Genomic DNA, 70,973 nt, shown 5'->3' on the forward strand with positions numbered 1-70,973 from the left:
GGCCTCGGGCCCCGCACCTGCCGGGCCCGGCCGGGCCGAGCCGAACCGCGCCGCCCCGCTCACCCAGCAGCAGCAGCCGGTGCGTCTGCTTGTACTCGCGCTTCTCCGCCTTCAGCGTCTTGTCGATGCTCTTGCTCCGCTTCTTGTCCGCCCGCTCCTTGGCCACCAGGTCCTGCCGCAGCCGGTGCCGCACCTGCGGGTCCCCGTGCTCCGCGGGCGCGGGGGTGTCCGGCTCGCCGCGGCTGCCGTAGGGCGCGGAGGGGTGCGCGGCGGCCAGGCGGGAGCGCAGGCTGTAGCACAGCCCCATGGTGCCGGAGCCACCCGCGCTACGGCGCCGCGGGCATCGCTCTCCGCCGGGGCGGGCAGGGCGAGGCGGCGGCGCCCGGCGGCCTCTTAAAGCGGCCCCGCTCGGCCGGCGGAGCGCGGGTCCCGTCCCGTCCCGCCCTCCCGGCCGGTCCCGCGCCGCGGCCGGCGGGAGCGGCCGCACGTGATGCGGACATGTTTACCGTATTCTCTGGAAAGCGGCCCCCGCCGCAGCGCCGGCCCTGCGGGGGAGCGGCCCCCGCCTGACCCCCCCAGCAGCGGGGGGCGCGTCCCGGGCCCGGCGGGGACCGGCGGGATCCCCGCGGGGACAGCCGGGGGTCAGCGCTGCCCGCTCCCCGCGCCCCGAACCAGCGGAGCCGGCGCTGCTTTGACGTTTCACCCCGGGTTTTGCCAGGTCGGGACCTGAGCCGGCATCCCGTGGTGAGGATGCTGCGGTGCCAGGGAGAGCCCTGGTCCGCGGAGAGCTCGTGTCTAGTTTGGACACTGCGCCTGAGCTCCTCGACGCAACACCTGAGCCCAGTGGAGTGAAGGACACTAAGACCTGTGCCATTTTCATGTCCCCATTTTTAATTCACTTCCTGCCACACACATATTTGTCAGTGACTTCTTGTTATTTTCTACCAATGCCGTCATCCAGTGGAGAAGTAACTGATGAACTTCCTCTGGAGGTACCACGTCTGCCTTTTGACAGCAAACTTCACGTTCAGCTTCTCAGTTCTCTCAATTTACCTGCCCTGGGGTGGTGATGCTGATTGTGGCTGTAGCCCCTTCCCTGGCAGCACGGGCTGCGCACAGCACTGCCGGCTTTGTCATGCTGTAGTTTGTACTCATCTCCGGCCAGCTCTGAGCATTTACTTATGAGATGACTAATGCTCTCTGGGGCCTGGCCACACATCCTGCACTCTGGAATTGAAGCTTTCCAATCAGCTCTCTGTGCTGTAGCCTGTCCTCTGCAAATAGCCCGTGTGGTTCTCACTGAAATCTCCATTTCTCCTCTCGGTGCTTGCTCACAAGTTAGGCGTCTTCTTGATGCGAATTTCTCTTTCAAAATCCCCTGCAAGTGGTACAGTAATTAGTATGTGTAAGAATGAAATCACTACACAGCAGGGAAGTTCTCTTTGCACATCGCTGCTAGCCCAGGATTTGACAGCAGTTGCTGCCTGTTGCAGGAATAAATCCATCTCACATCGGCTCAAGATGCCCACATGACTCATTCTGCCTCCACTGTTGTAATGCCTTTTCCTCTGGGACCCAGAGTTCGTTCTTCTGATGAACACACCCCTGAGAATGTAATGTAACAAGAAAATGTAAAGGTCAGCCTAGAGGATTATTAATAGTTTTCTTTCTCTTCCTGTGCTTTTTGGAGAGACACTGAGACGAGACAAATCTTTTACTTACAGACAGGACAGTTCTTTGAAACAGGCTGGTTTGTGGGGATCTGTCCATGTGCCACCTGCCAAAAGGAAAGGGAACTCTCTTGAGGATTCTGAAGAAAACAAACCCAAAAACTGAAATGACAAATTAGTAGGAACATTCAGCCTAAATTTGTTCTCCTGGCTCTGGGGGTAGGCAAACAGAGTTTTCTTGCTGGTGCAATTCACAGCAAGACAAGTTTAAGGTCAGCCTGTCTTGGTTTTGTTGTTCTGAAAACTTTGCCAGTGCAGGTGACAAGTTCAGCAAAGCACACCAAGCCCACCTTGGCTGTAATGTCCATCCTCTGAAGTAGAAATCTGAAACTGAAGTAGGATTCCAAAGCGGAAAAGAGACTTTCCCTCATCCTATTATTCCAAACCCCTAGAATAACTTATGAAACTTACAAATTAGTTGTTTCAGGAAATCAGAAATTTCACATGCTGCTGTAGCCCTGGCTGTGACCCTCCCGGGGTTACAGCATAGGTGTAGTTATTGAATTTCAGCTGCTAACAATGCCAGGCACAGCTCATCACTTCCCTGCTTACACCAGTATTAATTAGTGGCAAAAAGTGACAGCAAGGGTGAAGTCACATGTTTCACCTGGGTGAAGGCTGCATGACACAGACTGACAGCTTTTTGAAATCACACACAGTTTCAAAGACAGAAGAGGAAATTACCTTCAATGTCTGTTCCCCCCAACTTTCAGGAGGGAGAAAGGGAATAGAAAGTAGTCTTTTCTGGGCTGCAGTTTATTCTGTTGTTTCCACCACCTGAAACAGTGGGAAAAAGATGGAGAGGTTAAAAAGCAGAATGGGCCATCAGATAATACAAAAAAAATATTAAGGAAGAAAAGAGGGAACAACTGTGAGACTGCAGTGTTAAAAGAAGAGACATGGACACACAAGCAATAAAACTTGGATCAACACTAGGAAACACGACAGCAAGAGAAATGTCAATGAGTAAAACTTGCATTTATTTGTACCTTGGGAGGGAAAATAGCTGATTGAACTGAGACTCCCACTGCTGTTAGAGTGAGTGGTCCATGTGTACAAGCCTCATTTCTTGGTGCACGTGTCAGCCCTGCTGCTGGCACTGCCCTGCCACAGGCAGCGGCTCTCCGGGGCCCAGGTTGCACTCAGCTTTTCCAGTGTAGGTGGCTGTAGCCTGGCACGGTGGTTAAAGACAGCTGAGTAAAGGCTTGGCTCTTGGAATGGCCCCTGAGACTGCTGTGCATATCTGGCTGAAGAACAAAGCGGGCTGAGCACCCCTGAAAATAAATCCTGCCACCCAGTTACATAACAAGGCTTTTAGGGCACAAGGAGAGGACTCTACATTTGTGGGATTTGCTCAGTGTTTTTATGACTGAACATCCACTGCAGACTGTGAGAGTTTTCCATTAACTTTAGCTGAAGAGGATTCTATCTGGTCTTTGCTTTTAGTTCTTTTCTTCACTTAACTCTTATTTTGCTGTCATTTCTCTGTTTCCTGTATTGTAGTTTAGGTTGAAAATGGTGGCCAAGTGCCTAATTTCAATAATGGATTCCTAAATTCTTGTTAAAGTATCAATCTAAGCTGTTAATTTTTTGTCTTCTTTCTGAAGAAGCCTGAAAATCAAGAGCTCCTGATACCTATAACCACAAAGCCACCATCACTGCCCTCATCACATCTCTTAACCTAAAAGGTGGCTCATCTGTAAAGTAAACATCATGATGCACAGATAAGGCACGATAGGTAGAATTAGCTCCATTTGAAATGTACTTCAGATGCAAAATGACAAGAGGTATTGGTGCTTCTAGCCATGGCAAAATGACTGAAGACATGGTCAGCAAACTGTGTTGCTGTTACTGCACAGCAGCTTTCACTTTTATGTTCATGGGCTGAGCAGAGCCACCTCCATCCAGGACACTGAAGACCATTCCAAGTAAAAAAAAGGCAAAGTCTTTATTTGGAGAGACTGGAGCATGTAGATACAGCTGGGGAGGAGACAATGTCCTGGTGTAAATGCCAGCTCTGGCTGACACCCTTCAGTCCATCTTGGTTCCCATTAGCCACAGGGAGATGTCCAAGGCTCCAGGAGCAAAGCTCTGCACTTCACTGTGTGTGCTGTGTAGCTGAGTAGATAAGCATCCAGCTTATTAATATCCTGATTTGCTTTGTGCAGATGTGAGATTTCCATGAGATCTTTCATCCCCTGATCCAGCATTTGTCTTCTCTCTGGTTCTGACACTGCAGTGAGGGATAGAAGACCAGGCACAGAACCAGCCAATGCCACCATGCAAACTCCAAAGTACAAACTTTTCACTCTCAAATACAATGAAACTTGCCACCTCTCCCCTTGGCTATCTTAATGGTTGGTTTTCCCCTGACTATCTCGGTTTGTGGCTTCATGCCCCAGTTTGCCTTCAGGAATATCAAAATACTTTCACTTTTTTTTTTTTTCCCCCCCCCAGTAAGAGACCATGAGTGAGTTTCCCTAGAGAGGCCTTCTCTGCCCTACAGCTGACACCTGAAAATGTATTTATGGCAAAAAGATGAAATCCCATTGTCAAATTTCCTCCATTCAGACATCGCTTAACCAGATGATGGAGCCAACCCCACTGATTTTACTGGTTTTACACACAAACCTGGCATTTGCTTTCCACAGAAGAGGTGCCCTGAGCTGGGCTACAAAGCCACTGGGATTGCACTTGTGAAAACAGCAAAGCAATATTTTGATAAAGCAGCTTATTTCCATTTCTTAACTGCTTTTCCTACAGCCTGCAGATACTTCCTGCTTCCCCTCTGTCCCTCTCCAGCAGATAAAGGGACGCATTTGTTGTTGAGATCATTGTGGCACCCTCAGCAAGCCGAGGTTGTCATGGGACTCCCTGCACAAACAGAGCAGGTTTTCAAGGATAATACACAGCACAAATGAGCAGTCTTGTTCTGTCAACAAAAGTCCGTGTGTTTATAAGGACCCTCGAACGTGTTTTTAAAAATACTTGGGCGGGTATTTTTAGCAGTGCGAGCCCGTGCATCCTCCCCTGCCGCACCGAGCCCGCCCTGGGCGCCGCTCTCCCCCTGCCCAGGTACCCCGGGGCAGAACTCCCACCCGGGGATGTTCCTGCAGGAGCAGAGCCCCGAGCGGAGCACGGCCCCGTGTTGTTCAGGCTGCACTGACATCTGTTGGCTCTTATCAAGCCGGGTAGGAAAAAACAAGCCCGTGTGGTTTCCCGCAGGGAGAGAGATAGCGCCCGCGGCAGCAGCGGGGACGGGCGGCAGCGGCGGCGCTCGCCCCGCCGCGATAAGGGACGGACGGACGGACAGACAGCAAGGGCGAGCGCTCGCAAAGCTCAGCTGGCAATGACCGTGTTCCCTGCGAAACAGGCGATTCCCAGTCCCGTCCTTCCAGCTCCTGAAGGAGCAGCCTGGCTGCAGGAGAAGGTTGAAGCCAGCCCGCGTTGCTCCGCTGCGGGCGCGTTGCTCGGTCCGTGTGACTAATTAAAGCAGTAGGACACGAACACTCATTTGTGAATCAGTGTCTGAAAACATCACACAGCCTTTTGGAAAAAGCAAGTAAGCCCCGAGCAAAGCGTTTCGGTTGAAGTAGCAAACTCTTACTCAGATGTACGATTTGGATAACATAGCTGCATGTTTGGTGTAATAGGCAGAGAACAACTGTATGTGCTGGAGTTCAGCCAGCATCCTGCTTTGGGTAGAGCTCCGTGCTGCAAACCCCGTGCCTGTGTCAGCGCTCTTATTCACGGAATTAACACAGGCTGAGCTGAAGTGGGTGACAGGGCTGCACGCTGCCCTGGCAGCCCTCGGCATGGAGAGCTGCACACCTCTGCCTGGAGTGACTAAAACCTGAAGTGTGGCAAGTCCCCGGCCCGACTCTGCAGCCCAAGGGGTTTTCTGAGAAACGCTCTGCAAACGTGGGGCCCAGCTGGTTTGGGCACTGCCGGTGCCCACAGCCCTTTGTGAGCAAGAGAAAGGGCAGACAAGCAGCAGGGAGGTGTGGGCATGGGAGGATGTCATGTGGAAGAGGACTTCTAGAACAGCATGGACTGGAGGCTTGAGGGAAAAGGAGACTACCATCAATTTTCTCTTGGAGTGGAAACAATCCCAGAAATCCTCGTCCCTGCTATTCCTCACAAATACTTGTTATATGATTGGGTCAACAGCATTTAATTTTGGCCACAATGTATAATCTCATTTTTTAATGTCAAATTTGCCCTTTGATTTTAAAGACAGCTTGTGCTGTTCAGGTTCTGAAATAATTTAAAACAGAATTAGCTGATTTTACAGCTTTATAAATCTCTCCTGGTTGGCTCCAGTGTAAGTAGGTTGTTAAATTCTACCAGTAGAGATTTCATCATTTCTCTGAGTGCTGCAGTTTAATATTTGCCATTGAAGCACTGGGTCAGGCTGACTTTGCCTGCTAGTCTTCACTGCTCTCATGCAGCTTTAAAGGAGAAAATGTCAGAGAAACAAGGGATCTACTTTCTTGGTAAAAAAAGCACAGAACATGAAAGCACCTCTGGCAGCCCAGGTCAGGGGATGTGGGCAAGGCTGGTGTCCCCTCTGCCAGCCAGCCCTGGCAGCCCTGCCACCGAGCCTCTGTGCCAACACACTCCTGAGCCAAGGGAGAGGGGGAGCTGCCAGCAGCACGGAGGCTGAGCAAACCCGGGCTCTCAGGAAGGCACTGCAGTGACATTCCCACAAGAGCTGGGAAGCAGCAGCCCTGCAGAGCACTTGGAGCTCCCACTGACACCTTCTCTGTGTGTTTTCTCGTGTTGCCTGACACCTGTCTGTCACTAGGACTGCAGGAAACAGAGGCATCGATGCACCGTAGCTGCAGTTGTAGTCGTAATTCTGATTATTTGTGCCCTGCTCCCAGGGCAAGATCCCATCAGTTCAGGGAGGGGAACAGGGAGAGCACAGCAGCTGCCTCTGCTCTGTGTCACACACTGTCACGGCCTGGGGACAGTGTACAGCTTCCCTGACAAGGCAGGCACAGCAGTGAAGTGTCAGGCTTTGCTCTATTCCCCGCTTGCAGCAGTGCAGTTTACACCCTCGCTTAGTGAAATCTGAATCTGCAGCCGAGAGTTTCCTCCACTCGTGCGCTTTTCAACGCTCCCCTCTGCCCCAGCACGGTGGGATGGGCTCAGCTGGCAGCAGGAGATGCCCCATGGATGGGCAGCCCATCCTTCCCCTGCTCGAGCTGTGGCTGGTGCCGAGAGCCGGAGTCCTCTAGATGTCACCAGTGCCACGGGCTGTGCCTGCTCCTGCATCCCACATCCCTCCGAGAGTCCGCCCAGAACAAAGGCAGAGCTGCTGCTGGGGATGGCCAGCTCCGCGTCCGCAGGCTGCTAATGAGGCCCCAGTGTGCTCACACCAGCCTCATTAAAAGTTAAAAAAAGAACCACGCAGCTTCATTTCTTTCTCAGCTTTTTTGGCTGTTATTTCGTTCCAGGCTTTCACACATCTGGTGGCTCATCAATTCAGACGTCTGCCTTTTGTTCCTCCTTGCTGATGCTGCAGTGCTCAGGTGCAGGCACAAAAGGGAATGATCAGGAATTTATCACCTTTCCTCTTCTGGTGTGACAACAGAAAAAAACCCTTGGCAAATACAGTGTTCCTTCTCATCCTCCTCACGTGCTGTATTTTGCTGTTACTTCATTGTCATATTTTTCAACTTCCCAATGGTTTCTGTAGAGTAAGGATTAACTCTTTGCCTGGACAGAGCCAAAACACATCAGGTTGGCGTGCCCAAGGAAAAGACTTGTGGTTTTTAGGACAGACTGACAGCTGCCCTTCATCCAGGAGGGTCCTTCTGTGCTGACCTGGAGACCTTCAGCCTCCACTGAACCAATGGAAAGGCTCAAGTGAAAGAACAGTGGTGTCAAGGAAAAAACACCTTGAAGTCTCTTATTTATAAAGCCCTCGTGGAAGTGGAAAGCATTCATGATTCCCCTTGCTGTTATTACTGCTGAAAAAATTACAAGAGAATTGAACAATGAAGGCAATGAAGTCTTTTCATAGTAAGAAACAGTTCCATGTGGCAAAAAAGACACCTTTGCTTACATGATACAAGATAGTTTGGTTTATCTTCCATTTTAAAATGTGCTTTTCTGTATCTCAAGGAGTGTTTTTTGCTGGGCAGCAAAGGAGGTTTTGATGAGCTTTATTAATTTTGCTGAGGACATCTGTGCTCCCGTTATGAAATAGTTCTTCCTTACAGCCAGCACCAGCCAGTCTGCAGCCTTTCCAACGAGATTTTAGGTGCAGAAAGCAAAATTGACCATCACTCAGCCTTCACATGGGCTGAATTAAATTCCACTGAGAGCAGCAGTACCCTGGAGCTGGAGCAGAGAAGCAGTGAGGGTGTGGAGCCTGCAGAGCGTGGCTCCTTCACTGCCTCGCTGGAGCAGGGCTCGTTCCTCTGCAGCACTGACACTCCACAGACACAAACTCCCTCTGCCAGACTCTAATTCATGCACAGTCCCTGCAATCATTCCCTTTCCTGTGTGGGAGCAGCCAGGGCTGGGGAAGCCCTGGGAATTGGTGTGATGCAGGGCACGGCCCGACCACCTGCACTGCTTCAACTGAACATTTCCATCCATGTGCTGAGGGGTGCAAACATATTCCAGCATTCTGACTGAACTCTGGATGGGAGCTCTGCTTCACCCTCTCATTAATTCCCTTTAAAGCTAACAATAACATAGAAGGAGACTGCACACAAGTACCAGCCTCCAAACAGCTTGTAATTGCTTTTTTGGCGAATAATCGTAAAGGGCTCTGTGTTTTCAGAGCTGCAGAGTTCATTCACAGATAAATTTGACAACAGAAATCACAGACCCACCATACACTCTCTGCTGGATTATCTACTACAAGATCCTTAGCCAAAGATTAAAAGGAAAAATGACAGATGCATTTCAGCTTTCACAGTTTAAGTAGCAAATGGCTTCAGCAAATAATTAATGTGACAGAAAGAGGATTTGCTGAGTAAGGCAACATTACCAATATTACTAGATCAACTTAATTGTGTTCTGCCTTGCTAGTTAATCCTGCCCTGAGTATTACTAAGGACATAAACCAGAAGTCTTGTGCTGTTGTACCTCTGCTGTCCCCGCCTCCAGCCGAGTTTGCTCTGAGCTGGGTTGGTACAGGATGAATAGGTGGAAATATTTAATGCTGTAGCCATTCCTCAAAAGCATTTGAGTTATTTTAGGTAGATCATGCAGGCCTCTGTGATGCTTGGGTTGCTACTTAGGATGTTCTTTCAAGTCTCTTCACTCGGCCTGTTGAGAATCTAAGGATACATTGCACAGAGACTGTGTGCATTATCTTAACTCAAGGACTAGACTTTTGAGCATTAATTTAAAAAATCAGGGTTTTGTTGTTTGTTTTCAATGTGGAGAGCACTTCTGCTCTGACTAGTTGTATCAGGAAAGAAACCAAGCAGAGAAACTCTAATTTAGAAAGGATGATCCCACATTTCAAAGTACTTGTTCAGCAATAAAGAGTCTGGATTAAAGTGAAACACAGGGGATCAATAGTTCCCATTTCAGAGAAAATGAGGATTATTGGACAGAAAGCAAATCCCAGCCTTTGGTTTGATGATTGGAAATGTGTACAGTAAATGTACCTGCAATGCAATCGATGGACACAGTTTGTGCTTTCCATCTGAGAAGGGAAGGGCAAGGAAACAGGAGCAGCTCCCTGTGAGCTTCTTGCCCCTTTCTGAAGCAATGAGAACAATTGCTGTAGGCACAGGGACACTCCTTGCACCTCATCCTCATCAGCAGTTGGATTTCTGTTTTCATAAATGGTTTCTCCTTACTCATAAAATATGCATGGTTTAAATTGTAGTCTATCACATATAACTTCATTTATCCTGCTGAAACTGTAGCATTCTTACAGTTCTCATACATGAGTGCAATTTAGCATGGAAAGCTCTCCTGGAAAAGAAGGATAATTTTTTCCCCTCTTCTATTAAAAAAAAAATTACTTTACTTACTTTAAATTATATTAGCTGTGTTTTAATAACTGATATGAACTTGCTTTCCTGTGTTTATTATTTTTGGAAACTTGTTTTGAAGAATAGTCTGTACAATATACCTTTGGTTATTCTTTACCCTTAAAGAAAATACTCAGTAAACTACATGAAACAATTGGACAACATGAATATATGACCTAATTTATGAGTGTTGCTTTTTTTGGCACAACTTACCCCTCATTGAAAGCAGCACCCTGTAACTGCATTATTAGCTTGGCAATACCCACTGCAGTGAAGAGGTAGCTGAAATCTGTGCTTCTCCATCCCATTAACAACCCAAATTTTATAGCCCCACACTTTGAGGGAATAAATTTGCAATAAAAAATTGTTGACTTATAAAACATGCCAGTTGTTCTTTTAATTTATTTTAAACTGGCTTTTCATCAGTTTTCTGTCTGAAGAAATAAAATCAGTATTTCAGGGTTTTTCCATATGCTATTGATTAATTTAAAATAGAGACTTTGTTCATCAAAGGTTATTAATTATACTTTCATTGGTTATGCAATAACTACTCTGATTTCAATAAAAGATGTTTTACATTTGGGGTAGAAAAGAAATGAGGAAAATGTGCTTCTCTGTACTTTAAAAAACAAACCATTCCCTTTCTCATTATCTAAAAGTCAAAGTTTATTTGACTTTTATTTGCATTCATATCAACCTCTTGCTACCTCCAAACCTTTTCACCTCTTATCAGAGCATTTCCCCTTCAAAATGCACCAACAATCCACATTCCCAGCTTGCCTTCAAACTGCAGGGAGAGGGTCTAGGACACTCTGATTACAACAATTTTCATAAAGAGATAAAGTGCTGCAGTCACAATCAAAACCAAGCAGCGGAGAAGTCAAGTTCGTGCTCAAGGCTGTCTCAGAGGCCAGCAGAGCTGAGTGATGGGGAGATGGCTTTGAACTGAAACACCTCCTTCCCAGTGCCAAACAAGTGTGGGGTTTGCTGTGATGCCATCGTGGCTCTGAGTGGGAGGCAGCTCCTCTCTGAGAGCTCCAGCACCCCAGACAATGCCTCGGTTTCCTCCCTCAGCTTCCATCTGCTCCCCGTGACCAGCGGCGCTCATGCCGTGCGTAGTTCCCCATTCCTTCCTGCTTACGGGAACATCCTGCTTGTCCCAGGTTTCTTTGTAGGGCTAAATACCTCCCCAGAGGAATTCTTCCCTCCAATCACACAATCAGCTCTCAGCAGCTTTGGCTTCAAACCACGGTGACTGCCCAGCACTGGCACAAAGAGAGGAATTCCACTTTTTCTCACTCCCTGCTCAGGTGAGCCAGACTCTCAGAGAAAAGTAAAACTGTGTTTTCATTCTGCTGCTGCACTGTACTCTCCCTCAACCTGAAACATGTGAGGGACAAACCAGAATTGCTTGGCAATGGCACTGGTGAGATCCCTGCAGTTTGGGCTGTTCTCAGGGCAGCCAAAGTCCAGCTCTCGTTATTAAATCCTGGGAGCTTGTTGCCAGTTTATCATAGCCCAAGAATTTGGCTTTTTAGGACAGCCTGGAGCAGGGAGTGGCCAGTGCTGGAGGCTGCACAGGAGAACACTGGTGTTGGGAACAAACACTTGTCGTTTGGTTTGTCCACGACACTTCAATGCAGGATGTGGAATGCAGAGGGGAGGGTTCTTCATGGCCAAGTGAAACTTTCTTCTTCCTATGCTGACTTAATTAACTGTTAGGGAAAAGAGCCATTTGCTGATACTGAAGAAAAATGCAGCAATTAGACTTCACCTCCAAATTCTGATAGTGCTCAGACCTCACAGTGTGCTGTGCAATGCCCCCAAAGCCTTTGCCACCTGGACTCCCTGATTTACACCTATAGAAGCTGTGGCCACTGGGACAGACATCCTCTCCAAACCATGCTGCCTTTCTGACTTGTGTAGTTTGTAATGCTCTGAGTCTCTCCCAATACCACACCAGGAAAGGTGTTGCTTGTGTACCTCTACAGTTTCTGTGGGAAAAATAAGGTGCAAGTGTGGTTTAATTGCAGCTCCTCTATGCATTCACAGTCTGACTGTTGCTAAGGCAACTTGTGATTGAGAGACATAAGATAAACAAGAATCTCTCCAAAAAGTGACAAGGAACGGGCACAGTAAAGGAACAACACAAATTCCCACTGGTGTGGTGCTCTGACCTTCTCTTCAGCAGCACAGTTAAACATTGTGCTAAGCAAAGGCTGTAACCTGTTCCCAAAATGTCCTTGGGACAGTTTTACTAAATGCCAGTTGTGCCAACATGAGCATTTGATGTGAGGGCACAGGTACCCAGCGTGGCTGGGAAGCTCCACGTGTCTCCTGCAAACCCCCCAGCTGTGCTTTGCTCTGGTGCTGGAGTGGGAACAGGCTTTGGGTACCACAAAACAGCACATGGGACAGAGATGGAGAGGGTTCCTGCTCACAGACCTTCCAGCCTAGCTGGGAGCAGCACAGAACACTGCCAGGCCCATGCCTGGCTCCTGAGGCAGAAATTTCTGCTGCCCAGAACATTCCTTTGTTTTTACCAGTTCAGCTTTCACTGGTTGCTCTTTCAAGTATTTGAGAAAGACAAATGATGCCATGGAAGGTAGAAGAGAACACATTACATGAGTTCAGGAGCAGCAACTGCTGCTCAGGACAGCAGTCTTTGCATTTTTGACCTCAGTTGCTAAGTGACAATGTTTGAGGAGAGAGAAGTCACCTGCTCCAGGGGCGTTTGCAGCCACACATGGGGATAATTATAGGAAAGGTGTCAAATCAGTATGTGAGAGCATCACACCCAACAGATTTGTTTTCGTCTTGTTACAGGAGGGGACAAACACATCATCTTCTTTTGGAAATCCTTGGCCTGCTGCTTGAGGGAACAGTAGTTAAATACTGGAGATATTTCTGTGCTGCCACATTGTCAGTTCTCAGTGGCAGCACGGTGGCATTTGGAATAAATACACTCTGCTCTTGTGGTCCTGTGTGGCTCAGCACCAGGGAAGCAGGGAAACCAAGCCAAAAGTGTCCATTAGCACTGATTTTCAGAGGGAGGAAAAGCTGTAACTTCTCTACTGAATTTTGCTGGGGAAAAGAAAAACTGAAGGTTTTGTGAGCTGCAGTTTCACTGACACCACTGTGGCAGCCTGAACTCCGCTGATCCCCAGGCTGGTGCTGAGGCTCCAGGAGAAGCAGGGTTGTTTGACCCTGCCCCGAGGCTGGAACCTTTTTTTAATCACTGAGAGGTTGCTGGAGCAATGTCACAGGAGGGTCAAGCACCACCAAGCTCTGCTGTGTACCAGGCCTGGTGCTCACCAGGAGAAGGAAAGCCTTTCAGGGTGAGCAGGGTTTGCACTGAGTGGTTTTGGGGTTTTTCTTTTGCACTAATTTTCATCCTTCTATTTTTGTTTGGCTTTCTCTATTAAAGAGAGCTGGAATGTATTTTCCAGTCAGCCAGAAATCATTTCAATGACTTCTGCTTCAGTCAGTAGGCTAAATAATCCATTAGCCTGCATGGGATAAACAGGGTTCTTTAAAACAAAAATCCTGTTTAGATATTTGTGACAGCCAGTGGAGAGGAGATGGATGAAGGAAATGGTGAGAGGACCTCCAGCAAGGTGGTACAAACAGCCCTGCAAGCCTCAGCTCACCCAGGCTGTCCCACCACGGGCACGTTTTGATTCTGCAGCGAAGCCTCTCCCTGTGCCTCTCTAGGTAGGATTGATCAAACACTTTGTGTTATCAGCAGCAGAATCTCACAGATGTTTCCTGGCAGAAACCTTAAGCAGAACACCAAATGTTTCAACATCACATCCAAAGCTGGTGCAGAGCCAGCCCTTTACGGTGGTGCTTTGTGTTTGCCTGCAGTGCTGCCTGTGCCTGTCAGATCCGCTTCCTGTTTTGGAGATCAGATCTGGGCATGGAGAGCTTCCAGAGCTGGCCAGCTCCAAAGTAAGCTGTGCTCCACAAAAATAAAAACAATCATATCAGAAGCAGTATTAATACTCGGATGAATAATTGTCTCTCTATTATTTCCTGACCTGCAAGCTTACATGTGTTCTAGGAGGGGGCAGTTTTAAAAGGCAAAGGCTCAATTCCTGCTGGCCAAAGAGATTAAAGTCTCCTCCTCTCACATGCCAAAGTGAAATCCAACAAAATGCACGTTAAGAACCACCCTCACTCCTTCTGACATTCCTACAAAGGGCTTGGGGTTAGGTTTGTGGGCTTGCCCATGGCTAAGTCTGCTGAAGACAAAGGGAATGCTATTTTGCTATCATGGAAGCATTTCAGACAGATGGGAAAAGTGGTGAAGTGCTGTGAAATTTCTTGTGAAGGATGATGGAAGAAGAAGAACGTTGGTGGGGTACCCAGTCTCGGGAGAAAGAATGCGACAGCCAGATGGAAAATAAAGTTGTGTGTGAGTGTGGATGCCCATGACAAACAAATGGCTGGTGTTTTAAACACCAGGCCTACAGCCAGTGTCTCCTTGGCTTTGGTTTAACCTTACGTCTTCAGGAAAAATATTTCCCAATTTGCAATCTGGATTTATTCATTAGGGCGGCTCTGACAGGAAATTTAAAAAAAAATACAATAGAATAAAATAAAAGTACGTGACTAGTTGAAAAAAAGTTTAGATCTAAAAAAATTAACATGTCTCATTTCTTAAGTACTTTCTGAATAAAATCTGAGTTTTCTGGTGACTTCTGTATCACTGAAGTTACAGGTTTATGCCATGAGGACAGCGTTTGTAAGACACTGAGCTCAGACAATTTAGAGCAGCCATTGCCTTAACTTTGTTTTCAACCAGTTGGATGAAACTAATCAAAACAAGACAGAAGAAATGCGAGGATTTGAAGCAATCCAAGAGCCCACTGGAGGAAGAGCAGCATCTCCAAGCTGCAGGTGAAGCAGCAGCATCTCTTTGTGCCTGTGCAGAAAGTGACAGCACAAGGAGAGGGGGCAGCCCTGGCTGAGCCCCAGCTCAGGGCAGGGAAAAGCCAAGGAGCCATTTCCAGCGGGAAAGATGATGTGGGGACATGGAAACAGCCCAGCAGGATGGGGATGAGTCTCCACAGGCAGCCAGGACCTGCAGGAATGAAACTCTCAGCCCCACAGGAGCTGCACCCAGAGCTGCCCTCACCCAAAGGGACTCAGTGTATTTTAGCCAGACATTTTCCACTCTGTCCCTCTCAAACACTGCTGCTGCCCAGCACACTTCAATGTACATGGAAAATTATTTTCTTCCAGATGTTCCTACTTAGAGCTCAATAACTGCCTTCAACTATATGAGCATCACATTAAAAACACTAATAAAGGGACTGAAACCATGAACTTGTGTTCCATTATGCTATGGTTAACTGGTGCTAAAAATCTAACCATGCACTGAGACCAGCACACTCAGCATTTACAGGCACAGTTCCCTCAGATTTGGTCTTCCTAAATCATCCACAAAACTCTGGACTCCACTGATTTTTAGATTGTTGCAGTGATTTGAACTGGTGCTTGCCCCTCTTTGAGGCTGAGCATGAAGAGCAGGACCTGGGCACACAGGAAAGCACAGGGCAAATAATTACCCCTGGGCAAGAACCTTCTGTTACCTGTGCCCAAAATGATCATTGTCTGATAATTTTTCTTTTCTGATAGGCTCAGAGATGTTCAAACCCACACATTTGCACCACAGGGCTGAAGAATTCAGCAGAGCTGAAGCAGCAGAAAAGGTGGGAGCCAAAGGCAGCACCAAGGTGAGATGCCAGGGATGGATCCCTCACCTGCTGCCCTGCTCTGTTCCCAGCCTGAAGAACCTTTCATCAAAGGCAGATCTCATCCCTTCCCCATAATTCCAGCAGTGAAGAAGCAGGCAGAATACAAAATGAAGTTCTCATTATTATCATTGCCCTGGGATCTGTTTCTGAACAGGCAATAAAAACCCAAAAGCCAACCTACCTGTCACAATGTGCACGTGATCAGAGTGAAAAAAAAATATTTAAAGAAACTTAAATATTGTAACACTTAATAGTTTTTAGGTTTTTAAGGATGTGACTCTTGTGTGGCCTGAAAAGGGGGTGTCAGTTGTCCTAAAGGGGCTCTGCTGCCCTGGCAGAGGGCTGGTCTCACTGTGCCTGCCCCCTGTTATACTCAGGGACTGGTGCTCATTTCACACTGTGCATCCTCTCTGTGGCCTTTTGGGGAAAATTCAGCTTCTGACAAAGTAATCTGGCAACAGAGTGATGGGTAAGTGCAAACACACCCTGGAAATTCAGAGGGGTTAGGGAAGGGGTGCAGTTTAGGTGATTTAACTCACATGATCCTTTAGTGCCCATAAATCAGCCCCAGTATCCCAGACTGGGATTATCACTGACTGAGTCAGCAAAAGCTTTCAGGAAAGACTTGGTAATACTCTGTTACCACCTTACACAGTGGTTAAAAGTTCCATTATCCCCTGCCCTGATTTATTTATTCATCTGAGCTAAAAATGCTCTTTAGCAATCTCACCCTCTTGTTCCTAGAAAACACAAATGATTCATTTGAACTCTTTTTTTTTTTTTCCTCCCACCCCAAAGTTTCTGGATATTTCATGACAATGAAATAGAGGAGTCAGAGGTGTTTTTTCTGTCTGCCTTGTGCTTTGCTTTGTGGTGTCCAAGCCAGAAAGAATTTCTATTTCGTGATCATTCTGAATCACAGGAATTTCTGCTTCCATTCTTGCTTTGGCTCTGCCCTTTATTCTTTTTCTGTATGTCATTTTATCGGTTCCAAGGCCAACAAAATCCTTCTGGATGACAGATTATTTCTCCACAGGTAGGTTTTTCTTACTACTGGTGAAGTTTTTCTTAGTATTGCAGTGAGGTACTTTACAAATGAGACATTTTTAAAGTACAATGAATGTCCTTCAGTCCAATGTTAGAGTGGATTAGCAAGGATAGAAGACTTGAAACATTTTGTTCATGAACTGCAGACAATTCATGGACTTGAAAATGAGAACTAAATTGAGTAAAAAGAAAAAAAATATTTATTCATCCTAAAGTTTCACTGGCTTTCAAAGCAAGGTTTGCTTCCAGAGTTTCAAGCCATTAAGAATGTCTGTTGGAACCATCCCCTGTACTTAAAAATCTGTAGATTCCTCTGAGAATAATTATAGGCCAAAATTCCAGCTAATTTGGTTTCTTCCTCCCCTCTAGAGAACAGTAGCTGTCAAATATTTTCACAGTTTGGATTTTTTCCCTGGGCCACTAAATTACATTGTGCCTTCAGTACAGGAGAATCATTTGTTCTGCCAAATATTGTTGGGATTGAGGGTGGTTGGCTTTGTGCACTTTGATCTCATCCAGTTGCTGCTTCATTACTGCACAGGTTAATCCTGAAGGTAAATTTTCATTTATGCAGAGAGGAATGTTTTCCCCTCCAACTGTAATGCATGTTTGCAGTTAAGTGATGCTGAATCTATTTTTTGTCTTAATTTTTGTTATAAATCCAAAATTTACTTTTTTTTAATTATTATTTTTTTTATTAAGGAGTATGACCTCAGCATGCAAACTCTGATTTGAAGGTTTCTCTCTGCTTTGTAAAAGGCTCAATCACACAGCTCAGGAGCATCATCCTGCTTCTCCTGCCACACCACACACAGAGCAGAGAGGGACACTTCATTCCCTTCAGCTGAGGCCCTGAAGATGCTCAGGGGGCTGGAGCTCCTCTCCTGTGAGGACAGGCTGAAAGAGCAGGGCCAGGAGAAGAAAAGGCTCCAGAAAGATCTCAGAGCCCCTTCCAGAGCCTAAAGGGTTCCAAGAGAGCTGGAGAGGGACTGGGGACAAGAGTGTGCAGCCACAGGACAAGGGGAAATGGCTTCAAGTTGAAAAAGGGCAGATTTGTTTAGCTATTGGGAAGAAATCCTTCCCTGTGAGGGTAAGCACCTCACACCTGGAGTTGTTTCCAATGAAGCTGTGGCTGCCCCTGGATCCCTGGGGTGTCCAGGCCAGGCTGGACAGGGCTGGAGCAGCCTGGGACAGTGGAAGCTGTCCCTGCCCATGGCAGGAGGTTTGGAACTAGGCAGTCTTTAAAGTCCCTTCCAACCCAAACCATTCCATGATTCCTTCGTGGAGGACTGGTCCAATCCTAAATAATTCCTCCACGAGTATTTCAGACTCATGGTCTCATTGCTGGCAGCCTCCCCTACACTAAATTCTCTCTGGTGCCTGGAACAGCTGCTTATTCCTCCAACTTGGGCCTTTGAGATGTAAATAGTGTAATCCAACTTCAAGAGGCAAGGAAATATTAGCAGAATTTAATGTAAATATTGTATAAATCATCCCAAAATAGCACGGCCACGGGATCAGCCAAAGACACTAACTGAAAGTTAAACAGACTAAGTAAATATAGACTAAATATATTCCCCTCCTGGAATTGCCACTGGAATGGATCCAGACAGGAAATAGGTTAAAATACAGTCTTGTGGCAGTGATATTAAAAAGCCATTGGCCCGTTTGGTGACATTTATAATGAATTTTATGTACTCCATACATTTTTAATACATGCCGAGTTAAATATTATCAAATCTATAAAAAGATTATGGAAAAAAATGTCTGGTTTCATATGGGTGGACGCTGCCTGGAACTCTCTCTGTGGGTTTTGTGTAAGAGAAGTGTTTGAAAGAAAACATGAAAGGGAAAAATAAAAATCCCTGCACAGCAGTTTTGGAAAACTCTTGCTTTCCCATCCAGAGCCCAGAAGACATCACATACCAAGGCAACAGAATTTCCAAGACACTAACCACAATGGGGATGGAGGAGGGAGATGTACTAATTCCAACCCTTACACATTCAAATGGAGAAAAATCGATTTAATTGCCTGGTGTGCCTTTGTGCAGCTTCAGGGTGAGTGCAGTGTGATACAGAAGGGTTCATCCTTTGCCTGGGTGGATGCTTTTCCAGCTGCAGCAAACGTGGTCAGTAGCAGCTTTGTGCCCAGGCAATTAGAAAATAAAACATGCCCTGACTCACCTGCAACAACCTTGGAACACAGATGCTTATCTTGATGTCCCAAAGACTATTTTCCAAAAAACTACTTTGTCCAGAAGTTTGTCCACATTACAAACAGAATACAAACAGGAATTTCTGTGCCTCCCTCTCTCACAGGTCCCAGGGAGAGCAGGGGAGCTGATCTCTCCACACCCAGCTCCAATCCAGAGGCTACAGGTAAGGCCCAACACACCCAAAGGGAACCCAGATCCCTACTGCACCTTCCCAGGGTCAGAACTGCCCAGCAGAAGTTAATTCCTAAATCTTGTTTTGCGCAAATCCATCTTTCTGGAGCAGCAAGTAAAACTCTGGTGATCTGTCTGTAGCCAGTTCCCAGTTCAGACAGCACAGTGCCAAAATGGGATAAAACACACTGTTGGCAAAATTTCCTCCAGACAAAACACAGCAAAGGCAGAGAAGGCTCTTCCTGCAGTAAGGTTTACAAGCTGAACACATCACAGACAGGTTTTTCCCTGACTGAGCACCAACTTCAACAAGCAAACCAGCAGATCAGCTTTGTCCTCCCAAGTCTGCCAAGCACTTCACAGCAAACTGCAGCCCAGAGGGATGGGCTGGACCACGGCAGAGACAATCCTTAACTCACCCGCTGCCTGTGTCAGCTCCCACTGGGACATCCAGGGAACAGCAGCACAGCCCCAGCTGGAAAGGAGGAGATCTGCAGAGCTGCATGAGCTCCTGGTTGCCAACCTCCTCTTAAAAGTGCTGGGCTCCCAGCTGCAGAAATTTAAGCTCTAAGACCTACAAAGCAACACCAGGAGGCACCTCCGTGGCTCTGTGACCCTGTGCTCGCCCAGGAGGCAGCTGAGGAGGGGAAGGACACCTGGGAACGCGGGGTTTGGGGGTCACTAGGTGACCTGTGAGGGGCTGCTCGGGGCTCCCCAGAGCCAGGAGGGCCCAGGGCTTGCAAAGCTCTGCAGGTGCTCCCTGCCCAGTGGGAGTGTTGGTGTTTAAAGTTGCTGAAGTGGTGCCAGAAGACACTTCAAGTGCAGACCTGAACCCAGAGGTCAAAGCCCTGGAAGTGTTTCCTGTAAACAATTGCTGCTCTGCCACAGAAGGGCCCGAGAGCTTTCTGTGCCAGTGGTGCTGACACAGGGCCAGGGTGGCCTCTGGAACTGCTCACCCAGGGGCTGGTGGCAGCTGCAGGGACAAATTCCAGCTCTGCTGCTCAGCATGGGCTTATTCTTACTTTGGTAATGACCCCACATATTAATTTGCATGTATTTGCTATTTGTAAGGCAATGCTGGGATCTCCCCTGTTGAAGATTGCTTCCAGGTCTAACTCCAGGACACCTCAGGGCAAAACCAGGAGTTAAAATTGTCCAGCACCCAGAAACAGGTGAGTAAACGACAGGAACTGAAATTCCACTCATTAGGGGTTAAGAAACATTGTGAGCTTAATGGGAATGATCCCAGTGCAAGCTCTGTCAAGCACGGAGGAAAGAGAATAATTTATTTGGCAAATACAAATCACTGTCTAGTGTAGGCCCAAAGCTTGTGCTCTGGAGAATAGACCTTTTATCAAAACAGAAGGAAATAATAATGTACATGAGGAACAGCAAGAGATTTTATTACAGATTTGAAAGAGCCTTGATTTTTATTTTGTAGCTCTGATAAAGAGGAAGCGTCAGACTTTTATTACTAGGTGTTGAATTAATTTATTTTACTGTCCTTTAGCAAACTTCAGCTGGTTTTCAGGTTTTGATTTCCCAAACATCTCATTTGCTTTTCAGGCTTTTCTTAATAGATTTCTTTAATATGAGGTACTTAGTTTTAAAAACAGCTTCTATTAAGTGCCTTCCAAATTAAATCCAGCAGAATTATATGCCTTGAGACACAGCAAAATTGAAGAATATGATAATCAGCCATCAAAATCAAACTTCTCTGTTATTCAGTGAATAACATCAGAATTGAGCCTCGTGCCACAAAGCCACAGGGCACTTTTTATGTAAAAATCTGGCAAAACACTACATTTCAAAATTAGAATTGATTAATTTGAAGAATGCTTCTACAAGATGGAGATTGAAGATGATCTGAGCACTGAAATGAGAACACATTGCTATTTGCTTCAATGCTGAGTCTGTGATAAAAATAACTTCAACACATTTCCCATGACAGTTTTTGGTATCAGGTAGTGCTTTATACCAAATGTTAAGAATTACCACGGGCAGAACTCATTCAGATACAGATTTCTTAAAACCCAGGTGGACCAGGGAGCCAGAACAGCAAGGGAGAAACAAACAGAGGAAGTAAGACAGTTCTGGGGTGTCCTTTTTTGTTAAGTTACATTTTGTCTACCAAATAGGGCCACACAATCAGAATGAAACATGTTCCTTCTCCCTTCTGCATTAAGCTTTCCAAGAAGTCTTTAATGAAGACTCTTGGTGTCCCTCAGTGTTGGAGCTCCAGCTAAAACCAACAGCAGCTCTCCAGAGATCCCCTCAGCAGGGAAAGGGACAATCCCTCACAGCTCAGCTTCATCTGCAGAGCAGCCAAGGGGTGCTGGGGGGGATTTGGGGGGATTTCTCACCACTGACACTGCTGGAGCCAGGAAATGCTTCCAAAGGCTGATGTGGAGCCCCAGCACAGGGACTTGGTCTCTCTGTTCCCAGCCCTGTCACTGCCATGACATCAGCTGGGACCAGTCACTTCCCGTGGGTGTCCCAGCCAAAGCAGTGCCTGGAGGCTCCCTGGCTTGTACAGAAACCCACACTGAGCACCCCTGAGTGCTGCTGAATCAAATGAAGTGAATCAGAAAGTTCTGCAGGACTGCCCCAAAGCACTTGCTGCAAGCTGTTCCTCTCTCAGCTCTGAGTGCTGGGAAAAGGAATGTGAGCAGGGTAATGATGTTGTACACAAAGTTTTGGAGCACTCAGTGTTCTCAGAAATGTAAATAACACCACAAAACACCACATGGGATATGTAAGCCTCTTTAATAATAATAAATTTATGAAGTGGCAAGAAGCCACTCTGCTTTGTAAACTGATTTTACTCAATCACAGTCCCTCTATTGTTTTCCTCATTTAACATGAATACATTCTGTAATTTGTATGTGAAAATTACATAGAGATATGTTCTGAACCCTTCTTGCTGATTTTACTGGTCAGAAGAACATTAAAACATGCAGAAACAGCACCTATAGGCCTTTTCTCAGTACATCTCCTTTGCTGCTAAGCTAAACTGTCTCTGAATAAGCCAAGTCTACAGAGTTCTTTTTCCTTGTCCTGTGTTCTGAGATGTAGTGGGGCCTGCAGAAACGTCTGATAAAACCTCACATATAATAAGTAATTCAGAAGGCTTTGTAAGCAATAGCTGCAGTTGCTTCTTCAGACTAGAGAGAGCTTCTCATGCATTAATGCACTTAGTTAAGTTTTCTGAGGAGCTCAGAGGAGGACGTGGCCTCTTCCTGATACAGTTAGTTGAGCCTGGACTCTGCACCACTGATATTGTTCAGCAACTGTGTGCACCAATAATTTAAAAAAACCCAACAAACTAAACAATACATCAGGCTGTTTTTATCAGAAACAAGTAATAAATCTTATCATGATAATAATAATAATAAAAAAAAAAAAAGGAAATTTCTGACGTGTGACATTTCATTGCTTGAGGACAGATCAGTGCAAAGTGAGGTAACCCCAGAGCCCGGCAGGGCTGGGCTGTGTCAAACCAGGCGCCGTCTCTTGGAGTCCCTCTCCATCCCTTCAGGGGGAGAGTCCCCACTGCAGCCCAGGGGGGACACCAGCTTCAGCAAAGGATCTTCAGAGGCCCCTCCAAACAGGGACAGCAACAGAGCCACGCCATAGCCAGTAGCTCGTTCACCCTAGAACAAAACCGAAACCACACCGTTCACACTTGAGCTGGATTAGTTTTCATTTGGCTGCTGATCCAACGAGAGCTGTGGTGGTCAGCAGCCACTGCCAGCCCCTGCTCTGTGCTGCTGTATCCTCACCACCACTGGAATCTGTCCCAGCTGGATTAAAATAACACATGAGAACAGAGCTGCCATGGACTTGTGGGTGGAGAGAGGCCAGCATTGTTCAGGGCAGGGGATCTCCCACCCAGCCTGAGCCTGGATTTGGAATATGAGCTGGATAAACTGAGTTTAAAAAAGAAAAGAAGCAAGTGGAGTGAATTGGCTTGGTTTTTAGGAAAAAAAAAAAAGAATATACAGAAGTTCCACCAAAAGGAACATATTTTTGGAAGGATGATCAATTCTGGTCAATCATCTTAAAACAACGTGGTTGAAAATGGAAGGCTGGGATTATTGCCATGAATAGAGACCAGGCAAGCTGTCAATGCTCACAATGATAAAGATGTCACTGATTAAAGTGGCTGTTAGAATATTTGAAAACCAAAATGAAAAATACGAACAGATGAAACTACCAAACCAAGAAACTTGCAACAGAGACGAGTCAGTGCTTTTCTAAAGGGCCTTTCTCCACCTATTTCTGTCCCTCTGAGCTGGATGGACCCAACCAAAGCTCCTGCAGGTAGCAGCAGGTGTGCTTCCCAGGTGTGTTCTCCAGGTGTGTGTGTTTCCCAGGTGTGTTCCACAGGTGTGTTTCCCCAGGTGTGTGTTCCCCAGGTGTTTTTCCCTAGGTGTGTTCCCCAGGTGTGTTTCCCAGGTGTGTTCCACAGGTGTGTTCCACAGGTGTATTTCCCAGGTGTGTTCCCCAGGTGTTTTTCCCTAGGTGTGTTCCCCAGGTGTGTGTGGTTTTCCCCAGGTGTGTTTCCCAGGTGTGTTCCCCAGGTGAGTTTCCCCAGGTGTGTTTCCCAGGTGTGTTCCACAGGTGTTTTTCCCCAGGTGTGTGTGTTCCCCAGCTGTGTCCCCCAGGTGTGTGTTTTTCCCCCGGTGTGTGTTTTTCCCCAGGTGTGTGTGTTCCCCAGCTGTGTCCCCCCGGTGTGTGTTTTTCCCCAGGTGTGTGTGTTCCCCAGCTGTGTCCCCCCGGTGTGTGTTTTTCCCCAGGTGTGTGTGTTCCCCAGCTGTGTCCCCCCGGTGTGTGTTTTTCCCCAGGTGTGTTCCCCAGGTGTGTTTTTCCCCAGGTGTGTTTCCTAGGTGTGTTCCCCAGGTGTGTGTGTTTTTCCCCAGCTGTGTTTCCCCAGGTGTGCCCAGGAGGGGCAGGGCACTCACGGCGTGCACGGGGGCAGCGATGTCGATGTGCACCCACACCCCCGGCCAGTCGAAGCCGATGTGGGAGGCAATGAAGAGCCCAGCACAGGAGCTGGGGGTGTTGTCTCGGTCCTGTGGGAGCAAAAAAAATAGAGTTGGTCTCACCAGCAGAGAAAGTATAAATGGTTCATTCTGCCTAGAGGAAAGACACTTACACAAATCTCATTCCAAGCTTAACGAATGGCCTTAAAAGAGTCTTACAAACCAACCTGACTGTAAATCCTTGACTTAGTCCCTAGCAGCAGGGTGGCCCTGCTCAATTCCCCTCCTGCCCACACTCCTTTCTGCAGTGCTTTTGGAACCTCACTGCACACTGGAACTCTCAAATGCAGCAAAAGCAGCTGCAGCAATTCCAAGGAGTCCGTCCTCAGTTTCTGGTTTCTGCACTCCCAGCTACTTTCTCTGCTGGTGATGTATGAGCTGAGGATTGCCCACCTTGATCTCCTAAAAGGTCTCCATCCAGGAATTCAGCATTCATTTAGGGCCATGTTTAAAAGGCAGGCAGCCCAAAGACACCTTTGCAGCAGGTCACCCTGTTTAAAACTGACACTAAAGACAGCCTGCAGAGCCCCAGGTGAGTACCCTGAAAACCAGGACAATGTGTCCCATTTCTAAAAGCTGTCCCCATGAAGAGCTTTCAGCAGGCCAGCTCATTGTCTACAAAACACATATTTTTATGTAATAGAGAAATTTAAAAGAAAAAAAAATCTTACTGCTACAGAGTTCTTCATATCAGCTACAGCAGAGGTAAATTCACTGAAGTGGAGCTCAGGGCAGTACACCAGAGGATGGACCAAGTCCCCACAGTTCCTGCCAGCTTTAACACAAGCCTTTTCCCACTCTTCATTATTGGTAAGGACAGCAGCATGGTATTTTCCTGTAGCAATTCCCTGGTGAGGTAAAGGACAAAATCAGGAAGAAGTCACCTTCCACTGCTCATCAATATAACCTTGTATAAAACAGGAACAGGTGCTAGAAAATAATGGTGTTAAATTTACACCCTTGTAGACTATGTGTATGACTTGAAATGGAAGCTATTTTACGGACAAGAAAATCCTGATCACCATTAACAAATCAGTTCTGGTAATTATAAATTGAACTGCAAACACAGACTACTGGCCTGCTTACATCAGCTGCTGATGTCATCAGAACACCACTTTTAATTTAAGTATGCAAAAGCAAAAAAGCTGCATGAAGAACAGAAGAGAAGCTGAGTTATGAATGTGAAGTGCTGTACCTGAGCTCCAGTAAGAGTGGCCATATCCAGAATGATATCAGCTCCAAGGTCTTTGCAGGCATAAGCGACTCCATCAGCCAGGATCAGGCGACCTTCTGCATCAGTGTTATTGATTTCCACAGTTCTGCGAGGAAGAGAGGCCATGTCACACTGGACTGCTTCAGGCTGGAAGTCAGGACTCACCTGTCTGGACTAGAATACTTCAGACAGCAGCCTCAGACCTCATGTGCTTCTCTTATTTGATTCTGTAAGTCTGTAGGGCTGCTATTCCCCAGCTCCAAGCATCCAGACAGAGCACACAAGGAAAAGGGAAAGGACAGTGCTGCCCTCGTGGCAGGCTCTACTTGTTGAGCCTGTGTGATGCTGGGATTCTACAAATTACTGCCAAAGAAGTAACATCTGTTCTTAAAAGAGATTCTGATCGATTGGTGGACTGTCTTTGCTGGTTTGTCACACAGTGCAGCTACAGATGGACACAGAAAACTGGTTCTACTACAAAAACCCCTAAATTCTGAGTGCTTTAAGGGAAGTGCAGCTCATGATATCCATGTATTTTGATGTATCTCTACATTCCCCACAGGAAAATCTAAGCACACTTAAAACTCACCACTATGGATGTCTGAAATGCAATTACCAATATTTAGGGAAGCTGATTTATGTACAGCTTCACAATCTGCATGGCTCTCAGATTAACAGAAAAATGATGTTTGTTCTGTTTATGGGAAAGGGATAGACACAATCTTACTTTCCAGAGTAAAGAACATGAATGTCATCAGGTCTCGTTGCACGTGGTCCCACTGCGTTCTCAGCCAGACAAAAAACAGCATGAAGATTGTCCTTGAACCCCTGTAACAACCAGAGGGGAGAAATGGCTTTTGATTCACATCAAGCTGATTTATTGGGACTGAAATCAGTGAGGGATTAAGACTTCTTGACAGCAATGCTACAATTTTCAAATGAAATCTGGTGGGGTTTTTGGACAGGTGGGTGGGTGTTAGTTGGGTTTTTTAGAATGTGTTGTTCTTGCTGGGAGGCACAGAGCATTTTAACCTGTTTTGTTGTGGTGTTTTTTTTTTTTTTTCTTAGCCTCCTCTCTTCTAGTTTATCTCATAATGTTTTAATTTTGGTTTAAAGTCAAGTGCTTATGTGGTATTTTAAAATGGATGATGATTCTGTTATTTATACAGCAGTTGTATTGTGTGGAGGGATTCTAGGAACAGACAGGGAGTCAGCAGCATTTAACAAATGAAAACATTGTTCCTCCTTAACTGGGATAATTAACCTTAAAAACATCAAATTCTGGGGGAAAACCTGGCTCTTAATCTCTTGATAAAAGTCTGTGGCTGAAGAAATCTGGGCTTGCTGAATCAGCTCATGTTCTGAAGTTTAAAGGGCAAAGGCATCAATCAAAACCTTTCAAAATAACAGGCAGCATTTAGAAGCCAGAAAGTAATTCCAGTTTCTAGCCCAGCTGGTGGGCAAACAGCATTGCTGGAGATGGACCCTCCCTCCATGACCCAACTATTCACAGTCTCACTGCACTTCACTTTTCTCCACCACGAGAGACATGTTGTTAATCTACTGTCAAAAAGTTAAAATATATTTCCAGTATCAGCTGCCTTTTCCTGAAGCTCATTCTGCCTGCAGCTCTTCAAAGGCAGGATTCACTATGCTAACATGCAGGATCATGTTAACAATAAAGAAATCAAAAATTTAAGTTAATCTTTTTCTCTTCTCCCTTGTGTTGGAAAGCTCACAATAGAGGAAATGCATCTTTCTAGGAAAAATCACTTGTTTAATTTTGCCATCCAAAGCCTTTTAAAATCATGATGTATAACTGCTGAACAGCATGCAGGCAGATATTTTATGAAGATGGAAAATAACCTCTGCCCTTCTTCCCACTGAGCTTTCTATCCAACACACATTTCCCACTTTAGTCTCTGTGACAAATCATAGCTCAGTGAAACCTCTTCCCCCTTTCTTCTTTTAGTCTTAAAAGCATTAAAAAAAAAGACTTGAAATAGTAACAACAAATTCTTCCCACTGCCTCTCTGAACATATTTTCTGCAGGGATGTCATTTACAGGTCTTCTCACATGAGACTGTAAAATTAGGCAGTGAGTTCATTCTTTTGTTTTTACATATAAAGATTTCTCCAGGCTCAGTTAGTCCAAACACATCACTGGCAGTTTATTCACTGTTGCAGTAATTGTGTATGAACTGACAGACCTCTTGTGCTCACATCTACTGGGACTGGGAATGAAACTTCTCTCAGTGCAGGTAATCACACACAAAACTACTCTGGAAACAAGGACTGAACCTCTGAAACAACGTCCCCCACCATGGCTATCCCAAAATCTCCCAAAGATCTACATTCCAGCTCTTGTCCCTTGCAGACCTCTGACATAACTTTTTGAAGGATTTAGTTATGCAAGGTAGTTATTCTGCCTGAGATGCAGCTCACAAATCTGTTTTCAATTTCAATTCTCAGCAGATAGCTGTGAAGTTTACAATCTTTCCACATTAAACATGCTGTGAGGGCCAAGGCACAGAGCTAGACTATTGAGAAATGGGAATTTGGCACTGATTGGCCCCTGGACAAAGCATCCATCAGATCTATGCATTAATCTGCAGCAGTAAATATTTTCTGAACTTTGGATACTCCTTGGAGGCAATAGCTGCTCTGTCAGCAAGACTCAGTCACTGGATTTGTGGAGAGGGCAGAGTTTTATTGGCAGCAGCCACTTTTCCCCAGTTTGCATTGTTAAAGTGCAATAGGAATATTTGTAATTCTTCATATTTCAATGCCTGGCTTCTTCTCAGCTCCCCCACTACTTTCTGACCACAGAAGCAAACCAACAAGCAGCTCCTGATGACACTAGAGCTGCTATTTACCCACTAGGTTAATATTAGACCTGGCACAGGATTTGGAATATAGAAAGACTTCACATCCCAGAGTCACTCATCCCCTTCTTTGCTAAGGTGACAACAGCTGCCCCAAAGCCCACAGCTTAAACAAAATCAGCACTGGATAACTCAAGTATAGACCTGATTCAAGGAACTAGAAACCACCCAGTCCACAGAACAAACTCTGAAATTCAAGGAAGACCCTTAAAAAAAAAGTCAGCACTCAAGGAATTTCTCACAATTCTCAAGATCCCAGTAAAGATGTGAAATATTTTCCTGGAATAGCAGAAAGAGCAGAGTGGCTCAAGCTCACTAAGAGCAGGGGCAGGTCAGAACTTCAGGATTAGACAGGCCTCTGTCTCTGGGAATATATCCAAGCTCCTTGGCAGTGCTGGGATACATGATATCAATTAACACATTTTACTTACTTGCTTTACAGTGGCTTTGAAGGCACCCAAAATAGCAGCTGCTCCACCACAGTCTCGCTTCATTCCAGGCATAGTAGTCTGTTTAAACAGAACCACAGAATTTTTTTTGTCTTTGAAAGAGAATTTCACAGTAATGCCTGCTAGAACCAGTGTTTCTGATGCTTCTGAGACTCTGGTTTTGACAGTGCTCAGCTGTCATCAATGCAAACAAGGAACAAGTGCCTCTGCTTATTGGTGGTCTTGGAACTGAAAGATACTAAACCTGGGCTGCTAAACTGTTAGCAAAGTAAAAAGAAAACGCTGTTACAAGTTTCACACTGAGGCTAGCTCCAATGGGTTTTGCTACTATCTTTGAAACCAGAAATTAAACATCTTTGTTCCTACTTTCTGCCCTTCAGGAGGCAAAATTTAAAGGGCAAAATATCATCTTGCTATTGAATTTTTCTGCAGTGGTCCTTGAATCCCATTTGGTCGTCTCCCCTGAGAGTTTGTGTCCATATGGATGACAACAGAGCAAGCATTTAACTCAATATAAAGGTACTTTTGTTTCCTGCAGAGATTATCTGAACTGCTTCCATCAGAAAACAACAGTGTAAGCAAAGGCAGCAGCAGAACAAGGGTTTCTGTACCTTTCCCTTGATGCTGAGTCCTCCAGTGTCATACACAATACCTTTGCCCACCCAGGCAATGGTCTGTGTGGCACCATCTGGAGTGTGGCTGAGAACTGCCAGGGCTGGAGGATGCAGAGCTGCCTTTCCAACTCCATAGATACCTGGAAAACAGAAAATTAAACCTGTGGGGAAGAAAGACTGCAGGGAGCCCCTGTGGGTATTTTCTTGGAATACTGTGGGCAATAAAACAGTTTAAAGAATGTGCAAATAAAACATCACAATGGCAAAACATTCCAGTCACCTGCTAAGAAAAAAGTGTAATACTCAACAAGATGTACCTCCAAAGCCTCTCTCCTTCAGCTCCTCATCTCGGATAATGGTAGGAGTAATCCCAAGATCCTTGCCAACTTTTTTGATTTCCTTAGTAATTCAGAAAAAAGACCACTGTCAGTCAATCATCAAGACACATTTGTGCCCTTCCACACAAATAGGTACCCAGTTAAGGGGTTTCTGTGATTTTGCATGCATACATATACAGACATTCACAATTTTGGGAGTGGTGCTGATTTTGCAATGGCCTAATTCCACTGACACATCCTTGACTTACTATGGCATGAAATATACATTCAACCTTTAGACTCTGCCAGTAAAAGAAATCTTCTGAGGTAAAGGACAACTGTTCACTCTATTGGATCATGATGTAATAGGACAGGAATAATTTCATTCTCAACAGCTTTCCAGATCTTTATGATAAAACTCATTTGGAAACATGTCAGCTGTCCCATGATTTCAGTAACTCTGGTCACCATCAGGTTTAAGACAAGAATCCAGTGCCATGACCAAATGAAGAGCTCATTTTTTCACCTTCCCAGTGCCCTACTCCAAGCTGTAAACTCTGCCTCCTTCCAATCCCGCACAGTTCTATGAAACATGAAAGGCCAAAGGAAGAGCCTGAGCACCCCTGGTTGGATTTCCTTCCCCCTGCTGACACACAGCTGAGAGACAGCAACACTGGGGCTTGATTACTGCAGTCCAGAGTTCCAATTAGCAACTGTCACCCATCAGGTGCATCACCAACCTCCAGGAAGCTGTCAGTGTTCATCTCGTTGCACGGGGTGTCCACGATGCGCGCGGCCAGCCGGACCCCTTCGGTGGCACTGGTCAGGCACTGCAAACACAAGGGAGGACACCTGAAAGGGGCTGGGCTTTGGCACAGCTCTGCATTCATCCCTCTGCAGCCAGCACCAGATGTGTGGTTCCTCTGGAGCATGTTAATGCTTAACTGCCACCACCACAGGCACAGTTAAACAATGTCAGCCAAGCTAACCATTATGTTTTGTAGGTGTCCAGCTTATTTTACTATGTGCTTTAATTTCTAAGCAACTGTATTCTTTTACTGAGCAAACTGGTGTTGAAAATTAGTATCTTTCTCCATTACCAAAGGGAGACCAAGAAGGCAAAGTGAAATGGAGGAAAGAAAGATAAGAGGCAGCTAATTCAGGAAGTCGCAATGGGCTGCTGGGGTTGGAAACCTGCAGAGATTGTGTAATCTGCAACATGGGAAACTGCAGTTTTACAGGGCAGGCAGAGTGGCTGAGGGAAATAAAATTACTGCTGTGAGACATTCTGTATGGCAGGCCCATGGGGAAACTGGAATATTCCATGTTTGTGTAAACATGCACTGTTCCCTGATTGCTGCAGCAAAATGGACTGACCCTCACCTGGACTGAGCAAAACCTAATCTAAGCAAGAGTGGACAGAATCAAAATGGTCAAGCAGCCAAGGCTGTTTCCTTACAGAAGGATCCTGCTGGCAAAAGAAGGATCATGAAGACACCAGACACCAAGCTTCAACTTTTAACACCCACGAACTAACAACCTGAAGCTGTAAGACCTGGGGGAAGGAAACTTTGTGCAAGCTTTCCAGTAGCCACACTACACTGAGGACCACACACAGCACGGGGGTGAGTCAAGATGGGTTTCACAGGAATCTGAGGTGTTGGACACTCACTCACTCATGCTGAGCTATCTGAAGTTTGGCTTGGCCAGACCAACCTAAGGACTCCATACATTTGTATCCCAGCACACCCCTAAACCTTGGCTTGCTTTGGAATGGTGCCCAATTCCCTGCAATTACTTCTGATTGCTTTACTGTCCCTGAAGGGGTAAAGACCTCCTCAGGAGCCAAGCTCTGTCTGGAGTGATTCCCTGTAAGGGCCAGGCAGGTAAAAGGAGGTGCTCTAACCCCAAGGCCAAGCCCCAGGGGAGCAGCATGACTTCCAGAAATAAGCTATGCCTGTGTTTGTGTTTCCAGAGTGCTCCAGAGAACCTGGATAATGGCAGCCTTTAATAAGTGCCTTGCAAAGCTCTGACAATCCCTGCTAGTCTTCACCATAAAATACCCTGTACGATGCACTAGGTGTAAAATACAACATGCCAAGGGAGAGGTTGAGATAAAAATGTCTTACCACATGCCTCTTCCTTGCTCTGCATTAGCTGTCCAGTGCTGGTTGAATTTAAGGGGTGCAAACTCAGCTAAGAGGAAGCCAGTAATATTTTTGGCATTGACATCAAGGGGAAAAATGGGAGGTAGAAATAATTGCAGCTTTAAGTTAAAAATAACCCAAGTGGTTTGGAATCTACCTATCAGAAGGAACTATTTTTGACACCAGCTATGCTTTTTCTGATTTGGGGCATGGAAAAATGGAGTGATCAAGAGTTGTACTCTCAGCACGCCTGTCTTTGCCACTTTGCTGAAAACTGGGCTGGCACCATTTTCTGGGGCCAAATCAGTTCACAGAGTAAAGACCAAGCACAGAGGAAAAGACACTAAAAAACCAAACACCTAAAGATGTAGTTCTATGAATTTCAAATGCAGCAATAGCATATCCTTTGTCAAATGCATTGCCAAAAGATTTAAGGGATTTCTGTAACCTCACTGACTGATCAGCTAAGGAAGTATCCATCTGTACTAAAGCACAGAACCTGGAACACTGAACAGGGAGTTCCCTAACAGATTAACTGCAAATCTTGGAATAGCTTTTAAGTTTATGGATCTTGAGGAGGAATGACCTGGCATGCCAACAGTTACCTGATGTGGAATTTCCTCTCTGAAACAGTTAAACAAGGCAAACAGTCTTTGATTTTCTGCCACCAAAAGATGACTTGGACATATTTCACTGTCGTGAACAGCTCCAAGCTGTTTTGTTTCTTAGGGTCTTGTTTCTGGCCATAGTTCTGCCAGAAAAACTCAGCCAAAGAGGTACATCAGACAGAAATAGCAGAGGCCATATGTGATCCCTGTTAAGTGACTTTACTGTGATATTCACCTGCACAGTCACACACAGCTTTTACCTGGGTAGAAAAAAGTGAGAGCCCACGCACCAAAAGCAGTGTAATATTAAAGGCTAAAACCAGAGTCTGCATTTGTGATACACGTGAGAGAGGAGACATTTTCTCTGTGCTGTTTGTTTGGTGTTTTACACCCCTGAAATGTAAATTCTGAGTAATATCCTCAGCATCTGCTGCAATAATCTGTTCAGTATTTCCACTCACAGATGCTGTGAACTGATCAAGGAACCCTGAGCTAAGATAATTACACAACACCTATTCCAGAGGCAGCTTGAGACAGATGCATTCGCCCATGCAACAAACGGAAGGAAAAGGTGACAGAAAAACCCCTAAATCTTACTTTAAGCGTTGCCACTTCCATTGGTCCGTTGTTTTGGCCAACCAGGAAGAATTCCACTGTCACAGTTTTCTTCTCTGTGCGTCTGGAGGCGCTGGAGCGGTGTGTGAACAGGGGGAAGGCCCTGGCCAGGGCACAGGCGGAGGCGAAGACTTCGGAGCGCTCACACACCATCTGCAAGAGCAGCCAGCACCAAAACACGTCACACAACACCCGAGTGCAAGGCTGCACTTAAAGGTCTGTTACCTGGGGTAGCACTGGGGAAAAGGGGGAAAAAGGAGCGGGGTGGGAAATAACATTGCCCAAGACAAACTCGTTCGTGGTGTTTGCATGGACAGAGAGGCAGTGTGAAAGCAGCCCACTGAAATGGTCCAGCTCATTTCCCGTATGGAGACGAATTACACTGCTGCAATTAGTTCATCCTTAAAAGGGAGCTGGACTGCTGTAATTATACCAGTGCAATTAACGCAGGTTAGCCTACAGATCAGGACCAAAAAAGGCATAGGAATCACCAAAATGTGCTCAAAACAAAAGTAACAAAGACAGAAATTATATGAGAATGTGAAAGCAGAAATTGTAAGAGAATGTGGCTAGTATTAACCCAAAAGTTCATTAGCAGGTAGATTATTTCTCAGAAGTTCATTATAGAAATTACCAGTGGAAAGCAGTTTCAGTTAAACATTTTCAAAGGGTAAAAATTAAGTAGAGCTCTTGCAAAAAAGTTTTCCAAGTGAAGAACACTACTAAATGTTGTCACTGACACTGACTGTATGAGTCTTCTCCAACAACCCACAAATCTGATATTAACTGGAGAACCCACAGAAACAAATAAATTTATCAGGCTCATACAGAAGATGACCAAAGAAGTCTAAGAGCTAGTGCTGCAAAGGGCTCACAGTGGAGCATTATTTGCACCAAGATTTTTAAAACTCACTGAACAACACAAGCAAGGCACCTCTCATGGGTTCTGTCATACAGACATAACACCCTCCACTCAGGCTACATCAACCTCCTGAAGCATGTGCTGACATCCCAAATCCTAGCCAGGAAAAAGCCACAAATAGTTCATTTTGCATGGGCATTCCTGGTTGAAGATGTTCCATATGAATCCAGCCTTAATTTCCTCCTGCTAATGTGCTTGAGCATGCACAAGCCATTACAGTCAGGTCTTGCCTACATGCCAGTGCAAAACCACTCATGTCAGTGTAATTATATCAGTCAAACTTGTCCACCTCCAGTCTCCTTGGAGACAGCTACAACCCGGAAAAGTCGAGAAAACACTCTCTAGACATTTCACCAGCAGCATTTCAAGAGCCACTTACAACAATACATCTGTGGACCCCCCCAGGCAGGCAGTTCCTGACCAGGCGGGTGACGAACTGCGCGGCGGACGGGCTGTTGTGCCGGCTGACCCTGGACGGCAGCGCGGCCACCGTGGCATAGTTCAGGTACAGGGGACAGCTGTCCGTGGGGTTGGGATTCAGCGTGCTCAGAGCAGACTGCCAGATCTGGGGAGAAAAGAAGGATTTAAAGACAAAGAACTGTGCCAGGCTTTCCTTCCCACCTCGCTCCTGATGTATTTAGGCACTTTTTAATGACAGGGGTTTAGGTGTTGGAGACAAAGAAATTGTACACAACAACCTCTGGAGTGAAAAGAAACAGGAAATTTGACAAAGCTGTTCATTAACCAGAAAATATAAACGTACTTTCCATTACAAGCATCTGCTTTAACCCATATGAATTACAATCTAAAACCACACTGTTTAGTGCACAGGCTGCTTCAGAGCTTTCTTAACTTGAGACAGTTTTCCTAGTGATAAATATGAGGAATGATTTACTAGCTCCGAATTATTATTTCACATAGCAATTTAATTAAAAACAAATAAAACCAAGAAGGGTAAATATTGTCTTAAGACACTGGGGAGCCCTGTATAAAAACCCCTGCCAAACATCTAGCGACCTAAAAGCCGCAATGCAAAACGTTTATCATTCTACCACAAGCCATCACCACCACTAAACAAACAGGTCCGCAGCTCCCACCGCAGTGGCTGCGGGCGGGGAGGGGGCTCTCAGCGCTCACTGCAGCCGCACCGTCCCCTCAGAGAGGGCAAAGCGCCTTTCCCCCGCCGGGGTGGGCACAAGGGCTGCGGGAGCGGCTGCCAGGGCGGCCCCGCCGCAGCAACAGGCTCGGCCCGGCCCGGCCCGGCCCGGGACGCGGCGCGGGAGCCCCGCGGGCGCTGCCGGGCTCTGAGGGGGCGCGGACCCGCGGCGCGGCCTCACCTCCTCGGTGACCCGCGGCTGCAGCTTCCCCCGCAGCTGCGCCCAGGGCAGGCGGTGCAGGTTGTGCAGCTGCCCCAGCACGAGCAGCGGGCGGCTCTGCGGGTCCGCCTCGCCCGCGCTGGCCTGGAACTCCAGCTGCACGTTCGCCATCTTCCTGCCCGGCCCGGCCGCGCCGCCCCGCCCCGGGCCCGGCCCCGGCTCCGCGGGGCGGGGACGCGCCGGTGTCGCGGCAGCGCCGGGCACGGCCCGGGCGGGCTCTGGGCACAGCGCTGGGCGAGCGGGGCTTTCCACGTGCCTTTTCATAGTGCACTTACATGGTGGATTGGGGTAGAGTAAGGTGTTTATTCCGATCTTTAATAGTTGCCAAGCGCTTCCTATTAATGTTTGGTCAGCGGACAATTATGAGAATGTGCTGATTTGGAAGGAACCCGCAGAGGTCATCGAGTCCAACTGCTGTCCTGCACAGACACCCCGACAGTCCCGGCCTGTCCCGGGCAGCGTTGTCTCCCGGAGCTCAGACAGGTTTGGTTGTGTCCATTCCAAAGGGAAGCTGATGCTCTTTGATCTGGAGCCAGGAAAGCCGGGAAGGTCTGTGCAATCTTCCACCTACGCGGGAAAAGTGAATTCTGATGCATATAATGGAAATACACCTAAAAGAAAAACAAAAAAACCCCAAACCCAGGCTGAATTCCAGAAAAAAAAAAGTTCCCTAGAGTAAGGTCTTTGAAGGGACATCACAGAAACTTTATTGAAAATAAAAGTTGTAGGAACATCTGTTGCAGAGGTCGGTCGTGCATCCTCACAGATGGGAGAGTAACTGAATACACAGGCTCCAGCTTTAACGAGTCTCTCTGCTGAGCCTCAGAAAATAACTGCTCAGGGTCCAGTTATGCCAACACCTAAGATCGGCGTGGGAGTGAGAGGACACACAGGAATTACTTCAGGATCGAGACATTCCAAAGATTCCTCCAGGCAGTAAGCTCCCAATCATTGAGTTCGAACTCTGATGTTCCCGCTGCTCTGAGAGTCCAAAACCAGCACATTCCCTGAAGCCACAGCATCTGAAATGCAAATCAAACAGTAGGAAACATTCACCTAACCCACGATCCTTTTGTTGCAGTTGAGGGCAGCAGAGGTGGGTCCTCGTGAAGGGAATGGACTGAGGAAATCAATTTTATCTACAGAAACTCCCTGTGAGCATCCCACCACCAGCAGCTACAAACATTTCTATTTGTCTGAGCTTCAGAAGAAGCTGCAGCAAGGACCTGTCTTCCAGTTAGTGATCCTCTACAAGTATTAATAGAATTAAGCCAGTAAAATATAATCTTACATGATTCATGGTAATTAATATGCAAAATTATAATGAATTCCCTGTTTTAATGAGTTTTGTTTAAGGCGGCTGTTTGGTTTGGGGTTTTTTTAAACAGTAAGCATATTTTTTTCCAACAAAATCAGTTTCACTGTAACCTATCCAAGAACGTAAGTTTTGCAAGGCTGTACCAAAAGCAGTTTCCAAACACTTAAGCAAAAGAGTTAAGACTCCTCTGTGTTGTGGTTCATAAAAACAAACCTTAAATCAATGCAATCTAGGCAGTGAACACAGCATTAAGGATAGATATTCCAATTTTTAGCACATTCCAAAAATCAGCTAGAGAAAAACCAATTCTTGCACATTAGTTTTCAGTTTCTAGAGAAAACTTGCAGTAAAAATAAATTTGCTATTACAGTGCTTTTAATACTGTCCTTTTGGGATATAATTAATTTCTGTTAACAAGTTGCAGCTCATTTTTTGCACGCTCACATGCATTTTAATGGAGAAGCTGTGTACTAGCAACAGCTTTACAGGCCATTCCCTCCAGGTGAGGAGACACAGATCCTTGGGAGTTGCTTTAGCAATGCTGTTCTGTTCTTTTGTAAGGAATCTGAGCTTCCATACAGGCTGAGAAGAATCCAGCACTCATGAAGAAGCCCCGGGCTGAGAGAGGGTCCCAGCTCTGCCTGCAGCAGCACACAGAGATTTCCAGGGCTGGGCAGAAGCGAAGGCAGGAGGCTCAGGCAGCTCCTGGAGCACCTGAGGAGGCAGCAGCTGCTGTGGCTTTTCTGGGCTTTCATTGCCCAAAGGCACAGACAGATCCCCTTTTGTGGGGATACTCCCACAAAGCACAGCATCAGGTTTGGTTGAACTGCTGCCAGTTATTCAGACTGACTCAAAGTAAGCCACACACCAGCAATTATTTAGAATCCAGCCTCTCCCGAGTTTTCTTCCTCAACAGAATCAAGCTTCAATAAATTCCAACTCAAGTTACATAGGACACTTGACATCTGAGTTTAACCTCATTAAAAATGCATTTCCTTGTACAGGATTTGGGTAGAAAATAGGTAGACACTGGGCATAACTCATGGGAAATAATTCTTGACAATGCAAATGCCATTGTGCTACAGGAAGTTACTTTTTTAAAAAAAAGGTATTTCACATCACTGCCACTTTAATTTATTATGAAGAACAGAAACATGTTAACATCACAAAAGTATGTTTGAGTTTATAATTTAAATTAAAAAAAAAAAGAATAATTGCCCAATTAGGTTGGAAGTGTTTTATTACTTCTTTGAAACCATCTGCCATGATAAAATGTCAAAAGCACCGGTCAAGACAGAAATAAATAACACAATCTCATGTTAGAGAGAAAGTTGCAAATACAGTATATTAAATTATAGCCATTTGCTGCTTCACACCAAGTGATGCAGACAGCACGAGGGAGACAGTAGTTTTACTCACGATCATTGAAAGATCTATCACCAGAACAGGGGAGCTGCACACCCAACACAAGCCTCATTCTTCCTTTCACCAATTTACTCCATGAATTCCATGGAGAGTTTGAACTGGCAGTTTTTTTGGTCGTTCAACATCCCCTTTCTCTGGAGGTAACAAGAGTGGTACAAAGCTTTCCATAAGCCCCACAAAAAGCCAAAGCTTTCATGGTTTTGCAGTCTTTGCTTTCAGGTCCATCCCTGAAAATGGTCAGTTTAAAGCCACGTCTCAAGTCCTCTTTAGCACAGAGTAAAGAAACTCGGGGCAGGCAACAGATGCAACTTCAGTATCATAGTGTTTGAACCTGCACTTCTGGGGCTTGGAGCAGAGCATCTCTGCAGGTCTGTGGGGAGCACTTGTATCAGAAAATGAAGGAAGTTACAGTCCCTTAGGGGAAATAGAAAAACAACCGAACATATAAAAAGCAATATTAAAAATATTAAGACAAGGCCTCTACAATTGCACACCACTTCAGGCCTGAATTAAATTAAGAGTATTCTATTACTTACTTAGATGTTGTCTTAATTTCTGTTGTATGGCCTGCAGCAAAGTCTTCCACTGAGAAAAACAGTGAAAACCCCAAATTCTCCACTGAAGGCCTTGTAAGATGTCATCTGCATGACATCTCTCATGGTCAGTAAAAGACCCCAAACACCTCTCCCAGGCAGACATTTGAAAGAGAATTTTCTGTCAGGGAAAATGGATGTAATATCTACTGTAGTGAAGCTACTCCTTATACAAAAAAAAAAATAACCCATATGGACAAATGCATTATAAAATAAACAATTTCTACAGCAGCTACAGTTTGAAACATCCAAGACCCACTGCAGCAGGCAGAGAGATTCTCTTTTTGGGTTTCTACTCCATTTTTTCAGCTTAACTTCACTGCTTTAATGTAATGGCTGTACTTTAACTAAAAAAATAATGCATGAAAAAAAAATATGATCATCCCAATGAAGGAAAATCATTCCCATGATTACTCAAGCTCAGAAAATTTTTTAATTAACTAAACATGTTAAATTATGCCAGTGATTACATCTTGTTATTTACAAGATCAAGTACCACTGATTCTTAGTAATGGTGCAGTATCTAAATTAAGATCACAGAGGTTGGATTATGTTCTGATTGCTAAAAGCTTTCCTTTTTAGCTGCCTATCCAGTTCTTTGGAGTTTTGAGTCTGGAAGAATGGGCATTCAATCAAACAATTTTGTGTCTCAACAAATTTTACATCAATTTTTGACATCCAGTCTCACTGAATCAGTAACATGGTTTAAATTTGAAGCCTGTAACAATTATGACACAGGAATATAGAAGACAACACATTTTTGTTCACAGTAACACACTAATTACTGTAGTCACTGGTAAACTTCAATTTTTAATTATTCTTAAGTACTGTGTTTCAAAATACCTCTGCATAGAGTACCAATTTTTTTTTTTGTCTGGGAGCATCAAATTTCCTGACATTTTCCATATAATCCTTACAAACACCTCACAGACCACCAAACTTGTACTTTGAAGAATTCTACAGAAACATTGCACAGACGTTGCACCACAAGGGCTCGTACATTCAAAGGCAGCTTTCTGGAGTGCAGGTCCATCCATTCACATTGGGAAAAAAGTTCACAGAAACTCCAAAAAATGAGAAAATGAAGCGAAACCTAATGTGACTTTACACCAATAAGAACAACAATAAGGACAATTACTATAACAAACAAAATTAAAATAACGAGCATCTTCCGATTCTTCTTTTGATATTGCTCTGCCTGTAAAACAGAGAGGAAAGAGTTAATAATTAGATTTCTGCAAGGCTGAAGTACAGACTCTTGTTTAGTGTAAGTGTAATGTATATTGCAGGCAATTCCCACACAGGAACTCTGATCTGCACCAGAAGCTCCAGGGAAGGTAAAGGTGCACTCAAGTCACACCCACCCGTGTTAAAGACCTGCTGAGATAAGATTCCTGTATCATATCATGTTTGAAGGACATTAAAATTCACAGCAAAATTCCTTTTTTAATAGGCATGTTTGTTGTACCTAGTCAGCTGTGCATTTTTATTTCATTTCAATTAGCTTTATTTTTGAGTTGGTTCTCAGGTTTTCTGCTTCATTCCTTCTTTCTTCTAACCTTATTTTCTCATACCTCTCCTCCTTTGTGCAGGGAAATTAATAGGATACAACATAGAGGAAACTCTCTAAAAGCCAAATGAGTTTTTAATAGAAGCTAAACAAAACAAAGCTTGTATTTTGTTTTTAATTAATAAGCCTTCAAAATAAAACTAAAACAAAATGACCACAGAACTCTGATCAATGTTTTTAAAACTTTTCAGGTGTTCATAGAAAACTTCACATTAAAGCAAGAGGTTGGACCTGACATCTAACAAGTGTCAGATGGTAAGAGAAAACATTAATAATTATTCTTTCTGCTCACATGATTGAGATAATGTTTTCAAACTAAAATCTGCAGTGAGATACCCAATAACCAGCCCTATTCCCAAGTGCCTGGCTTTTCAAAGAGAGAAGGAATTACAGACAGGTCCCACCAGGTCAGCAATATAAATATCAAAGCACATTGCTTGGATGCCCAGAAGGTCTTTTAAGAAATCAACTCGAGGCATCAAGCATGACATTAAGAGAAGTTACATGGGAAGCTCCTCCTAGTACAGCTGGACATTTCATACTGGACAGAAGGAATTTCTCAAAGGGACAATGTCCAACTGAAAATTGACTAAATAACTTAATAGCTATTTAATTAGAAAAGCTTGTTAGATATGAAAAATGGCTTAAGTATTCCATCAGCTTACCTTATGCAGTTGTTTTAGACCCTCTTCAGTTTTCATACATGACTGTTCAATATTATAGTCAATTCTATCTAGAACTGTTCCCTAAATAAAATGGAGAAAACAAGCACCAAATTGAACCTAAATGAACTTCATAAAGCAAATGTTATCATAAGCAGCAGAGTAATTAACAATACTCACAGCAAACAGCTCATGAGCTATGTAAACAATGAACTTTTACAGAACTAGCTGGGACTTCATTAAGCAAATGAAGTTCCTTGCTCAGTTCCTAACAGCAGCTCTGTCACCATCTCACATCACATCCCTTATAATCACCTTAATTCCAGACCAGCTCCTTTTGCCTTACAAACTTAACATAAACTGATCTCTGGGAGAAATAACCAAGTGAACATTGGCTTTCTATGTTTTTTGTTTTTTAAGCCTAACCCACATTACAAGTTGAATTTTTATTAATTTATTTTCATTAACTCAACTTGTGGCAGATTTCAAGCAGAGGAAACCTGAGCATGAAGAAATAAATTAGGAAAAGTGAGTCTGGAAGCCTTCACACTACATGGAATGTCCCATTTCTCACTAACACTGTGCAGTCCATGTACCTGTTCTACTATCATTGCTCCCAGGTCCCTAAATATTTCGTTGAGATCAGAGATTGACTGCACAATCTGACGGATTTCTCGTTCCCTCTCTTCCACCATCAGCGTGTTTTGCTCCACCAATGCCAGTTGGTCATCTGTAAAACCCTGTTGAAGTACAAGATTTACATGTTGAACTAATATTAACAACATGGAAATAATTAAAAGCATAAAAAGATTTCATAACTCAGACAGATATTTACAATCTGAGAAGAGAAAATGCAATTCATATTGAATTTGTGAAATAACAACTTACTCTATCATAAAGTGTATCATCCTCCCCATCATCCATCAGTGGGACTGAGGTGTCAAAGAAGTGTTTGGACCTTTCTTCTCTATTCTTCATACCTGTAAAAGACAAACTATGTTTGAGCATGATATTTAAGCACACTATAAGGGTAAGGTCTGAAGCACCAGACAGAAAAGCACAAAAAAGAAAACCTGGGTAGTAAATTACATAAATCACAATATTTAAATTTTAACTGTCAGGCTTACTATTTAATAAAAGCATAACAAATTCAACCAGACTTGCAAGACTGATTAAATCAGTGATTTTTAAGTTGTTATGTTCCATGAAGTTAAAAAATTTAGGAAATTTAAGAGCCTTAAAGTGATCACTCCAGGCTATTTTGTAACAAATTCTCTTAGAACACTCCTTGTCTGAACTGTGATCTTCAGTCCCACCTGTGCCATTTATATCACAGAAGGAAGAAATATCAATGTTAAATTTAAAAATAGAGATTTTGTAGGTTTCTTTCAAGATTAAAAAAATCTGACTCAGCTTAAAACAGAATCAAACAAAATTTTACTTTTAAACAGAAATTACTCCACTTCCCATCTGTTTATGGATGCAGAATTTTAATTTATCACAGACTAGCTCTTAAGCTTTATCTGTCACAGCCTGCCATCTGCAGCAGGTATCATGACTGAAGACCAGTGGCTGCTTCACCAGTGTACCAGGTGCAGCTCTGCAAACCACAATCTGAGAAGCAAAATGCATTAAAATTGTGGATGGATGAAATATAGTTTTGTTGATATGCTCAACTGTGACATTTCTTATTTAGCAACAAGAAAAAGTAGAACAAAGCAGTTTGAACATGGGCTGTGAACCACAAACTCTCCAGTTCTAACCTCGAGTTAGTCCTGTGTGCATCACTTAACCCTGCTGTGCTTCAGTTTTCCCAGCCAAGAAAACAAGCACAGCTCAGTGAGTGCTTTCCACAGAAGGAACCCGTGCTTTACTGTTCCATCTCTTATGCTTACGTTTGAGATAGTCAGACTGTGCATGCCTAAAGTTGGTGGAGAGGTCCTGAAGGGACTGTGCTAAGGAAGACACTACATTCCTGAGAACACGTGCTTCTTGCTCGGTACAAGTACGGGACCTGCTCTGCAACACCTGCACTGCCCTCTGACACCTGTGGAATAACTGAGAGAACAACTGCATTAGTGCAGAAACACACAGCAGCACACACTGGAAACAGCACATTGCAAAAATGCCACATTGAACACTAGTATTTTGATTTCTAAATTTTTTAAAGTAATTTTTAAATTTGCCCCGTGCAATGTTTAAAAATAGATGGAAACAGAACATAAATGAACAAATAACTTCGAGCTAACAAGGCAGCAGAGTAACACAACTCCCTCTGACCATTTGCTTCATTATAATTAGCTGGACTGCAAGTCTCAGAATAGACATGTGCAGATACAGATTTCTCTGAGATAACTGTAGATTTGATTTGGTAATCTCCCAATCCTGTTCCAAGTAGAAAATCAAACAGGTAAGGGAAAGAACAGGAAGGTTTAAGTGACTTGTTGGGAAGTTCAGAGCAGAGCCCAGGACTTCTGGCTCACTCCAACACCGATCACAAAATAAATCCTTTCCTCAGAGCAAACCACTGCCTCATCCTAATGCATTAAAGATGCTTTAAACTGAAGATTTAGGACCCAAAGCACGTTGTACCTGTGTGATCTCCTGGGTTGTTATTTCTATTGCCCGTTCCTCTTCACTGCTGTCATCCAGTGTGGGTCTGTTTAGATGTTTATCATGAAGACTGGCTAATTCTTTCATCTTCTGTTTAACCCTGGCAATATCATACTGAATCTAAAACAGAAAGCCCAACAGGAAGAAAGGGAATTAATTCATGCTTCAGGGGAAAAGGTTCTGACAAATGTTAGACAAAAATCATTGAGAGAAATCTGTAACATAAAAGGCAGACCAAATATTATTAAAGGCCACATAAAAAGCTGACTAAGAAACTGAATATTTTTAAAAGACTTTGAGTTTGCTACTTTTTTAAACCTACTCATTAATCTTAGACAAGACTGCTGCTTTCAAATATGCTTCATCAAGCTGGAATAATATTTTTATAATTATACAGCATCACTACAAGATTTAGTCAACTTCCAAAAAAATAAATTAAAATTTAGGTCACGCCTTCAACTCTGTCAGAAATTGAATAGCCTCAACTCAACAGTAGAAATTAAATGTCATGCTTTCAACCAAGTAATTAAAAATAAATCTGTAAGGATGATTATGATAGCTATAAAAAGGAGATTAAGCATCTTTCTGCACAATGGGTTCTGTCCACACAAACTGATGAGCCAATATGCGTTCTGAGTGTACATTTAAAAAAAGGGTTTTCTGAAAGTCAAGAATAGCTTCACACTCCAAATACTGGATAAAAGGTTTTTAATTAGATGCTTTCAGCATCATTCCCTTGCATTTGTCCAAATATTTCCAAAACTTGCAAGGTATCTGAACTGAAGAGACAAAAAATTCTCCTGCTAGAAAATACTAACATTTCCTCTTTTCAAACACTGAACTCATCTCCACCATTTTAGGCTCTACTCAACTGGACCCATCACCAGCTTCAAACAAAAATTCAAACTTTGAATCTTTCTTCCAATACTATTTCTGCTCCGAAACTGACAGAATGGGAGTGACAAGAGTAACAAATCCCTCGGTGGGAAGTGCACTGGATGTGGCAGGGCACAGCACTCACCTCGTCTGCCCCATCCACCCACTTGGGGGGCAGGCGCTTGGTGACGCCGATGGCAGCCTCGGGATCCAGGCTGATCCCCGACACCAGGGCCATGCGGTCATCAGCCAGCTGCACAGGGAAAAGAGACAGCCAATTAGCTTGGTGCTAATTAGATCCAAACCCTTGAGCACCAGAAAAAGTGCATCTCTGCCTTCCCATAGAAATTAACCTCAGAGATGTGTTTGCTCGTGGTCAAACATCTCGTCTCATGGTTTGGTGCTCTGTGCTAATGAGCCACACCCTCCCTCTTCCTGCAGCACCTGAAACTTAGAGTTACTCTAAGAATAAATTCTTAGCAAATTTTCCAGAAGGAAAGGTGGTATTGCAGTGAGAATTTAAGTAACTCTCATGTTGGTGCATTGCCATCAGACAACAATTCACAGCCAATGTTGCAGCATGGTTCATATGGGGCCTGGCAAGTTTGAAAACTGCTTTTGGGAAAATCTCAGAAAAAACATTTATTGTAACTGCTTGTTCTCAAACAATGTTATTCTGAAGAACAAACCCTCATACAAACTGACATGCATCTCATGGTTAAATTAATGGTTAAATTACTTATTTAGTGATAATTAAATTGTGCTAAACACAAACAGCCAAGGCAGTACTGCAGATGTCATCAATGATACCTCTCACATTAACTGATTACTTGGGAAAGCCTTCAGACAAACACTTCCCTTCCTATTTTCTCCCAAATTTGTAATTTTCCTTTATCAGGCCTGGAAAGTTTTGTGGTTCCCTACCCCATTCCTTTTTAAAAAACAATCCCCCTTCCTTCCTGAGCAACTCTTTCTTGAAAGCAATTTCTTTATCCCTGACCTTATTTCCTGATCAATAAAGTTTGCATAATTTATGCACAGCATGAAGAATAGTTAATGGCTTCACTGTGCAAAGTCACTCTACCCCACATGCCCACAATAAGTCAGACTGGTTCATACATTTATCTATTTATAATATAACATCACAAAATGTTTGATTTCTCTATGCAGCCTGTCCTTCTACACTTCATCCTATACAATGAAATTCTATAAACTAGCAGAATAAAGAAAGACTATTTTAGCTCAGTGATGTAGGCTTGATGCACCATGGCAGAATAAAATGTGAAAAACAATACCTCATCCAGCTCCTGAAGTGATTTGTGGATCCCATCAGCCCCATCCAGTTAGAGACAGCAAAAGACAAAAGGGAAAAAAGAGACATAGGACAGATACAGGGCATGGTCAGTTGAGAAAATACTGATTTATTTTTAAGGCATGATGGTTTACCAAGAACAAACAAACTGGCTTTTAAGACATGCTTAATCAATAAATACATCATGATATTGCAATTTAAGTCAGCATTTTGCTTAATACACCAATTTTTAAAAAACATTTCAGTTCCTTGGTAAACAGCAAGAACATAAGAGATCAAGTGAAGAGCTTGGTTTGTTTTACAAAGTAATTGCACAGTGAAGTTTCTAAATACTGAAATGTCAGGCAGAAAAGCTGCAAAAGAATCCAGTGAAGAATGACAGCAAGGGCAGTCTGACTGCAGCACTCAGCATCCACTGGGCATGGTTATCATTGAGGGGGCACACAGAGGCTTTTGAAGGACATTTATTGACAAGCACCCCAGTTCTCACAGGATCAAAGACAGCAAAGGACAAAATGCAATGTTCAGTCACTTCTGTACACACTTGAGCTGTGCTCTGCTTTCAGGGAACATCAGTCCTGCAGGGATCTGGAAAAATACACCAGGACACGAATCTGCTCCTTCTGCTCATCAGCCCTTGCACTGGGAGGGGATGTGTGAGCAAAAGGGTATTTCACTCCAAGATTAACAAAGTCAGACCTGAAACTGGACAGAATCCTCGTGGTTTAACAAAGCAGCATCAGCTGATGATCCCTTAGGAGATTCCCCAAGCTTTTGGTGACTCCACTCAGCAGTGGAGTCTTTAACAGGACTGCACTGTTAAAGATGCTGCTTTGATTGTCTGAGTTTAGGAGTGCAATTCTTGCCAGAGTTCTCACAGCAATGGATTTCTCAAGGGGAAAGCTGGAGATGAACTCAGGGAAGCTGAAGTGCTGTGGGCTGGAATTTGTCACCCTGGCCTGCTGGCAGCTCTGCCTGGGGACACCAGCCCAGGGAAAGCTGCAGCCCTGACAGCAGCAGGCACCCAACCCATGAGAGACCAGCAGCTCACAGACACCTCACACTTCTGGAACAGATCACCTGTGGGACCCTGAAATGCCAGGAATTACCCCTTTCACCCCCTGCACACACGGACAGCTCCCAGGCACTGAGAGCCTCCACTGCCCTCGAGTGAGCAGCCAGCAAAAACCTTCAATTAATGCCAACAAACACTGCAATAAATATTTGATGCAGGTGTATAACATGCTAAATGTTATTGCACTGGCTGCTGAGTAAAGTGCAGTTTCATTGCTCAGGAGTTGTGAGTTCAAAATATTTTGGAATATTTTTTTAAGTGATATTTTAAAAAGCCCAAGGATCTACAGAAGTGACATTATAAAAATGGACAAGGACTAAATGCAGAGGCAAAGCACACAGGTAAAATATAAATTACTGTTGACATTTCCTGTTCTGCAAATGCAATTTAATACACAGCTTCTTAGACACAGGTGTAATGAAGTTAGCAATGAACAAAGACCCTTGCCAGCAACAGGAAGCATTGCTTTTCCCAACAAAAATGCATTAATGTAAAGCTATTTAGAGTGATGAGACTGCCAGCAGATGTTTACTGGTGGCTATGACAAATAAATGATGAGTTTAAACAGAAAGTGTGAAAACCTGAGCTGCCAAGCAGCCCATCACAGCCTGACCAGCTCAGAACCTGGAAAAAGTTACAGAAACTCCTCTGAACCAGTAACTTTTGGTAGTTTCTGTAAAGAGGAGTTACACTAGAATCTAGAACGCCCTTTTTCACAGATGTGCTTGAGTATTATTTGCATTTAGGGATAAATAAAAAGGGCAATGAACATCAGAGCAACTTATGGAGAAATTTAAGCAATGGACTAAACTACACCAGTGTATTTAACAGTGCCCACAGTGAGGTGAATAGAAGAGTTCTGCTGTATGAATTTACTTCTTTTTGGCGGTAAGGAGGCATCAAACCCCTCCTGTCAATGCCCACACGAAGCTGTTATCACTGATTTATTATGCACGGAGCGAGCAGCACACGCAGATCTCTTCTATTCCTTTAACGTGAAGGAGGAGTGGGAAAACAGGAACCACCAGGGTGGGGAGGGACGGGCAGAGGGAGGAAGGCCGGGGGTTTGAGGAGAGGGCTCAGGGGAAGGGGACGGGGCAGGGCGGGCCCGGCCCGGCCCGGAGCCCGGGGCGCGGCGAGAACAGAAGGATGAAGGGAGGAGACTCACCGCAGCAGCCATGCTACGTGAATTCAGAGGGCTGGAGGAGCCGAAACTACTCACTTGCTCGGCCAGCAGCTGCCGGCTCTGCACCGCGTTGTTCCGCAACAACAAGAACGCGTCCGTGAGACGCCGGGTGGCCATGGCCCCCCGCCCCGCCGGGCCCGAGCCCAGCCCGGGGCCCGCGGCACACGCGGCGGCCGCCCCTCAGAGGGTCGGGGCGGAGACCCGTCAGAGGGCCGTGAGCGGGAGCGCTCAGAGGGCCGGGGCCGGGACGCCCCTGGGCGGGACCGGGACCCCCCAGCCCGGGCCCCCGCGGCCGCCGGGCGCCGCCATCGCCCCGGCCCGCAGCGGCACTTCCGCGTTGTGCAGCGCCCGCCGCCTTCCGGCCGCCCGCCCGCGCCGCTCCGCCCGGGACCGCGGCCGCGACAACAGAGTTCCGGTGCTGCGGGGGCCGGGGCAGCAACGCCGGTGTCCGTGTCCCTGTCCATCCCTGTGTCCGTGTCCGTGTCCCTGTCCATCACCATGTCCATCCCTGTGTCCGTGTCCGTATCCATCTCCCTGTCCGTGTCTGTGTCCGTGTCCATCCCTGTGTCCATGTCCTTGTTCATGTCCATCCCCACGACCATCCCCACAACCATTTTCACATTCTTCTCCACTCCATCCCCACATCCATCCTCTGTCCAACCCCACATCAACCCTATCTTCATTCCCATCTTCATTCCCATCTTCATTCCCATGTCCATCTTCACGTCTGTCCCCCTGTCCATGTCCCATCCATCCCCAGGCCCATCCCCAGTCCTTCCCTTCATCCATCCCCACATCCATGCCCACATCCCATTTCGTTTTTTCCTTCTGAGTCCCTCCCACCCCTTCCTTGCCATTCCCTTTTCTTCCAGTCAATTTTCTCTTTTCCAAACAATGACAAGTGGCTTTTTTCCCCCTGATTCCCAACAATCCAGGACGTTCCCTAAAAGTGAACAAGCCATTTAAAACGACGATACGGTGCTTGACTTTTCAGAAGAGACTTTTCAACACGGTGACTAAAATGGCTTTTCCCAGCTGCCCTGGGAGTCCCGGTGTGGGGCAGATGTGACACGAGGCTCCCTGCAGTGCATCCCATGCCTTTATTCCAGGGGACAGCTGACAAATTCCCATGGGAACAGCAGTGCCCATGGCACAGACGGGGGAGCTGCTGCTGAAGCCTCCAAATCCCCCAAAATCAGGCATATTTACACACGGGGCAGAACAGGGACCGTAATCACAACCACGTGTTCTGGAAATGTTACCTCCTTTCATTGAACTGCCTGGGCAAACCTGTACCGTGAAAAATAGGGAGAAAAAAAAATTCCCTCTGCTAATTTAAGATATTTGGGGAGTTTTCTTGAGCAGCCCTTCTGCCTCAGGAGGGACCTGAAACTTGGAATTTAGCAAGGAAATAAGCTGGAGCCACGCGAGGCCGAACGCACGCGTTTCATTCTTCGTGGTCTGGTGAAATCTGCTTTCACTTTGGCTGCCTGACAGAGCCTTCAAAAATCTCTGTGTGTGCTTCATTTCTTCATGCTAATTTTTAATCTACTGTAACAATTTTTATACTGTGGGAGCAGCTAATGACCTTCCTGCCTTCTCTTGGCACTGCTGCTGTGGCTGGAGGTCGAGGGGAATTTCTCCTGCCATCAGTGGTCTCGCCGTGATCTTTCAGAAAAAACCTTTTGGAATATCTCATTTGGATGGAGAACATGGACCCAGTAGGAACCCCAATGTGCTGGAAGTTGGTACACAGCAGCAATTAACATATTTTGCTTTCTGATTTTTGCCAGCTTAAAAAAAGTTTTGGATGTTGGGCAGGCTTGGAATTTATGCAGGGGCTATAAAAAGTATTTGGGACTTGTACACAGAGGGATAAAACTCTGCAAGGAATGGGTCCAGACTTGGTGAATAACCACTTCAAAGTGGATATTAGGAACAAGCAAAGGGAGTGGAAGGAATGGAAAAAAGGATTAATCAAAGAAAACTACATCTTAGGAAGTGTAGGCATAAAGGGAAACGTGCCAGAAGTAAAGCGAAGGTAGATCTAGCAAAGGAAATTAAAACAAATAGCAAAATGTTCTTCAGGCATACATAGCAGGGGAGGAAGGAGAGGAGGGGGAGAGGTGGTGAAAGGGGGGAGGCAGGACACAAATGAATGTATAATATGTAGTGGAAATGTACACAGAGGAAATGAATGCATGGAGACAGAAATTACCTCATGCAAGTGGAACAAATCATCGAGATCATAATGCAGCAATGATTTGGGCTAAATGATCATTACAGGCACCTTTCAGCTGGGATATTCTAATTTCTGACTCAGACATCCAAGAGCACTTTGTATCTGGCTGTGTAACAGCATCCCTGCATGGGCAACAGAACACAATTTGAGAACAGGAAAAATTCTTCCAGCTTTTAAAAAGAGAAAAATGATTGAAGTCTGATCCAAATAAAATACAAGACTTTGGGATAAACTGAGCAAGAAAGAATAATAGCAGACATGATGGCAGAGAGAACTGGGCTAAAAGGCAACATGGATTTATTTACTGAAGGTGGACAGTGCTGGACTAACCTGCTGACTTTGGAAGGTTTTCATAACAGATAAGAGCTGGTAGTTCTGTTCTGCCTGGTAATGAATAAATACAGGCTGGAAATGAGAAGAACATGTTCAGCCATCAGAGAAATTGGGTCCTGGTGTGTCCTCCCTACAGGCATGGCAAGGGCAAACAACCACATCAGAATGTTGGACTTGATCTGATCACAAAAACCCCAGATCATAGTTTCTCCTCCTGACACAGCACACATCCCTAAATACATCTCCTCAGTGTGTCCTGGCAATGCTCAGGGCTGTTTCATGCCTGTGCCTAAGCCCACTGCCCTGGCTTTGCAGCCTGTGTCTTCCTTTGCCCTTTTATCTCTTTTTTCATGCCTGTTCTCTGCTGCTGCTCCCAGGGAGGCAGGAGATAGCAACGCTGCCTGCACTGGCACATTCCTGCACCCACCTCCTCCCACAGCCAGGGCCTGGTGGGGAGCTTTCCAGTTACTACTGTGGCATTTGGATCTGGCTTCTGGTGGAAAAAACCACTCCATATTCAGGAGAACTTTCTATTTCGAGGTGAATAGATAAGCATACTTCTTTTTTTTTTTTTTTTTTTTTTTTTTTTTTTTTTTTTTTAAATGGCAAGGTAATCAGAGACATATTTCAAACTCCAGCTTTTAAACTGAAAACTCCTTTGCTTGTGCTTAGAAGCTCCTTGACTGCGCTCCTGTCCTTGTATCACTGTTTGGGTGCCCAGGCCATGTGAAGGGCAAGCAGACCTTATGCTCCAGTGATCAGACGAAGGTCAATCCCCTCCATGTTTTATCTTGTGTGGTTGAGCAGATGCACAGAGGAGGTGAAATATTGCACTCTTTTGAAGCCTGAGCAGTCAGCTTGTGCCAAATTCAGGATTAACGGACCATGAAGTGCATTTTGCCCTGAAAAATCCCACCATCCTTTTGCAGATGGAACATTTCTCTGCCAGAGAAGTTTTTCTGCAGGAAAGTTTCTGGAGAAAAAACCAGCAAAGTGTCTGAGTTACCTCTGTCATTGCTAGAGGTGCATTCTCTGCACAGGAATTGAGGGGCTCCTGGGAAAATTGATCATGTTCTTGCCTTTATTTTGCTGCAGAAGGATTTCAGGTTTTAGGGCTGTCAAACTCTCAGTTTCCTGAGCAGGTTAATCACTGAGCCAGGTTTGTTTGTCCAGGGATCTGGAGCTTCCCGAGGTTTGCAGTGGGTGTGATTCTGACAGCATCTCTGTAGATGGTGCTGCAAGGCAGGGAGAGGGGAACAAGAACTGCCTGTGCTGCTTTTAAAATTCAGTCCCTTGGTTTCTCAACCAGCTCTTGGTATTCCAGCTTCCTTACAAGAAAATGAGACATAGTTGCCCATAATATCTTCATTTTGATGAGCTATAATCTGAATGCACCCATTGGAAACATAAACAGAGGAGAGCTGTTATTTTCTCTGGGTTCAAACAGCTGACATTCTGTAACTCTGCCTGCAAAACTGCTGTTGAACAAACTGGCTTTTCATATTGATCTAACTGTACCAGCATTTTAACAGCAGATTGTGGAATCCAACGAATTCCAAAAAAACATCTGAAAAAGAGTAATCATTTGGTCATGCAGAGACACTAAATAATGGATGTCTAAATAATAAAGAGAAATAAATTCATGTCTCTAAAGGGGCTCAGTCCTTTTTTGCTCAATGTCAAGTGTTGCCTTGAGTTCAGCTGCTCTTCTGCACACGTATGGTAAAAAAAATGGTAGAATGGATCCTGCAAATGTGTCTGTACTCCTCCCCTGCTACTGAAATGCAATCAATCCAGGTGGAATCAGGTCTTACTCTAAGCTGGGTAGGCAGTGAAGACTGATGTGTCTGCTTGGAGGGTTGGGAGGAATTTTTTAATCAACATTCAGCTGCATGAATTTGGTGTTTACAGGCAGACATACTTCACATACATAATTACACAGGCAACCTTGTTCAAAGGCAGATGTGAGAGGCACAGTCTGTGAGTTTGTACCCCAGTCTCGTGACAGACTAATAATGCCTGTGGTACTTAAACAATGGAACAACTCTGTCATCTAATATTGTGCAAAATTCCTTCCCTCAGCTGGGCACTATATTAAATCTTCTGTGTCACCATGGTGTAGGTCACCTCTGCAGCAAAGATAAAAGGTTGCTCATTGTAGACATTTATATCTCTGCTTACCCTAATTCTCTCTCCAGTAGTCATGTGAGGATATTCTGGTTTTAAACTGAGCTATCAAATATAAAAATGTGTTAGTGGTCTCTTCCTTGTAAGGTGTATATCATTTTAGATCCAGGTGGGACTCCTAGCATCATGGATTTGGTTTTTAGCAGAGCAAAATTGTGGGGCTGGAGCTTTGGCAGTAATTATATGTTGATGTGCAGAGATAGTGTGAATTCAAGATGTGTCCCCTAAATGTTTGCTGCTGACCATAGTGAGGATGTTACCCTGTAATTTATCTCACTCTGTGAGTGCCTCCCTCGTGCTTCAGTGCAAGTCAGTCAGCTCAGTCACTGACAGAGCAGCTTTCCCTGAGAGGTCAAACCACCACAGGCAACACAGCAGACATTCAAGGGTCAAACAGTACCCTGCCTGCAGTAAGAGAGGAGAGAAATGTGCTGTTTGCATCCTGGGGCAGACTCCCACAGTACTTCCAGTACATCCAAACATGAACAAAATGTAGTCAAAATAAGTAGACAAGAGAAATATTATTATTCCCCTTTTAGGGATGAGATGCCAAGGCATGAGGAGATTCAGTGAGCAGTTCTCTGCAGATATGTGTAATGTAAGAGCTGGCAATAAAACACAGGATTCATCGTTCCTGCCATTTTACAGATGGAAAAACTAAGTCACAGGACAGCAGTGGCTTGCTCAAGGTCATACAAGGTATTTGTAGCAAACCCAGAACCTGAATCTGGAGCTGCTGAATCCTGGTCAGCATTTTTCCTAAGGGAATCATGGATAAAGAGATTAATGTCAATAATTTCCTTCAAAGCAGCAGAATTTTAGTAAGAGAAGAAAGACTGTTCCAGAAAAATATGCCTCTTCTTGTGTTAGAAAAATAAGCTTAGACTCCAGTATCCCCAGCAACTCATACCTATGTTCTTGTTATCCTAATTAGTGGCAATGTTCCACTTCCACAAGGTTTTATCTCTTTAAATTACGTGGTTTTTTTTTTTTTTTCCAACTAATAAAATTAGAGAAGGCAATTCAGAAAGATGTATTACAGCAGATCATGGTCTGACATTCATTCCAGCAATAACAACTGTTATCAAAGAAAGATCTTTTCCATAAACGTAGGAAACAAGTCAGGCTAATAAAGACATGAATAGGTCTTTGCACATTACAATGTAAAAATAATCAATGAAACAGCGAAAAAAATCAAGTCAGAAAGTCTGCCTAATGAGTGTTATCTTGCATAGAAGTAGTCTGGTTCTGCTGTATAATGATAGCATTTAGCCATAAATCATTCTAAAAAGAGGGAATTTCAGTGCCAGTTGGGAGCAGCAGAGGGCACGTAAGAGTGAGGTCCTGCTTAACAAATTTTCACTTTTTTTGGCCTAGATCTTCCAGTAGGGTGAGGAACTGCACATACTGATTTTCTTAATGAACTGGTGCCCAGTTATTACCAAGTGGGTGTCCTGTGTTGAAGAAATGTTAGATTTCCAGGCTGGTTTTCTGTCACTTAGAACCACTGCCTGCAGCCACTGGGTCATGCCAAGACTCTGCTGTTCATGGTGTTTATTGCTATTCTCAGAGGTGCTTGGAAATAGGAAATGATAGAACCTGAGATAAGTACAGAGGTGATGTAAGAGATGATGTGCAAGGAAGGAAACTGGACCAAGCAAAAAAAGTTTATTAGACCAAGGGGAGCAGAGCAGGGAGCGGGGCAAGAGCAGCTGCTGAGAATGGCCGTGGGGAGATGATGAAATCCCCTTTCTCCATAAATAGCATCACAGTGGGGAAAAAGACCAAAAAACCCAGAGCAGACCATACATCTGAAATCAAACAGAGGGATTGCAAGGAACATCAGAACAGCAGCTCCAAGAAATGAACTGGTTTTGTTTCTTTCTCTTTTCTTCCTGTTGCCCAGATAAAAGAATTACAGTGTCTCCACTATCTGAGAACTTCCACTCCCCAGAGCCTCATGGGAACACATCCTCTTGTCCCCAGTTTGAAGAAACTGAGGCAAGGGATTTTGATGCTGATTTGACAGTGTCCCAGTTTCAGCTGGAGGAAGGTTATTTTTTTCTGCCTAGTAGCTGGTACAGTGCTGTGTTTTGGATTTGGGATGAGAATAATGTTGATGTTTTAGTTGTTGCTGAGCAGTGGCCAAGGAGTTTTCATCCTCTCATGCTGCCCTGCCAGCAAGGAGGCTGGAGGCGGGCAGAAGAAACTGGGAAAGGACACAGCCAGGACAGCTGATTCCACAGACCAAAGGGATATTCCAGACCGTGTGGCAGCATGCTGGACAAAAAAAATGGGAGGAGTTAGCCAGGGGTGGTGAGTGCTGCTTGGGGACTGACTGGACATTGCTCAGTGAGTGGTAAGGAATTGCTCTGTGCATCACTTGTTTTGTTCATTCTTTTATCATTATTATTACTATTTTCCTTCCTTTTCTGTCCTAGTAAACTGTCTTTGTCTCAACCCACGGGTTTTGCCTTTTTTCCAGTCATCTTCCCCATCCCACCATGGGGGATTGAGTGAGGGCTGGGTGCTGTTTTGCTGCCTTCTGGACTGAAACACAACAATTGTTTTTTCTCCAAGCTACCCTCGTTTCATCCCTCTGGATGTCATGGATACCTGATCTTGGATGGCTCACACAGCCCAGGCTCCTCTAGCTCACCTCCCCCTGATGTCCCCATGGCTGGCTTTGGGTCAGGACCCCTCAGCTGTTGTCTGTGGCTCCAGCTGCTCTGCAGTGACAGTGAATGCCTCCTTCAATGACCCGTGCCCTGAGCTCCCCACCCATCCCCATTGCTGGGGGAGGATCAGGATGTGAATGATGTCAGGATGTGGGTGATGTCAGTGGTGGGCAGAGTGGGCAGAGGGTTATTTTGACCCCACACCTCCTTGCTGCTGTGTGTAGGCTGATCTGGGAGGCTCTGTGCTCTCCAGGGTGTGTGCCCCCTTCACTGTGCTGTGCTGCCCTTGTTGTATCCCTGCTGGGAACGGTAGTCCAGGGCCTGTTGGCTGTGTTTTTCAGGGGTGGCCACATCTTCCCGTGCTTGGAATACATCCAGCATTGACCACAGAGGGCTCAGGAAACTCCTGAGCTGAGTTGCAGGAAAAACCAGACACCCGTGGCTGAATTGTTGCTCCCAAGGGAGGGCTGGATCCAGTCTGTGCCAGTTACTCTGACACAGCCACCTCATTTTCCTTGCATGGGAATGTTCACCCTGGCTTCTCTCCACTCTGTCCCTCTTAAAATCCACAGAAGAGGCTGTCAGAATCAGCAGCAGGAAACACCGGGCACAAGGACCGTGGAATCTGGGGTCTGCCTGAATCTGCTGTTCTTGGTGCTTCAGTGTCCCAGCTCCCAGCAGTGGCTTTCCCCACCACTGAGAGCATGTGAGAGCCCAGGAGCTGTTCCATAGCAGGGGCCAAGGAAAAGGTCCCAGTGCTGCCCTCACTTCCCTGCAGCAGAGCCGTGGAAGGTGTTGGGCTGGGAGAAGTTAGCGAGACATAATTTGGCTCTGCATGTTTTCTTGAGGTATTCTGTCTAAGTAGGCTCAGCAGCTTTGCCTATCCCCATCTCAGTTTCCTGACCAAAGATGAGGTGCGAGGAACTGAACCACATTCCCTGGGAAGAGCTGATAGAGCCTCCCCCGCTTCTCCCCCTCCTCTGGTGCTTCAAACCAAAACAGCTGGAAACTTCTTGTGGCTGGAGATGTGCTGAGTGGCCTGGCTGGAGTTCAGGGAGAGGTAAAGCAATCCCACCCACCAGTAGCAAGGGCTCTGTGCCACCACCAGCCCTTGCGTGCCCTAAATCCTGGCTTCCTGGTAATGGCTATCTCCATAAATACCAGCGGTCCTGCAGGAGAAGGGACTCACATCACTGGGCTGTGTTTTATCGTGTGAAATATGAGGTGTGACACAGCACGCTGGCACGAGGCGAAGCAGTTGTGTGCTGATGTGGTGACACACTTGAGGCAAAACTGGAAAATTTGATCCCTTCCTGCCCACGGTCTCCCAGGCTCTGTGGTGAGGCCTGGTTGGATTTGCTGGGGATGTCGAGGGAAAACGGGACCCGGGGCCAGCACCAGCTGCAGTTCACGAACTCAGACGTGTCAGGCTGGCAAGTGCCCACCAGGCTGGTGGGTTTGCTGGGCTTGGGCCCTGCCACGGCTGGGTTATCCAGGCTGAGCACAGCCCAGCCAGGTTTGTCCCTGCTGAAGCTCAGGGGAGCTGAAGAACGCTGAGCTGGTCTTGGCACCATTCTATCAGACACGACTTTGGCCAGTTGTTAGTCTGGCTCCAGATCCAGCTCAGAAGGTCTCCCTGCTGCACCAGTTACCCTGTTCTCCTCCCTGTGGGACCAGGATTCATTCCTGTTGGGTTGAAAACAAAAGAGCTGCTAAAGAACAACAGAGCAACAGTTGCATTTGATTCTCCTGATCCTGCAGAGTGACAAGGACCTGTGAACACATTCCTGTGCTCCCTGCATTTGCTTCTTCACCTTTCTCTCCCTCACTTCTGTTTCTGGGTAACTTTTCTCCCATTTTAAGCATGATGGCAGCTGTTTTACAGAGATCAAACCCCTGGACAAGGAGAACTTGCCCTCTCCTGCAGCACAGTTGTTAGTCTCTTCCTGTTTCCATGGCCCAGGGATAGAATGATGCTGTCCATTAATGGTCACAAAACCATATCACTGTGGTCAGTGCAGTTGTAGAATCAGAACTGCATATTTAATCTTCATGAGGTCTGACAGCAGAGCAAACACAGGGGGGTGACAGCAGGCACAAAATGCTGGGGAATGACAGGAGGAATCTCCTCAGTGAGATGGCTCCTGTAGCTCCAAGCAGTCCTGCAGATCCATCTCCCTCCAAGTGCCACCCCTGAGAGTGTTCCAGGCAATTATCTTGGGGTTCCCATGTGGATTTTGTAAAACCAATGTCAAAACCAGCCCAACAAAGCCACACAACAGATGCTAATTTCTGTCAGCTCTAGAACAGCACTTGCACAGGGAAATGAGGACTAGCAGTGCTCCCTTGGGTGAATGTGTACATACACACTCATCCAGAAAGGTTTCTGGCTTTTTATGTAATACAAGTGTCTTGAAACAGATCTGTTTGCTCAGAACAGCAAAGGATTAATGAATAATGTGCAATTAAAGCCTGTACAGGAGGTAGCAAGTAAGAACAGCTCCAGCTTTCCTCCCTTCCCAGGATTTGTTTCATGTGCACATTGAGGAGTTCTTGTTTAAACTAATACCACTCTTTCTGTTCTTTGGGACAGAGTTTTGGTGTTGACTGCAGAGAGGAGCAAACCCCAGGATGTTTGGAGCCTGTTTTTCCAGGCTGGGTTATTGCCCAAATGGTGAGAACATGGATGTGGACTTTGTTTCTATTTTGCTGTTGGCAAACCTGGGCACAGGGTTTTCCATGCACAGAGCAATGGAGAAGCAAACCTTTGTCTGACAGTGACACAAATAACACTTGAGTCTGAGCCCTCACCAGCAGATCAAGACCTCCATACCACTAGAAAAATGTGCTGAAGTATTCACTGCACATACTGTTCTCCCTCAAAGGAACAGAAGTGTGCACATCATTAAAAGGAAATATTTTATGCTGATCATTCCCACATGCCTGCTCTGTATCTATCTGGGTTCTTAAGCAGCACCCATTCTGCACATAATGTCATGCATTTACGTCTCACAAAGAAGATCAGACCACCTCAGGCTAAGGAATTGTGTTCTGGGTCCTGATAAAACCATTTTATGGAGATGAATAACTTGTGTGGTTTCATGCTTCCTTTCCCTGAAATGCCATTAGATGAACATCAAGTGCTTTTGTATTTATTTGAGGGAATTTCCTTTTAGACTCTGCAGGCAGAGAAAAAAAATGGGCACTGGAAGGGAGCTGGGACTGAATTATGCCTCTGACTGGCAGTGCCTCAGCCAGAGCCCAGGAGCTCGGCTTGCTGCCTCATTTATATCCATCAGAGGTGCCATGAGCTGCAGGCTGGGATAAGTTACCTCGTCTGAAGGACTGAAATACCACATCAAAGCACCACGTGGATCAAAGGTGAAAGCAACAGGCATTCCCATCTGGCTCATCTTTCAGACCTTTCTCTCTCTTTGGTTTCCACTTTGGATCTGATAATGCAGCCTGAGCGCTGCCTTTCATGCGCCTCCGTTCCTCGGGGCACGAGTGGGATGGAGCATGGATTTCCTTGTCAGCAGGCTCTGTGGGGCTTGGGGTTTGCAGGGTTTAGCTCTCAGGCATCACTGATGGGAAAGATCTATCATTTTGAACAAGGCAGAGGAGACTGATGGAGTGGGAGCAGCAGAGCAGAGCTCTCCCGCCCCAGGTACACAGTGGGGTGCAGATCTACAGAGAGCAGCTTGACAGTGAAGCACCAGAATTCATCTGCAGCACGTGCCTTCCCAGAGAATCAACCCTGCCATTCAGGACTTTATATGAAGAGACACTAAAGCATCCTTGAGCCTTGGAGGGGACACACTCAAACACACAGGGTAAAACTGAGAAGGCCACGTCCACTGACACGCAGGTCCCAGTGGCACTTGGAAGCACCATGAAAATTTTTATGCTAAATGAAGTAAATGTGGAAGTAAATGGCTTCAGAAACTCAGAAAGCAGCCTTTCATCCTACTGCTGTGTGATTTCTGTCACAGGAGGCAGATGAAGCTTTGTTGCTCAGTCCCTATGAAAATCTGGATTTTAGCTCTTCCACACTGTAGGTTTATCCTGCAGTGTTTCTTGTCAGTGGGAATCAGAGTCTGCACAGCATGAAGGAAAGGCCTCATGACCTGAAAAAAAATCTTGATTCTGACATTTTCCATCATTCAGACCCTTTCACTCATGTCACCAAACTCCTATTGAGTCCCTAGTGGCTGTCTCTGGGTGGAAGTGTCTCTGTGATAGATGTTCTCAGCTGTGTATTCCTGCTGCACTTTGGTGTCAGAATCAATAGATGTGCTTAAGTGGGATTTGTGGAGATGCCTCCTGGATTCAGAGCTCAGTGCTACTGTGTAGGGCCTGAGCAAGTAGCTTTTGAATCCCAGACCCTCCTATATCTGTGGGTTCATGTAAAATGAAATATCACATTATGTTAAAGCTGAGCTGGATTCCTACATGTCAGGGTTGATCCCCGAGGTTTATAAAGCTGTTCAGACTGGCAGCAAGATGAACAAGGCAATTGTATGGTTCTTTCCCCTGCTCCAATCTGCAAAAGGAAAACATTGTGACTCACCAGCCAGAGAAGTTGTACTTTCTTCAGCAGGAAGCTTTGCAGATTCTCTGCTCCCAGATCTCGTTACACTCTTCCATCCCACCACTCTGGAAAAACTCCCACGGAAAGACAGGCAGATATTTTAATCAAGAAATGGCCCTTATTTCCATTAGCAACAGCTGTTTTCCTTTTAATTCAATTCTCCATTCTGCAGTCTGTTTATGAAAGCTGCCATTAATTACGTTTTTCATCAGTCAATGTTCAGAGATGGCTAATGGCCCAGCACACCTAATTAGTCCTTCATGTATGATAATGTTTCATCAAGTCTATGGTTAGTGTGCAGGGCAGATATCCGCTGTGCAGGGGAGCGGGGCTGCCCGGCTCTCCGGGCTGGGACGGATCCAGTTACAGCCGCTCCTGCTGCTGCCACAGAGCTGGGGCTGTCACAGCAGCGACTGCCAGCAGTGGCTTCCAATGTCACTCCGAGCATGCCAGCATCAGGGTGAAGAATTCAAGCTGCCTTTGGAAGCTCTTTGAAGACAGGGAGTGCAGAGACTGGAATTACAGCTACCTTTGGGTTTTTTTTTTTTTTTTCCTAGTGATGGACTCGATAAGTGTTAGTGATGGCTAAATTCACTGTGTTAGAGTGCCTTCCTTTAGCTTCTTCTGTGCAGAAGCCTTCTGGTCATCCTTACCTAGTTATTCTCAGTTGAACCATCTGTCTCAAGCTCAAAGCTGGCTGCTTGTGATGCAGAGTGTCGCCTTCTTTAATGCCACTGTGGAGACACTGGCATGACTTAAACTTATCCAGTGATGCACCTGGGTTTAGGCAGGTCTTTGGTTAGGTATAGCCAAAGGTTTGACACAACTGTCCAGAAACTGTGGGTATGGAAACAACTCATCTTTGTTCAACAAGATGCAGGAGTAGGTTGAATGAATTCTTCACATACCTTAACGCTGGAGCTGGAGTCTGAACATCACACTCAGCTGGAACTTTGCCTTTATTTTGAAGGTGTTTGCAGCTGCAAAGAATAGCAGTAGTTATTGGCAGGTAGCCTCAGGTAAGAAACATTTCAAATCCTCTGGTACAGAGATAGTTTTTGAAAACTATCCCCACCTGTCACAGCCGTGTATTGCAATCCCATCAGCGTGTGTGCAGAGCTGTCTCTGTGCCCTCGCCCAGGCTGTCACCTGCAGAGTTCGGGGCATTGTGGAAAATTGCACGAACTGAGTAGGGACATGTTTTGTTTATCTTGGTAGGAAAGTGGCAAACGACCAGAGCAGGATTTGCAGTGTGTGTTGCATAAGGCAGTCACTCACCTTCAGCCCTTCCTGTGCCTGAGGCTGTCCGGACCCACGATCCCTCTTTGCTCTCTTCATTTGCCTTTGCTGAGAGCCCCACGGGAGGCTGCAGGGAAGTCAAACTGATGCAGCAGCATTTGCTGTATGTAATAATAACAGTGTTCAGCAGCGAGACCACCTCGCTGTGTCTGAGTAATGAGAGATGCTCTAGTATTCTACCTGATGTACCACAGGTACTTCTCTGTCCTGCAGAATCACACCAGGCTTATGCAGAGGTTCTCTGGTGAGTGTTCAATTGGCCAATTTCTGACTGTGTGACCTCACTAAATTAAAGCCTTTTGACTGTTGGAGGAATGAATCTGCCATGCTGCTAAACAGACAGAAGCTTTTTCACAAGACATCTGCTCCCAAAGCAAATGAAATCTGCTTTGATTTTCATGGCCTGTCGAGGGATGAGAGCAGCACTGCAAGGAAGCATACAGGATTGGCTCAGAAACAGTTTAAAGGAGGATACAAGAGCAGCCCAGGTGCTGGCATTTGAGAGGAGGAAGAGAAAATGCAAGTGACCTGTTAAAGAATATGTCCTACTCACAAAGCATCCAGGTCTCATGCTGCAAAGGGGTATAATTGCAGACAGAATGGGTTTAGAAACAGAATAACTCTGCATTTAGTATTACTCTGACCTAACAGGTTTTTTTTGGCAGGGGAAGGAAGGCAAGTGTCCTACTGCTGTTCATTGTTCGGTTACCTCTTTGCTGGCTGTTTGATCACCTCAACTTTGAGCTCTCCTCTGAAATGTCTCAGCTGGAAACTGCTGGATTTATGGAGCTCTTGCAATGGTGATATAAGAAATGTTCTCTCAGGGTGTTATGGTCCTGCTGTCAAGGCCTTCCCTGGAATCCCAGAGTAACTCTGGTGCAGCTGATGTGTTACTGTCGTGTAAGTGAAGGCAGCATTCATCTCCTGGACATCACCTTTTGGCCTCTTCTGTTGGCAAATGAACCTGATGTAATATTGCAAAAACACATCCTTTGAGTGAAAGTGATAAGAAAGACAAATGTTTGACTTTAGCCAGGGAATTTAAAACTCAGAGTGCTTTGAAGATTGCTGAGTTCTGCGCTGTGTTAGTCGTCCGTATCTATCTAAGAAAACACTCATTTCATCACAACTGGTGACATAAATTCAGACTTGTGAGCAAATGGCTAGGTTGAGTTAAATCACCTCTCTATCTGCTAATGGCATTTTTGCTTTTGCTTCATGATGAAGGTTATCTCCCTGTTTGGAAATTATAACCTACAACTGTTAGACAGCATTATCTGCAGACTTGGGTGAGATAATTTGTATGAAAAATCCAGGGAATCTGGAGCTTATTGGCTTCCATTCACATGAAACTGAAACTCTTTGGGTCTCCGGCTGCCCTCACATATTCCTGCTGCTATACAGTGGGGAAGGAATAGCAGCTGGCAGATGATGGATAGCAAGGCTGCAGCCCAAACTAAGGTTAGCAGTGACATCACTGATAGAAAGGGAAGCAGCTTGAGCTGTTTATAAAACTCCAGTTGGGAAGTTTGCCCCAGACTGCATTAGCCTCTGTTCGCTGCCTACCCTGCTTTTCCCCACTCAAATTCCAAGCTCCTTCAAGGGAAACAAACATCTGCAGAGACACAATGTTAATTGTTCTGCCTAGGGCTGCTGTTTACATTTTTGGTGCAAGCAAGTCAAAGCATGTCAAGGCTATCCTGATGGCTAAAACAAGCCAGAAATCTTGTTCCGGCTGAAATAACACGGGGCTGGATTCTGATCTCGCCTACCAAACCTTCTGGGATTGGCCATGGAGGGTGGAAATCAGAACCTGTACAAATCAGAGGGTGCAAAAAAAAGTAGCAGAGAGGTAAGAGGGGGAATGTACTGGAGTCACCAGGGAAACATCACAAGGTTAATGCAGTTTTCCATTATCTGAAAACAGGGGGATTACTCTGCATTTGTAAGCTTAAAATTGCCAGCTTCCCTGGGTTCTGCTCCCATCATAGTCCAGCCTAATGGCTCCTTATCAGGGATGATGAATTGCTCTTGAGCCTACACTTTGGTCCCTAATTTCCACTTTCCTTGCATCTGTTTAAAGTCCTTTTTAATTTTAACACGTACAGCAGCCGCTGAGCCGAGCGTGGCCCTGGTGCTCACAGTCATCCTGGTAATTACCGTGCTCACCAGGTCCCTTTAGGATGTGATTTCAATGGGGTGTGACTTTCACAATATTTTTTTTCTTGTTGTTGCTCGAGCCACTCCAGGAAGGAACTGTTAAACACGAGTCTCAGCAGGATCCATCATGACTGAGGACAGAACAGAATGTAATGAAACAGGGTGAATACGTGTCTCACTGAGCAGGATATGTTCTCTTATTTATATGGTTGATAAAGCTTTGGCTGAAGTTCAAAAAGGTGTTCAGCTTTCATCTCTCTGTCTTCCTTCCTCCACTCCCCTAAATATTAATGCTGCACTCATACCTCCCATATTCGTGGCTACTTTAATTGTTTACAGGTTTTTTTTAATAAAGGCTCTGACCTTTTGCCTGTGCAGTTGCACAAGCCCTTCTCTGTGCTCACACCCGCGCTCCCTCCATCGCACTTTGTCCTTGGCTTCCCTGCGGCCCGGCGGGCTCGCTCCGAGGGGCTGGGAGGGAGCAAAATCATCACAAAATCACCAAATCACCACAGCAAAATCACCAAATCACAGCAGCAAAATCACCAAATCACCGCAGCCGCAGCTCTGGGAGCGGTTTCCTTGCTGAGCACAGGGAGGGACCGCAGTGTCCCGGCTGGCACGGGGCCGTGCATGGGCAGTGTTGTGTTGGTGTCCCCTGTGCCAGGGCCTTTGGCACCCTGGGCTAGTCTGAAATCACACTTGCTGCTCTGATCCTCTCCTTTGGGCTTGGGGAATGTGACGAGGTGTGAAGGAAGCTGCGGTTGTGCAGGAAGCGTGTGCCAGCGCTGGGAACTGAAGTCACATCTCCTGAGTCCCACCTGCTCCATTAACCATGAACATTTCCCTCAGTGACTGAGTACAACAAGAGTGTCTTTTACATTATTTACTCGCTGGGAGAGCAGGGGCAGCTCTGTGAGGATGTAATGTGGCAAAGAAATGGCAGCAGGATTGTGAGGTGCCAGCTGACAGTGGGAGGAAGGTTCTGTGGGTCGGGGTGTGCTTGGTGAACCCCAAGCTCCTCAGCAAGCACCGTTTAAAGCTGAGTTCCCAGGTCAGGAGGAGGAGACAGGGCATCCAGTGATTGTCTATCCACAGGGATATCTATGCCAGGAGCAGTGGAAGGACGTGTAGCTCCTGCAATGCTGACTGTTTCTTCCTGGCACCAATTGCTCCCTTCATGGGATCCCATGTCTCGAGACACATTTCACAAAAATTGCAGCAGCTGGGAGTAAATCAATCACACTGCTCTGCTTTGATCCTGTGCTCTGCTGTTTCTGTAGCAGCCAGCAGATCGTGAAATTCTCCTTTATCACCTTTTTGGCTATGTTTGCAGTGCAAAATTATGGTACTTGAATTAGGGCCTGTGTTTATGAAAAGAGACAAGAATGATTGATATTTATATGAGCATGAATTAAACCAGTATTTTTAATTCTATGACAATTAATTAAATCAGGGCAGTGACAAATAAGAGCATAGACATCCAATTAGGGGCTGTTGTACAGGCATATGGAGAAAATAAAGAAATTTTTCTGATGAAATGTGATTTGGATCAGGCCCTTAAGAAGGACTACACTTTCTGCTCCAAATAATTATTAATTTGATTGCTATCAGAACAGGAATTTACTACAGTGTCTCTGCCCAGCCTGTCCTCTCCATCTGAAGAGGCTTGGGTTCCTGTCCTCCTAGAAAAGACTGTGTATATACAACCAGCAAAAAGCTGTGAATGAAAAACTGCTACAACATTCCCAGTTGGTAGCTGGGAAAGAGTTTGTAAGTGATGCAATTTAATGTTTATTTTTCTTCAGAAAAAATAAATATTTCTTCAGAAATAGTTTCTTCACTTTTAGGGACATCCCCGACTTGCAGGGAGAGGAGCTGGCTGGTGATCTGACCCAGCTCTACGAGGGACCAGGCAGCACAGAGTCTGTGAGCAGCCTCTGCTCCTGGTCCCGCTCAGCTCACCCGGCACTCGGATTATTTTGCTTTCCCCTAAGCGATCTCACACCGCGCGGAGGATGCTCGGTTCCAGGAGCATCTGCATCTGTGTTGGGATCTAGATTTCTCTTTTTTATGCCTCAGGCTATAATTTGTGGGGCTTCTTTGGCAAAAGAATTTATTTTATGAGATATACACACACACCACAGCAGCACCACGCTTGCCCTGGCTGTGTGGGAGCACACAAACTTATAAAAAACGGATTGTGGTGCCCTTCAGTGAGAAGGGAGAATTCCAGCCCTGGGATTTTGGTAATGTCGGAAGCAGGGCAGGAGGCAGCGATGCTGCTGGGGCTCGGAGCAGGGGCCCCGCGGGGGCGCACGGAGCCGGGCACAGCCCCGGGGCCGGGCACCGCTCCGCGCTCCGCATCCCGCCCGCCCCGCCAGCGCCGACCGTACCCACAAAGTATTCAGGAAAATAAAAGGAAACCATGCTTACGTTTGGGTTTTCATGGCTGGTTTTTTATGGATGGGTTTCTACATCTTTCTTTTTCTTGGTCATGAAAGCAGTCGGGCTGCCCAGCAAATCCAGATCTGAATTCCTTAGCCTGGGAGGCATTTTGTGCAGTCTAATGTCTACCAGCATAAGACCAAGTTAAGAATCATGCACCAGTGATCTTCATTTTCCAGGCTTGTAATTCTGGCTTTACTGGAATGAAGGACAAAGGCACTGAATAAGTAAAAGAAAAGCGGGGGGGAGGGTGGAATCCATATGGAATGGACACATTGGTTGAAACATCCCATTTCCTGAAAAACTGATTTTGAGGTATCTGTCAAAGCAATCCCTGTATTTCTTATGATTATTATATCACATGGCCTTGGCATGGATTTTGGGTATTTCGGGAGGACCACCCAGAAGTGGGCCAGGTTTGGTTATTGGATTTACTAAACAGAACAAGAAGCACAGAGCTCCTGCCTGCTGTTCAAAAATAATATCGCAAGGGAAGCAAACCACAGGGAGACCACAGGGAGGTGAAGCCCATTTTCCACTTGCTGAGGGAGCTGCCCTTGCTTGCTGCAGAATGCAGTCTCCATATGCTGGGAATGATTCCCAAAAGTACTCCATCCTTGCCGACTCTGCTTCCTTTCAGAAGCTGCATCCACTGGGATGTAGGGTGAGGAAGTGGCTCTGAACAGGATACTCTGGGGTGTTTTCTCTGTGCAGTGAGGTGGAGAGAACAGCCTGTAAGAGAAAACACCAAATGGTGTTGGAGTAGAACAGAGAAAGCCTGTTTCTCCCTGTCAGTGGTTCTCAAGTTATGGATCCTGGACCACCCGATGGCCAGAGGGAGCTTTCTGGGCACAGCACACAGCAGAAAGGGCTGCTCCTGTGCCAGACATGCCTCAGGGCTCACTTGGCTCTTGCTCCCTTCTTGCCTCAGCCAGTGGGATGGAGAAGAGGAAGACAATGTGCTGATGGAGAGAAGGGAGAGAATTTTCCTCTCCCTAAGAAGCCATTGAAATGGAACAGTAGTGGCCAAGCTGTGGCACACAGGCGGATGAGATGTGTTGGTGGAACAAACCCCAAGGGATCTGGAGGGACCAGTGGGATCTGGAGGATCTGCTGCCTGTGTGGTGTGTGGGCAAGGTTTCACCACCCACTCATCTGTGTGGGTCACTACTTAAGGCATCAGCTGAATTAAGTGGTGTTCCAACATGCATGGACTGATAGAGGTGCAGTGCTGCCACAGCTCTGCTCAGGGGCAGGAGCCAAAACTGTGACCAACAGGCCACAATATGCCAGAATCTGTGGGCACTGAGCACAGTGATTTTTGCCTACACCAAGTCACAACATGTTTTGCAGTATCAGCATTGTTAGATGCTGGTATGAATGGGAAGGAAAGAGGCAATGTAGATCTTTAGCTCTCTGTGCATTGACTAAGTGACTACTCTTTTCAGCTTTTCAGAAGTTAAAGGGTTAATGAGAAAAGCTCCCTCCCCTGACCTCTCTCCCGCAATGCTCTTGTTGATTTCTCCACCTCCTAGGCATGATTATTGTTTGGGAATGAAATGTGCTTACTCATTGATATGCATTTATTACATGGACACGGTGTTTGGGTACATCATCCATCAGTGCAAATGTCACCCTGTGCAAAAGCCCTGGGTCCAGAGTGACAGCTGAGTTAGTGCCTGTGCTCTGGAGCAGCCCCCTTGCCAAGATTCTGCAGCTGGACGGTTTTAAACAGAACTCAGTTATGAAAAGATCCACCAGAAAAAGAGTCTGTGGTCACAAGTTGCTCCTGGGGCAGCTGCCAGCTCCTGTGGGCCACTGACCCCCTCGTGGGGACACCACGGAAGGGCCACAGAGGGGGCTGTGATCACAAGTGTTCCCAGCTGATCGGTTTTTGACTTCTCCTGCAAAATGACTCATCACTGTCCTTTCTGCTGAACTGATTTGAAAGGTGCTGGTGCTAATTCTGCTGCCGAGCTCAGGGCTGCGGATTAACTGGCACAGAAGCCTCATCACTGTCACTTCTCCTGCTGGCTGGAGCCCAGTTTGGAGGAGCAGCCTTTGGTGCACAGCAGTGGTGGCACACTTGCTTAGGCAGATTCATTTCTCACTGTGCTACGTGCTACTTCTGCCTTTATTCTGCTGCACAGGCATCTGTGTTTTTTTTTTTTTTTTAACAACGATTTGGGGTTTTCATGGCAACAGCTGTGAAAGCCAATGGCACTCATACAAGTCAAACTTCAAGCAACACTCTGCAGAATACACAGAATACTCTATTTTAGTGCACCACATCATTAATTAGGAGAGACAGACTGGGCAGGTTTGGAAAATATGATCTCTAGTGTTCAATTTTTAAATAGGATTTTGAAGTGGCCATTGAGATTCTCTGCAGTTTCTGCACATAAAGGAAAATACAGCTAGAAAAATTAGGTCATATATTGATTAATCTCAGAACTGAAATAAATTATTTGTATTAGTTACCAGCTGACTCTGTTTGTGATAGTTCTCCTGGCTATGGTCTTATTAACTTAATGTGGTAATAACAGGAGGAAAGAGAGGGATTGATGGCGTAGGAACCCTGAAAATCTGAAGAGCTGCTAAATTTATCCCAGTAATTTTGTGCTTAGAGCAATCAGGAATTTCAATTTTCATTCATGTAATTTATAAAATGCAGGTATTGTGCATGACAGGAGTAATTTCCTTAACCCATGTGGTGAGACATTCTCACTTGAGAACCCCAGTGTGTCACCAGACAGTGTCACCAAGGATGGAGCTACAGTGGTTCAGGTGACAACATGAAGGGCTCCCACATTTAAAGGCTGATGCCTATTTAAAACCTGTGCTTTTATAAATAAAAGGTGATCCTATAATTATTAATTTAGAAGCTTATTTTTCTCCAATCATGCGCTTTTTTGTTTTTCCATTTTTTTTAGGCTGTGTTATTTTCCTTCTAAAATTTTTAACTGAATCTTTTCTGCTTACATTTCTTTTCACTTGAAATGTTGGGTGGGTGATTTCTAAAGGTAACCAAATGTCAACATTATCTCTGCTTCAAGTGAAAATGCAATTAATACAAAAATCTTCAGATTTCTAATATTTTTTTTAATATTAGAAACCCAGTATTTTTCCCAAAATTGTATTGGATCCAACTCCCATTTTGGATTTGGAAATGCTTTCAGTGAAAAGATTCTAACCAGCCCGATTTATTTTTAAAGCAGCAATGATGTTTGCAGTAGGCTGTAATTATCTTTAGTTCCAAGATCTTTGATCACAGTGTGTTCACATCTAAATCTGAGTTGGGATCTAGATTTCTCTTTTTTATGCCTCAGGCTATAATTTGTGGGGCTTCTTTGGCAAAAGAATTTATTTTATGAGATATACACACACACCACAGCAGCACCACGCTTGCCCTGGCTGTGTGGGAGCACACAAACTTATAAAAAAATGGATTGTGGTGCCCTTCAGTGGGAAGGGAGAAGGGAGAAGGGAGAATTCCAGCCCTGGGATTTTGGTAATGTTGGAAGCAGCATCAGGTGAGCAGCAGATGTTTGAGGATAATGACTGCCTTGTGGAAATCAGTGTGCTATGGAATTTGATTCTTGCATAAAAGAATAATATAGACATAAAACTGGGAATTTGGAGATAGGAGTGGTCTGAGAGCAGTGCTCAGGGCTGACCAGGTAGGATGGATGCCTCATGTATTTGTTTAACCACACTGCAAAACCAGTGAGGCTCTTCAAGATCTGGCTGAAAAATACAGAGAAATAATTGCAGAAATGGTCCAGTTGTTCAGCCGCTCTTTTGCAAGAGATTTCTGTGTCTGTAGGAGTATTCTCTCCTGTTTAGCTTTAATTTGAGTCCCTAAAATAGACAGCTCATCCTGCCAGACTCCCACGGAGGGAGCTGGGGCTGCTGCACAGGCTGAGTCAGGAGGACAGAGCGGTGCCTGCCTGGTGCATCCGCAGCACCCGCAGCGTGTTGTGAACAGCCCCCATCCCTTCTGTACAGCCCTCAAAAATGGAAACACACCTTAGCTCATTTCCACTGGCCAAACCATAAGATTCCCAGTGAAAACTGTTTATTGGAGTGTAGCTGGGACTGGGATTGCTGGCCTCAATACGAATCCCACGTTTCTCTGAACTCTTGGGTACATCTGTACTGCCACAAATCAGCTACAAAGTGTAACATGAAAACCTTTATTTCTGTGTTCCCAAATTTGATTATAGGACTTTCATATTCAAACATGCTTTTCTAAATAAATAATTTAAGCATGGCTAATATGTCTTTTCCTGATCACCATTATTGTGATAATGGATGATGAATACAATTGTGTTCCTGAATGACTAAATCTTGGGAAACTAAGGAAGCAAGTTTTAGCTGTATCTGTTTTTTCATGTTAAATCTGTATAATCAAGATTGCACAGCCTCAGAGCTTACCATCCTCTACCAGGCAAAATGATTTAATTTCTGCTGAAATCTTAAATCATTGTCTGTTTATAGAAGAATGTCAGATGACAGGAGCAGCGAGAGGTAAATGGGAGGATGCTGGATGCTATCAGTTTTGACTGAGAAGGCACAATAAATCTATTTCTAGCAAGAAGAGAACTGTGCTGCTGGTGAAATGCCATTATCCTGCCTCTTCCAATATGTTTTCACCTGATGGATCAGAGGAGAAAATATCGGTATTAGCACACAACAGATTTCCCCTCTGAGTGAAAGTGACTTTATATCAGAAACACGTGCTAAAGATGTCTTTTGCATTCCTGCTAATTTCTCAGATCCAGCCTTGGGCATATGCTCCTTATCTAATCTTGACTGCTGCATTAAACCAATGTCTGCTATTCTACTTTATCCTGTGTGTCATTGCAGACATGGTTTCTATTTTCTTAGCACTTCACCAAGGTAACATGTAACTGCTTGGAAAATGTTAACATCTGCGAAGGAAAAAAAGAATCAAAGGAAAGGAATTAATCAAAGCCTTGAGATTTATGGGCTAAATCCTTGGACTTTGGGCCAGGTAGTAAGTTTGTTTCTCTGCTGAGGCAGCTTATATGCAGATGCCTGAGCTACTTCTGGTGAGGTAAAAGGAGACTGATAAACCTGATTTGAAACCCTGAAGGCAGGGATTTCTACCAAGGGTACTGTGGATGGGTCACTTGGTGGGAAGGCAGCAAGTGGTGGCACAGAAAGAAGTGGGAAAACCTCTGGGACATTCAAGAGCTACAGTCAAAATTGCCTTTTGATAGCATCCATGGTTTAGCATTAAATCTTTGGTGTTT

The 70,973-nt window shown here is 45.3% G+C and overlaps 2 protein-coding genes across 5 annotated transcripts; both read right to left on the reverse strand.

Moving 5' to 3' along the window:
* Positions 1-21,682: 21,682 nt before the first annotated feature.
* Positions 21,683-35,273, reverse strand: NPEPL1 (aminopeptidase like 1). Its single transcript, XM_041478554.1, has 12 exons — positions 35,088-35,273; positions 34,130-34,315; positions 32,811-32,981; positions 30,199-30,288; positions 29,459-29,540; positions 29,139-29,281; positions 28,510-28,587; positions 25,921-26,021; positions 25,176-25,299; positions 24,652-24,828; positions 23,900-24,010; positions 21,683-22,588 (listed from the first exon to the last, which is right to left on the reverse strand). The coding sequence occupies exons 1-12, from the start codon at positions 35,235-35,237 to the stop codon at positions 22,430-22,432; spliced, it is 1,572 nt and encodes a 523-aa protein (XP_041334488.1). The 5' UTR covers positions 35,238-35,273; the 3' UTR covers positions 21,683-22,429.
* A 2,393-nt stretch (positions 35,274-37,666) lies between these two features.
* On the reverse strand, positions 37,667-48,120 carry STX16 (syntaxin 16). Of its 4 annotated transcripts, none has more exons than XM_041478453.1 (9): positions 47,793-48,103; positions 45,479-45,490; positions 44,329-44,436; positions 43,287-43,427; positions 42,590-42,752; positions 41,583-41,674; positions 41,291-41,434; positions 40,698-40,778; positions 37,667-39,660 (listed from the first exon to the last, which is right to left on the reverse strand). In XM_041478453.1, exons 1-9 carry the CDS (start codon positions 47,871-47,873, stop codon positions 39,556-39,558), a joined length of 927 nt encoding a protein of 308 aa, XP_041334387.1. In that variant the 5' UTR covers positions 47,874-48,103; the 3' UTR covers positions 37,667-39,555. The 4 variants fall into 4 exon arrangements, with proteins under 4 accessions (XP_041334387.1, XP_041334386.1, XP_041334385.1 ...); XM_041478452.1 differs by having other exon boundaries at positions 45,479-45,523; XM_041478451.1 differs by having other exon boundaries at positions 47,739-48,103.
* Between the last annotated feature and the right edge of the window lie 22,853 nt (positions 48,121-70,973).

The sequence above is a fragment of the Pyrgilauda ruficollis genome, unplaced genomic scaffold (genome assembly GCF_017590135.1).
Source record: "Pyrgilauda ruficollis isolate IOZ18807 unplaced genomic scaffold, ASM1759013v1 scaffold45, whole genome shotgun sequence".
Taxonomy (NCBI): Eukaryota; Metazoa; Chordata; class Aves; order Passeriformes; family Passeridae; genus Pyrgilauda; species Pyrgilauda ruficollis.

Coding starts and splice junctions, on each gene's coding strand:
- NPEPL1 (XM_041478554.1), bottom strand. CDS start 35,237: ATGGCGAACGTGCAGCTGGAGTTCCAGGCCAGCGCGGGCGAGGCGGAC. Junction 29,541..30,198: donor ACACTGACAGCTTCCTGGAG/GTTGGTGATGCA, acceptor TGAATTACTAAG/GAAATCAAAAAAGTTGGCAA. Junction 25,300..25,920: donor CATGTTCTTTACTCTGGAAA/GTAAGATTGTGT, acceptor TCTTCCTCGCAG/AACTGTGGAAATCAATAACA.
- STX16 (XM_041478451.1), bottom strand. CDS start 47,873: ATGGCCACCCGGCGTCTCACGGACGCGTTCTTGTTGTTGCGGAACAAC. Junction 43,428..44,328: donor GGGTGGATGGGGCAGACGAG/GTGAGTGCTGTG, acceptor TTTCTGTTTTAG/ATTCAGTATGATATTGCCAG. Junction 41,435..41,582: donor ATGATACACTTTATGATAGA/GTAAGTTGTTAT, acceptor GTACTTCAACAG/GGTTTTACAGATGACCAACT.